General features: G+C 28.7%; 1 protein-coding gene across 1 annotated transcript; it reads right to left on the minus strand.

Annotated features, from left to right (window-relative positions):
- Positions 1-332: 332 nt before the first annotated feature.
- Positions 333-56,264, minus strand: LOC142329812 (structural maintenance of chromosomes protein 1A-like). Its single transcript, XM_075374656.1, has 23 exons — positions 56,095-56,264; positions 51,635-51,755; positions 48,176-48,275; positions 43,653-43,801; positions 41,221-41,389; positions 37,977-38,189; positions 36,783-37,034; positions 34,297-34,511; positions 33,046-33,471; positions 30,818-30,986; positions 27,449-27,571; positions 23,263-23,394; positions 22,296-22,361; positions 21,669-21,826; positions 18,025-18,122; positions 16,441-16,622; positions 15,984-16,106; positions 13,399-13,526; positions 11,821-11,962; positions 9,159-9,338; positions 8,021-8,199; positions 4,655-4,832; positions 333-832 (listed from the first exon to the last, which is right to left on the minus strand). The coding sequence occupies exons 1-23, from the start codon at positions 56,204-56,206 to the stop codon at positions 767-769; spliced, it is 3,681 nt and encodes a 1,226-aa protein (XP_075230771.1). The 5' UTR covers positions 56,207-56,264; the 3' UTR covers positions 333-766.
- Between the last annotated feature and the right edge of the window lie 441 nt (positions 56,265-56,705).

The raw sequence follows: 56,705 nt of genomic DNA on the forward strand, positions 1-56,705 counted from the left end.
TTTTGGGCTTTTTTGGACATTGGTTCAGCGGATTGCAATCAAGGGAGGTGCACAACTAAATACTACAACAGTCCTAAATCCAAAATTTCAACATCCTGCGGCTAATTGTTTTTGAGTTATGCGAGATACAAACTACAGACGTCATGCCAAAACCAGTCAAAATGGATTCAGGGGTGGTAAAAATGGATATTTCTGTTGAAATCTGAAAACCAAACTTTTTGCTCTTACAATACTTCCTTGTATGTACATAAAAGTATAAACAATACTTAAATTATGTTTTTAGTTGCTGTTTTTTTTTTTAATGTTATCACCACAACACCACAAAGAACACATTATTTATTATTTATAAAAAATATATTTTGAAAAAACAATTATACATAAATTTAAATTTATATTACATATACAATAAAAAATGGAAAAGGTTATAATAATAATAATAATTGTATCATACAATTACATATTGTAGTATACAATTATTATATATCATTTTAATATATATCCATAAATAATCATAAAAAAAAGAAAATAAATAAAAGCTACTTATAGAGGTCAGGACAACATAGAAAAACATATATAACATGAAAGTAGAAAAAGTAGTGTTTAAAATAAACTAAATGAAAAATAGAATCATTACTATAAAAATAAAACAAATCACACTTTACACATTCTTCACTTTAAATGAAACATATTTCTAAATAGAAAAAAAATTCAAATCATTATAGGTGAAAAGTTTAATAATCTTCTTTTAACCATTATGAACACAAAATTACCAATGTTTAGGAATAAGACTTAAATCAACTGTAAATACCCTGCTAATCAGGCATTCTCCAACCTGAAAAAAAAAAAATATGAGCATCAGCTGAATAGCTACATTTAAAATCTAAGCTAATAATATAATAGTAAAGTTATAAAGAGGTATACAGAGAAAGAAATTGACATAAATATGACAAAAGAGAATTAGCCAAGACAAAATAAAGTCAGGCAAAAGATGCAACAGGTTCTTACCAAAGTAAAAAAAAAATAATTCAGAAAAAGTAAAACTGCAATTATAGTTAATACAAGGTTAATACGTTCAAAAGTAATAGCTGATTGGTGACAAAATGAAAACGGTTGAAAAAATGAAAAATTTATTAGTTCAAATACCTACACATTTACTTTATTTTTCTACATAATCATGTATCAAAACACTTTGATTCATTGAAGCTTTTTCAAACCCACTACATAAAATCCTGCCGCCTGGGACTGAATCCACTTTTGTAGAGATTTTCAACTATTCACTTTCCTCAAATTGCTGAGATGCAAGCCAGTTTTTGAGGTGTAGGAAGAGATGATAAGTAATGAGGATGAGATTAAGATTGTAAAGGGATGATCAAAAATCTCCCTCCGAATTTTTGAATTGTTTCTGTTGTGCATGCATTATTGTGAATAACAATTCCTGATCTCAGCATTTCCAGTCGTCCATTGATTTTGAATGGCACAACACAGATAGAAAGCGTTTCACAATAGACTTGTATTGTGATGGATGTTTCAGTTTCCATAAAATGAATCAAAAGCACACCCTTATGGTAACAAAATAAAATTGTCATGGTTTTCCTTCAAGACTGGGCTTGTTTGAATTTTTTGGCTTAGGTGAATTGGAATGCCACTGTTTGGACTGCTGTTTCGTCTCAGCATTAGATGTACAAAATCCATCTTTCATTACCAGTGACAATATGGAAAAAAAATTTGTCTTCTTCCTGGTTAAAGAGGTCGAAAAAACAGGTACAGATATCATTCTGCAATCTTTGTTAGCACCTGTCAATATTTTCAGCACCCATTGTGCACAGTTTGTGATAGCCTAGAGTGTCAGTCACAATTTTCAACAATATTGTCTTTGAAATTTCTGGAAATGGTAGATAATGATTGCTAATCATAAAGCAATGATTTTCTCTCACTTTTGCATTCACATGTTCAATGAAATCATCAGTCTCGACAGTAGGCCTGCCACTTCTGTGTTCGTTGTGAATATTGAATGTCCTTCGTTAAACTCATTACAACATTGACTTACTTTTCCTTCATTCATTGTGGTAGGCCTACATGTTTCACACAATTGAATTTCAGCAGCTTTATGTCCTCTTGAATTTAGGAATCTGACACCTCGTAGAGTAATGGCTTTTATGGTTAATCGCGATGAACTTATACAAACAGCAGAGAATAAACAACATGACACATTTTCTCATTATGTATGAATATAAAAATTACCAAAATCAAAAGAATAAACTTAAATTATCTTCATATCTACAACTAAATCAGCTGTATATGAATTATTGGAGGTAAATCATAACTTCAACCAGGCCATATCTTCATTCATTCCAACCATTCTATATCCATATTTTCTTTGAATTATGATATTGTAATACAGGAATAGAAAATAAAACTGGAAGTAAAGATGAGGAATGAAACTTGAATTTCTTAATTAATTCCATTTCCAGTCATTCTAATAATCTATGAGGTAATTTTTCACTGAGGCAATGAATCTAATTCAGACTTATGAGGGCAAATCAAAAATTATCTATACCTTCACCAAAATACATCTTCAAGGTTGTCATACTACCTTCTGTGAATGCATCCTTAAGAGTTTGTACAAGTGTGGTCAACTGGGCAAAATTTGATCCAATCGTGTCTTTTGACTTCCAGCTATTAGCGTAAACATGTACACTGCTAGAAATTTGTACCAAGGAACAATGAGCAGTGATCAGATTTCTCTGGTTGGAAAGTGTGAAAGGGACTGAAATTCATTGTAGACTTTTATCATTATACAGAGACAGTTCTTTATCACGTGGTTTTTTTTGTATATTTACAAGTTTAACAGTGGTCAGATGAGTGTGACATAAAGAGGGATCGAACTGTAAACCTTCACCACAGATGACAAGATTTAGCAAGCTTGAGAGGTGGTTCTGGCAAACAGGCAAGTTACCATCAGTGAGATAAAGTCTTCTCTGAAGTCATTGTTCTGCCCATCAAATCATTCTCGACAAGCTTGGTTTTTGTAAAGTCTGTGCACGATGAGTACCAAGACAGCTTACTGCAAAACACAAGCTCCAAATGTGTTGATATCTGCCAACCCTTACTCAAATGTTTCAGTAAGAAAGGTGACACATATTTTTGAGCAGAATAGTCACCAGTGATGAAACATGGGTTCATCACTATGAGCCAGAAACAAAATGCTGGAGTATGGAGTATTACCTGGGATCTCCAACACAGAAAAAAGCCAAAATCAGCCAACAGTTATGCTAACTATTTTTTGAGATGCAAAATGGCCTACACTTGAAAACTTCATGGAAAGGAGGACTACGATCAACAAAACACGTTATAGTGAAATGTTGGAAAACAAACTTAAGACAGCAATTCGCAACAAACGCAGATGTCTGTTGTCAAAGTGTTGTACAATGCCCCCTGTCCAGACATGGCGCACCACAACATTAAGACCATCAAATAGTTGAATTTTGAAGTACTGGAATTGCTCCCTTCAAAACAGATCTTGTTTCTTCCAACTTTCATCTGTTTGGGGCTCTCAGAGTTGCTTTGCAAGGTCGTCAATTTTTCACAAACTTAAGATATAAAAATGTATAAAACTATGTATAAAAATGATGTATATGTTGAATCCCTCCCCCTTTGTATAAATAAATAGTAAAACAAAAGTACAGATAACTTTTGACTTGCCCTCATAAAAGTTAAGTTAAATTTATACAAATATACAACTAAATTTTTTTTTCAACATATAAATACATTATGTTAGATTACACCAGCAGTTAAAACATGCATACCAACTTTAGTAAACATCTCTTTAGCAATTTTTGAACAAAGTGAACCACTGTTATAAAGCCTACAGATAGATAACATATAACGCTTTTACTCAACTCATTAAGATCAGCGTAAACCAAATTTTCAAAACATTTTTTCCAGATATTTTGGTATGAATACAGTTTCCTACATTATAAAGAAAGCATTATGCATGTATAAATGTAAATATATCTCTAGATGATACCTCAGAAGTATACCTAGAGGAATACCTATAGATGATGTCTGTAGATACTTCTAGTATGTAAGTAATATACATACTACAGTGGTATCTGAACTAGAAAATGTAAAGAAGGAAATTCATCACAGGTATTTAAGCATAACAAGCAGCTAAAATCTGCAAGTAATTTGTTAAGACAGGCACTTTAAAATATTAAGTGTGAATTAAAAATATCACAAAAAATGAAATATCAGTAATTCAATAAGTTTTTACACATTATATGTGACAAAGACTTTTTCCAATCAGCTAACAATCCAGAAATTTTTTTTAACATTAATTTATCACATAAATTTAAAGCTTGTATGGCGAATTTTAATCAAATTAAAAACATATTATGGAAGTTACATTATATACAATAGAATACTACTGTAAAATGTTAAACTAGTAATTATACAACAGATGTAAATATAAAATATTGAAATGTCAACACAGTAAAGTCAATTCAAATTAAATAACTTTAACAATCTACAGACCTTAAACAACAACTCACTTCTCGAAAAATAAAGAGAACATACAAATCATATAGTAATAATACTTAATCAAAAAGCATTTTAAAAGCAAAATACAACTAATATAATTGCAATTAATACCGACATCTGGACATATTCCAATTAAGGCTTCAGCATGACTAAAGAATTCTTCTTTTAATGATATGACAATAGTTTGTAATGTATTTGTTGTGTTATGAATATATGATGCAACTTTTCCAATATTTGTATTATCCAATGCAGCATCAATCTCATCCAGTACAAAAAATGGTGCAGGCTGGAAACTACAAAAAGATATTCATGTTTATTCTTAAAATATATTCTATGGTGTCACAGAAGAAATAAGTTTATAGTACTGATCACAATATTACAACAGATTCTACCAATTAGTTACATTTACAACTATGTTATTTAATATTAAATTCCTGTATCAGTATCCTAAATTGCATGTAACACTATTTTAACATAACACTTACCTTCGTAAAAAAAAAAAAAAAAAATATTTATAACAGAAAAACCAAAGGGAATTAAGAAAAATGAGATTTCTTTAAACTAAAATTCACCTAATAAATTTCAGTTTTTGAGATACAAAAACAAATGTAACACACACACACACACACACACACACACACACACACACACACACATTGGTAACGTATTATTTTTATTAAAATTATTTAATAAATATTCATAAATTATTTAACCTTGGATACAAAAGAATAAAATTCTAGCAAAATATAAAAATTTTTTTTTAATCATAAATCCACTAATATTAAGACCCTTGATATTCCGGTTGTAAAAAAAAATGACATCTTACACAAATGATAATTATGAAATACATAAACTAAATTCACATCTGATCTATTTTTAGTAACTTCAATAAATATGTGTCTTTTAACTCAAAAGAAATCTGCTAAGAATAAAATCATCAGCTGGGGAGAAAGCAACTGGACCAATCACTGAAGTTTGATGCAGACAGGTGATTTTGTATTATGAAATGATTTTTCATTTTTTGTTAAAATTTTTTTATAATCAACAATCTTTGAGAAAACCATGGGAAATAGCAAAATATAATGGGATGATAATTTTTAGTAAATCGCAGACAAATAAGAAGGAAGTTCACACTGTCTTTGTAAATGATCTGAAGATATTTAAAACATTTTTGTCATTCAGAAATGATTTACTTTAGTACAATGACATAAAGCATGATTTCATTTTGATATTCAGTCATTTAAAAATAAAAAAATAAAAATTCTATCAATTCTTTAAATTTTTTAAAAATTTCTTTAATTTTTTTTTACGTTTTTTACAAATTAAAGATTAGGAGTTAGTTATTTTTAATTTGCCACTAAAAATGAAAAATCTAAAATTCAAAATTTTAAATTATTGAAAAAAGAATTTTTTTCTATTTCAATGTAGATTTCTTTTAACAATGATTTTATTATTATACTTCTTGTATTGTCTTATAATGTCTTGTATGTGGTATATACTGTGTGTCAGATGATTTAAATGATAGTTTCCCTTGTGAGATTGATGGTAAACTTGAATGATACAGTAATATTTTCAAATTAACAACACTCAATATACTGTTATTAGTATTGAGTGTATTGGTGTTATTAGTATAACACCAACATGTTGTTAGTTTACAACACAATCTGGTGTAATGATCCATTGATGTAACAAGTACAGCAGATATACAGACAACAATGAATGCAACTGTCTAGAGGATTCAAGAAAGTTCTATATATATATATATATATATATAGTTATATATATATAATTCAAATAATTAATTAACATATTGGACACTGTGCTAATAGAATATTAAATGAAATATAAACCACCAAAACATACAAACAGATAAGTTAAATCTTACATCAATTCCAAGAAACAATTTTTGTGGGATTCCACATCTTCAGTTGTTATTAAATTCTGCAATTATATTAAAACAAATTTATAATTTTTTAACCCTTTGAGCATAAACGTACAATCTGTCGGACGTTTCCCGTATAACCTAGAAACATCGTCAAGAACTTACGAATGTTTAGAAAATTCATGTTTAAACATAATTATCTTACAATATAGTTTATTTATTTTTGGCATCATTTAACAAAAAAAATATTATTTTATATTATAATATATAAATATAAAGCATTTGTTTTAAATTTTATTAAAAACCATATCGATTTTTACAAACAACTATGCAGATTACAACTATAGGATTAAAAACTGAAATAAGGATTTTTTTGCATATTTCAGAAGGACCAAATTTCAGTGGATCAAAAAATTTTAAGATAAATTTTTAAAAATATTTTTTACTATAAAAATGTGTAATGCTAGCAAATTAGTCAGTATTGATTACAGTGTAATAGAGCACTTACTATCTTACTTAAAAACAAAAAAAAAAAATTATTAAATGTCATTTATTAAAACAGATTTTATGCATGTTTTAGTAAATGAGTGCAAAATATGGATAATTGGCGTGATGTTTTAGGGCAAAATTTGTGAATAATTCATGATGCTTAAAGGGTTAATTTGTTAAAATTGTTTTCTTTTTTGAAAATTATTATGGATGTATATGCAAATTCCCCTGTCCAGTACTGTATGTACATTTTTGTTTTCTGATATATATATAATGTCACCATATTTAAATATTGCATCATTTCAGTACTGGACAGTAGAATTTGCATATTTGTCCATAATAAATTTCAAAATCTTCAAATAAGAAAACAACTTTGATAAATTAATAAATTAAAAATAATTATGTTTTTATGTAATTATAGAATTACATAGAATTATAGAATTAATTGTTTTACAATTGATTGTAAAACAATATAATAATGAAAACTGAAGTTTTCATTATAACAGAGTAATGTAATAAAACATTACACCATCTACATGGTTTATTTTAGTATTTTTATTTTTTATTTTTTTAATAAGCAGTTCATTAAATGAATTCAATCATGACTGAGGATGTAGGATTCCACGAAAGTATTATCATGATAAAATTAAGGTAAGGTATGTCTTATCTCAATATTCTGTGCTAGGTTGTTTATGTTAATAGATTTTAAAATATAATTTAACAATACAGAGGAATAATATGAATCTTTAAATATGAATAAAATCTTAATATGAATCTTATCTTTAAAATAATATTAATCTTAATTAATTTCAATAAAATTATATATATATTATAACAAAACAATATAAGTGTAATGAAGAATATAGAATGAAATCTAATAATCAATACAGAATAAAACATACACTTAAAAAGTATAAAGAAATAAGGCACTAATTTAAGAATAAAATTAATTTGTTTGACAAATAAATTAACTTTCAACTATAAAAAAATACTAACAAGATTTCAAGATTTTAAAAAACTCAAAATTTAATTCCATCAGCAAAGTACTTATTACTACTATATCAGCTATGTAGTTAGTTAACAGACAATTAAGCTTACTTAATAACTTACCTATGAATAGCAAATAAAAGTGCCAGTGCAGCAACAGTCTTTTCCCCTCCTGATAAATTAGACATAGGTTGAAAACGTTTTCCAGGAGCAACACAATTATAATTTATACCGTCAAGATATGGTTCTTCTGGATTTTCTGGTCCAAGGAATGCTTGTGCAGATTGATTTTTAGCTAGAGACTGAAGAGGAAAGAATTATTAAAAATTTTGATAGACATGAAAGTAATAAATAAGATTGCAGAATGGTAAAATACATCTTTAACTTAAATACAACAGAATTCTGTAACAAATCCATTAAGTTGAATAAACTGTTTAAAGGAAAACCTGACAAAGGGAACAGATATTACATTATGAGGAGAAATATTTGCAGAATAACATGAGATTTGTGAACTGCAGTCTAACCCAATGACTAGGAAATAAAAGGAAAGGATGTTGGTAATATGAACATGCATCAATTTGCTTATAACATACTGTAGACTATATGTAAACATATGTTCCATGTATTTTTTGTAAAAATGAGGAAACAACAATGTTTGAATCATTTCAATAAACAATTGTGGGAGTTTGTCTTTGGAATTGGTAAAGCATTTTTCAGACATTAAATCAAGGTAATCATCAAAAATTTGAAATATTGACATTACTGAACCACTCTGAAAAAATTAATGAGACAATTTTGATAATCATAAAACAAGAAATAAAATTTATCATTATAAGTTTTTTAAAAATATTTTTCACAATTTAGATGTTATACTTTTTCAGAGTTCTCATCAATCTTTTTTTTTTTTATGGTGTACTAATCAATGATACTTACCGAACAAACACGAATGAATTCTTCCTATTTTCATGTATTTACAACTTCAGCTTATATTAAAAGATTAACAAAAATAAAACAATAATTGTATTGTTTTGATAAAAATTAAAATAATTTAATAAACAGAAGATCCCTACGACAGCCCAACTAGCCAATCAATGGTTATAACAATTATTACAACTTCCAATATTTCTAGAATTACAGTAGATAATATGAAGAGTTTTAAGTAAAGAAAGTCATTTTTCTTTGAAAGTAACTAAGTAGTAGAGCTTTGTAAATCGGATTAAGCTGGTCTATAAAAATAAATTATAATATTAAAAATTTATACCTTATAAATATTATCAATTTCATTAGCAACATGTTCAAAACATGTCATAAATTTATCATGTCTTTCTATTTTAACTCTTTCAAATGCTTGTTTTGCTCTTTTAGCACGTCTACGAGCCGCTTCAAATTCTTCATTTGTTTCTTGTAATTTTTCTCTAGCCATTTCTAATTTTTGTATAGCCTGAAAAATAAATTACAAGTATAATATAAACATAAAAAATAACAGTAATCTGAGAAATACATTGTGAATCACAAGTATTTCAACCTTCAATTAAAAGTTGAATGGAGTGGAAAATTAACCTTTAAGATTAGCGTAGCTGTGCAAGTAAGTACTAAACAACCTTGTAAAAAAGTAAAACATAATGATAACAATAATACCAATGGCATGTATCCTTTAAATCAACTAATAGGAATTGTTAATAAACACTCAACTATGTTGTTCATTCTTGATAATTACTTTAGATCACACTCATTTTAGGGAAACTGGTCTAACATGGATGAACAAAAAATGATCCCACCAACTTACAGTTCTGATGATGAATCACAAGAAATATCACAAATCTTTATAAACTTACAAAATCAATGCAAAGACTGTCTCAACATACTGGAATTTTGTTTTGATGTGTTCATCAAGACAAAAAAAAGAAGATTTTTGACCACATATTTATGTTGTGCACAAATGTTAAGAAGCTGATTAGGAAAAAAACATTTACTATTATTGTCGATGAATTATTCAGTTTGTTCAACATTTTTCGAGTCTTGATTCCTTTTAAGAAGAAGCCTGATTTTATCGCACTAGTTTTGTAAACAGCCCAGACTAATGGATGTAGATCCAAACCCGTGTGTAATCTACAAACTACATTATATTTATAAAGGTAGGAGAATTTAGTCTATTCTCTTTCTCAGTTGTACACCAACTTTTTCATATAAACAATAATAACTAAATGTTATCAGTATATTATGATTCTGTTTACAATACTGCTAGAAGATGAAGACTGTTGACTAAGAAGGATAGTACAATAGCAGAATAACAATACTAATAATAATACAACAGCAAACAATTTAATACTGCATAATTTCTTTAGAGAAAATAATTTCTAATTGACTACCACTACCTAAATCAGAAAACTTACTTACCTCCTTGGATTATTTCTTTAGGTTTGGTTAAAAAAAAAAGTAGAAAAATAACCCTTTTATTCACGCTAACTCAAACAGAACACTGAAAATGAAACATCCTACATCAGTACAAGAACTATTAAAACAGAAGCAACTACTTTGAAGAAACATTAATTCCTCGTAGTTTTAGGTGGACATTTTGAGTACTTTCTGTTAAAAAAAAGAAGATCTCTCACAATATAATATAGATTATTCTGAATATGAGTTGCTTAAATTTTTATTAGTATGTTATCCTACAGATTTAAAAAATAAATTAACTAATAAATAAATGAAAAGAATTTAAAAAATACTTCACTGATTAAGACAGCATCAAAAATCTGTCTAAAAATTGATATTTTAATAATGTTCCTGAAACAGTAATAAAGATTTATTTATAATAACTGGATTTCCTTTTTTTATTTCTATAATTTGCATTCATTACAGCAACCAGTTATTGCTCATTAATTGTTACTAATTTACAAATTAAGATGTTAAAATCATCTGTCATTTGTATCTTATAATATGCCCCAATAATCTTCATTAGATTAATTTAAAAAAAAAATTGCCTAATGATAATATTTATTCAAGTAATACATAATTTCATTAAAATTTTCATGATGACTGCACGCAATTAGTTAAGTTCTGCCAAATAACTGTCCAAAGCATATAAAAATAGTCTGTACTATGGAAAAAACACATAATTTTTTTTAAAGATAGATTCTTAAGACTGAAAGCCAAAGAATATTGTAAGGACTAAATAATTTTAGTTTTTTTTTTTAATTGGTAAACACTTGAAAATGAAAGATAAATAAATGTATAATACCTACATTATTGATGAACATTTAAAATTTTTTCAATGTTTTGTTACACCTCCTCATAGTTATCAGATTTATATATCCATTTTATTTATATTGTACAATTTTACACACATAACTAAATAGGTGTCTACTAATTTCCAGTAATAATTTCAAACATTTTTTATAAAAAGTTACAGTGTTTTACTAGAATACATTTTGATTATCTATACTTAATTACACTAAAACGATTTTAATTACAAATTTTAAATAATTAGATTATAGTTTATTATAACAGTCATAATTATTTTTATCATATTATACTTTTTTTATTTAAATAAGTATTTTTCAGCACAATATTTTTACAGAACCCGTAATGTATATTTTTTTTAAATCTATTTTTCAAGCATTCTATCTGGCTCTCAGTTGATAAGCTGAAAATTAATTTGGTTTTTCAACTTGAGAAAATGTCATACATACACTGTCAGTAATTTATTTTCAAATCATTATCTACTTTGCATTGCCTATCAAACTGAAAAGAATAGTTTAATCGTTTCATGAAATTGGTGTGGAACCATTCTTAAATTACAGGGCTACAAACAAACATACCTCCCAGAATACATTATTCTCCTCTTGATATAATCTTAAGAAATTAATTATTAAAAAAAAATATCTTCTCTATAAAATAAACATTAAAATGATTAATTTTAATACCTTCATATTCGGAGCTTGTATTTTTTGTAAAGTTAATGACTGGTCATTAATAGCTTTTGCTAATTTATCACCAACTTTTTTCACTTCATCTTCTTCATAATCTTTTAAGTTATCACCTAATTGTGAATAATCAATTGTGATCCTGGAAACAACAAAAAATATTTATTTTATGTTAGTTTATGGCATAACTTTACCAATCAATTTGATTAATAACTAGCCTCCATCATAATAAAAAATCATGAATGTCATTCCCAAACAGTTTTTTGTTTACCTATGAAATTTCATTTCATTTTGTTACTAAAATTTGTCTTAAAAAAAGGTTTAAGAAAAGCTAAAGAAATATACAATTACTTAAATGTAACATAAATTTACATTCAAGCAAAAAAATTCTCATGCTCCATTAAATGGACTAATAACTAACCTTTTCTCATTACATTTTCCTGATTGGGCTTTTTCAATTGCCAGCTATTTTCCAATAGTTGTTTGAGTCTAGAATGGTTATCTTTAAGAACTAAAATATGTGGTATATTATGGTATTTAGCAGACAAATTAAGTCCTAATATAAGGGTAGGGAGTTATATTATGGATTTAATAAATAACACTGATGTAATATAATAATTTCATTTTAAGAAATACATAGTCAATCACTTTCTTGCTTAATTTCCTGTAAATTAAGGCTTGTAAATTTCCACTGCATGACACAAATTTTTAACATGTTTGCAGAAACAATGATTTCGTCTTTACAAAAAAGTAATTTTATGAATAGCCACAAGCAATTAATCACTTATGGATTATCAATAGTTTACTGTAGAATGAGACTTATACATCTAAAACTTCTGTGTCATATCTTCTTCTTCTTCTTTTCCTTAGCATTTGTCCAAATATGTTGGCGGGGTCTGCTTGGTGGCTACAATGATGACATTTGGTACAGTTGTGAGCCATGTTAGAGTGCAGCCAGTCGATTTTCATGTCTGCGTAAAGTGTATCGATTCAGTGTTGCTTTGGGCAACCCTTTGGTTGCTTGCCATCAATGGTCAGCAGTCTTGGCAAGAGTCAACATCAGTATGTAGACATGGTCGAACCAACTCGATCAGCTCTTGCTTAGCTTGTCAATGATGGGTGCAAAGCCAAACTTATTTCATAAGTCAATGTTGCCCTGACGTGATTGAAATGTGTCAAGCTGAACATCAGTGTATTTATTTGTATTATATCTCATATAACAGTTTCAGAGTGTGATCAGCCCTAGAAAACTAAAAACATGGGTACAGAATCTGCATATATATAGATCCTAACCTATCGGGTTGGTCTAGTGGTGAACACATCTTCGCAAATCAGCTGATTTGGAAGTCGAGAGTTCCAGCGTTCAAGTCCTAGTAAAGTCAGTTATTTTTGCATGGATTTGAATACTAGATCATGGATACTGGTGTTCTTTGGTGGTTGGGTTTCAATTAACCACACATCTCAGGAATGGTCGAACTAAGACTATACAAGACTACACTTCATTTACACTCATACATATCCTACAGAAGCTAATTATCAATTTTTACCTATAGAGGTGATAGCATACAAAGAACATACCGGCTCTCTCTATCATATATCTGTTGTGTCTGCGTGTTGCTATTATCCATAGAAGAATCTAATGTAGCAGATTCTTGAGCGATGTCTTCCATATTACCCCTCAACATCGGAATAGCAATATCTTCCATCTAGTGAAAAATCAACAAAATAAGTTTATTTAATATAAAATTTAAAATCCATAATAAATAAATTATTACTAATAATCCATTCATTATATATCTACAAATAAAGCTTTTATAAAACTTTGTCAAAATTGAACAGGATTAAAATTAATGCAAATAAAATAACTATAAAACACTAGCAACCAAACTGAAAAAAAATTTCTTTAAGTTTATCATTAAAATATTAGTGGTATATAATCATATGTTTGGTCATTTTTTAACATTAGTCTGTTATTGGAATACTTTTGATGTAACTAATAATTTTTGAGACTATTAAGCTTGTTTGTGAACAAAAAAAAAATAAAGAAACCCATCAATCATTTATAAGTTATTCATCTTGTACAAAAATTTATTGATATTTATTCAACAGATATTTTTGTGTATTATACATTGCAAATTCAAATTGGGACTCCACAGTCAGTCAATCTTAATTTAATTTAAGGGTTAGGATTTTTTTTTTTGCGACTACATTTTAATTACCAAGCCTTAATATATTTTAAAATGCAGAACCAGAGAAGAAATTACTTCACTCTCTTTAAGATCTAAACTATTCAATTAATCATTGTCCATTTCTTGTCAACACCGCAACTCGTTTTTTATTTATTTGGTTTTCTGGGCGAAAAACGCTTTGGCGTTATCATTGCCCAAACATGATGTATGTGTTTTTCAAACTAAGTCAAAAAAAAATCCACATTTAAAAAAACCGTCCAGAAAACAAAACATGAACATAAATACAAAAACAATAAAATAAAAAGATTAAAACAAAATGAAAACTTAAAGCAGAAATTTAAAAACAAAAATATTATAATAAAGACAAAACATAATTCATTATGAATACTAGAACAGATCCTGCTATAATGGACTAAGTGGTTTCTAGAAAGTGGTTGTACTTCAAAACTTTGGTGTTTTTGATATGTTGCTACAAACTTGTCTATAGAAAACCCTCTTTTAGTGGCCTTATTTAGTTTCATACATATACACATTTACAGGGTCTTTTGTGGCATTAAAATTTAATCATTTTTTCTTCATAGGCTATATACACTTGTGATAACACTAATTTCCAGTACAGCTCTGCTTTAATGACATTAAAAAATAAGCTTACAAATAAAATCAGCCTTCCTGCTTTACTTAAGTGAAATGTTAGAATAACCCTAAGCATATGTGTAACAATTCATCTGATTATTAATCAAACTGCCCTTTGCTGAGATCGAACACTACTTCAATATTTCCTAATTCAATTACAGCTGAATCATTATATTTTTTGGATATTTCATTTACTTTCACATCTTAAATTTTAAAATTCCACATTTTTCTTCTATTATAGTAGCAACTTAATCAACTCTATAAAGTAATATAAAAACATAAAATAATAACAACACATGAAAATTACCACAAACATACATCCACAAAAATCTTTGGTCGACACAATAAAGCAAATATTGTATACAAAGTTTACTAAGAATGCAGGGCAACATATGAAAACTTATATCTTAAAATCTTTAAAGGCAAAAAAACAATAAAGTGTAATTTTTATGTTATGCAAAGTTAAGTCTGCACACAAAACAGAGGTTAGTTTGTATGATCAAACACTACTATAGTAACATTTTTAAAATGCTGGCGTAGGTATATCACAATACCTATTGCATTACAGGTTAGAACCCTAAATATTATTTAGATATTTTGTGACATAGGTATATCACAAAGCCAAATTTGTAACTTCTAGTAACAGGAATATTAAGAAATACAACAGATTTGGATTTTTATGGTTGCAATTTTAAGCACACTGTAATCATTAAAAAAATCAGTAGTTGTTGCTTCCAGTCTGAAAGAAGGGCAAATTTTAACTGAAGAGAGATAATAAAAATAATGTGCTGTTCTATTACAAAGATACAAATAGGCAGTACTAAATATCACATTTCTCTTAAGTCATTACTTTTAATAAATTATGGAGATCATTATAGTAAGTGAATAAAAAAAACTAGGTCTACTATATTAATAATCCAGAAAATATTTTTGTTCAAATATATCTGTTCGCTAAACATAGTCTACACAAATTAAAACCAACATGACAGATCACAATTTTCGATAAACTTCATCATTTAAAAATTAGCTGCACAAAAAATGTTTTTAATGACAAAACAGAGATTCAGGTAGAGAATTAGTTATCCTCAATTGTGTCAGAAGTTAAAGAGAAAGAAAACGTATCAAATTATTATCTACTTTCATCTTGATTCAATACAGAAATTTAAAAAAAAATACACGATATACAACAGACAACTACAATATAAATGTATTAAGACTACAATTAAAGACTATTACACACATTATAAAAATAAATCAAAATAAAACATATAGCGCAAATAAATTTTAAAATAAGATGCCAAATTTAAATGAAAATAAATAATCAGTAATTAATTTTCAAACCTTGCAATGTTTTAAAGTACTATGTCTTTCAGCCTTTCTCATTTCTAATTTAGTTTCAAGATTGGATACTTGTTTTTGCAGGGCTTGAATATCCTTTGCAATAGAACCAACTTCTCTTCTGGCCTAAAAAAAATTATGAAAATTAACTAACACAATTATGTATCAATAAGAAAAATACAAAACAGTAATCTGATACATAAGCAAAATTAACTACCACAGATAAATATAAAAATAATATTGTTAATAGTAAATTATAATGACTAAAAGAAAAATGTAATTTTTGCTTCAAATATTTTTCAATCATCTTGCTAACCAAAAGCAGTTCAATTTATCATGTTCCTAAGTCATAAAGATGAAACACCAGGAACAAACACTGAAATACTTTCTCAATATCTGAAATATCTTTAAATCATATAATTTTTTTTATTACTACTAAAAGAAACATAACTTCCAATACCTTTCCAATATGTTCTTCCATAGCATCTACATCATTCTTTTTTGTAAGACGTTCTGATTTTAATCGATCAAGTTCACGCATATCCTTATCAATCTCAGTCATTTGCTTATGCTTAACCTGATTTGCACGTTCCAATTCATCTTCATCATCACATACAGCGCGCTCCCAACGTAATACATTATCTGTAATAAAATAAAATCTACATCAACCGATGTTCTAAGGATCTGTCTTACAACAATATGACTGCTATCGCCAAAGTTGTAGTGGACTATTAAACTTATCGATAAGTTTTTAATTATCAACTCATTGATATAGTCATAATAATCTCATAATTTTGCCTATATTTGTTTAGTACACAGAACCAACAACTCATGCCTGCTCTTCCAGCTTAGAACCCTAAGAAACTTTAGTAATATTTGAAAAGATACATCCAGAAAGCTATTTTACAGCCTAAATCTAATGGTACCTAGTTATAAACCAAATTTTCCTACTCAATTTATTACAAAACATTTGGAAAAATATTCATTACAATTTTTTAAAACTAACTTTGTTCTTATTTTTTCTGAAAACATTATTATTATTCACTCAACTTTTACTTATAAACTAAGTGCATATGACCACTACTGTGTGAGCATATACATACATGTATACGTTGACTGAAATTTAATTTTTTAAATAATTGAAGCAAGTTTCAAATTGTTTACAACAGCTATATTGCTTGATTTAAATTATACGGCTAAAAATGTTTTTAGTAGATCATTAAGATGTGAAAATAAATAAGGAGCAAGAGGATCTGGGTTCCGAAATTGCCTTAAAAAGGATTCACAGTTAGACAAAATAAATTTGTAAAATGCCAATTTACATTTTTGGAATTTATCTTTAAAATGCTCTATAACAACAGTATATGGCTTTAAGTTTCTTTGATTTGTCAATAAATTCCTTTATGTCATCCAAAATTGGCAAGGCTCATTTCATTCTAAGCATTTCACATTATCTAATAATCTAGTCGTGCAGTATTCTAACGGAAATTTATTATTTCCTGTGGTAAATTCAGGACTGGGCTATCATTAAACAAGAAGTAAAAATATCTTAATAAGGTATGAATATTCCCTGTTTCCAATCCCTGGTATAAAGGTATATTTTCAATCCCTGTTTTCATTGCTTCATTTACAACATGTAAACCACAAACACCAATTTTCACCAAACACTTTCCTTCAGGGCATCCTCTATCAGCTGGTTACTGAATATTTTTAAAAAGCTTATATTCACAATACATTTGTTCCATCCATACGAGCAGAGATATAAATTGCAAGTTACATGCCACATTCAAATGATTATTAAACCACCCACCTGTCTTAATCATAAAGGTTTATACACTCACGTAAGAAATCTATTCAACAAGTAATAGCATTATAAATTATTAATTAATCTCATTCACAATAAACCTATTCCAAACTGTTAATAATTGGCAAAAGAAAAAAACTGTTATTACAACCTCGTACTACAAGCTACTCTTGAACTTAAAAAATTACTTTTAACGTAATTCCTACTAATCACATCATAATATTACAATATTCCACTTACTCTTAGTATCTTTCATTTTCTCAAATTCCAGCTGATTCATAATTCTATTTCGTTGATTTTCAAATTCAAGCCTCTTTTTAGCTCTTTCTTGCTGTGATCTAAAAAAAAGAGGGATACATATTTGTTTAAAGATTATAGTAAATACAATATTATGAATCATTTTAAGAAAATGAATACTTTGTCCTGGAAAAATATAAGTTAAGCAGTCCAAATATCAAGACTTGTTTAAAAATCTACAAGTCCTTGAGCTTCAAAGTACCTTACATCCCTTAAAATCTAACCAACTTTTATTTTAAGTGTAATACTTTTAAGGCAGTACTAAGTTTTATTTAAATTAATTTTTTTTATTTGAGAATGGGGAATAAAATTTCAACAAAGCATACACAGATATAAATATTATTTTATTAGTCTCACTTCATACACTTATGAAGAAGGAAGGTAGTTTTGACTGTTACTCCAGTGTCCTACATTTGATTCCCAGTGAGGATGAAATTAGAATTTTTATGTTAATAAATTTCATCCATACAAGAACACATAGATCACGTTATGATTATGTCAATCTCATGTCAGATGCCCTTCAAAAATACAATCCCAAAATTACCTAACAGAATTTATATTTCAAATGATTTTTATAGTGTATAGGAAGACAAGCAGTCAATGATTCCACATGTAACTTAAGAATTAAAAAAAAAAAAATTTCAAACCAAATGTGATTAGAGAAAATTAGTTGTAACGGGGTTAATATGTCAGTAATTAATTAACAAAAACAAACTGCATAAATTAATTAACCTATATCATTCAAAATTTCACACATCTGTTGATAATGACTGATAACAATCAAAATGCCAATCTTGTTTTACATTTATGTAACTTTATTTGTAAACAGTTTTTAAGCACTTTACTTTCCAATTTGTAACAGTTTAGCTAGTTCTTTCTTCGTATTAATTAAGTTATCTTAAAATAAAATCAGTTTATTATATTAACTATTCCAATTACTTTTTTCAGGATGTCAACTGAGCATTGTTCTATTACTACATTACTAAGCCATCCAAACTCGAACTAAATCATTCATTTATTTTCTACCTGAATGCATGCACAATCAATGCTTCTGATAATATTTTAAAGGTACCTGATAAAAAGCAATGTAATGTTTTTATAAGCATAACAAGGATTGATAGATAGCAAAGTTTACCTTTTAGAGCAAATTTCACCCTTTTATATATATAAAAGCACAGAGATGAATAAAGGCCTAAGAAAAAATGATTGTACCATATTTCATCAAAAAGCTATGCAAGATGAATGGATCACTGTCATGTTACAATGAGATTTCTTATTTTTCAACACCCCATTCCTCTTATTTTCTCACTGCATCCCTCAAATTTTTTATTGCTATTAAATAAAATAATTTTTTTTTAACTTTTGATCCCCTGATAAAATCTTAATTTAAAACCTATAGTCATCTAATATATAATAAACAAATTAATGCCAAAAATTTGCACTAAGCTGGTAGTGAAATACTGCATAAAAGTTTGTTGCCAGGCTAGTTTATATATTCTTTCTTACTGAATAGAATTTATAAATCTAGACTACTAATAACAAAAAAATTTCTGGACTTAAAGAGTTATTAAGAGCTTCTTCTTGGACTTACAGAACTAGAACTGTAGTATAGCTTTATCGTGCCATAATAAAAATAAAAAATTAGTAATTTTAAAAATGGTTCTTAACCTTTTTTAAAATATTTTTAATGATTTTAATTATAGGTCAGGATAGAAATACATAAATTTGGGACTCAATCAAACTAAACGTTCAATAACATTTCTACATTAAATCTACTTAAAAATAATCAAACTATTATTCTATTTTTTTTTCTATTTTACTTTAATAAATGAAGAGAACATACCATATATAAATAAGGAACATAAACAAATTCAGAAAGATGTCAAATTCTAGCTGGGAATCGAGCCTAAGTCACTGATCTACAAAACTACATTACACACATTATACTAACCAACTAGAGTGTATTACTCTAAGGAGAGCAAAATTAAGTTTTATGTCAGCAACAACTCAATAACCAGAAATATATGGCGAATGAGCATACTAAAAGCAGGAATAAAAAAGAACATTTTATTTTAAATCCATTATACCAATGCTTCATAAAAGTAACTTATAAAAAGAGATATAATAAAAACCTCCGATTTTAAAAATGGAATCTAAACCCTTGAACTGACAATTAATATTTTCCAAACCAGTCAGAAATTTTTAACTTCAACATTCAACAGTTTGAAAAACTCATAAAAACTTACATCCATAAATAAGCATAACAGGATTTCCCCAAAATTTTGTAAGTAATTCTTCCTGACTATTTTCAGAATTTTCACTGACTAAAATAACCATGATATAGATGAAGTCTAACAATATTTTTCCAAACAATGTTCAAAATAGCTCATAATTAATTATAATTTTTTAATTTTGAAAATTCAAAAACTGGTGGATATTTTCCAACATTATCACTACAAAATTAATCTAAGTGCAATATGAAAATAACTTCACAGTAGAAGTATTTTAATTTTATACACAAAAATAACTGGGAATGGAAAACACACGTCTTAATATATTTCTCAGTAAAAAATATTTTTAACAATATTTTTTAAATATTGGATTCTAAAATATTCAACTCAACTTGAAAACTTTGAATACTTGCACACCCATAATATACATATATATATTACCTGCATGAATACTTATTCACTGTGCAAAGTGTTGTCTATACGTATTTGAAATCTGCAGCCCTGCTTAAAAAAAATCTGGGATCTGGCTAGACCTTTATCTAACTCAAATAAGATATGGTTGTATTAAATTGATGTCCCATTAAAGAAACCTGTTGAATCCAGCCAAATGTTATTAAAAAATCAGTGAATAGAATGTTGTCCAATTCAATGAGATTTTAATAAGATTTGATAAGATTCAATGAATTCTTTTAATCAGGGAACAGAACTTAATTTGTAGCATTCATGCTAGTAATATATATAATGCTAATATATATATATATAAGGTAATAAATCAAAAACTGGTTTTTGATGATCAAAAATAACTGAAGAATCCAAATTCGTGCACAAAGCTCAATCTCAGATTCTCTTTACTACTGTAAATATTTCAAACTTCAATAAGATTTATAATTTATGAAAAGAGTTTTTATGAGATTTTCTTTGTTTTTCCGCGGTGAGTGAAGCCTCTTCAGTGAGGAAAATACATTAGTCATTATTTTTTACAGATTGTTTTGCTCAAATTTTTTCAAGTTTTCCTTGATATTTTCAAATTTCAACTGATTTCCAAATTTGGTGATTTTTCAAAGCCAATTCCCTGACTTTCCAGGCCTGGGGAACCATGCATAAAGATTAGAAATGTTGTATTAAATATTTTTAAAAAAAGTCACAAAACTAGATGTCAAAAGACATTCTTCACTTATTGATCTCTAAAAATTTGCTTTGCAATAAAATTAATTTAATGACAAAAATGACTAACATTATTAAAGAAATTTAACAAATGTAATTTGTTGTACTCGAATGTTAATAAGCAACACAATGTAAAATTAGAGTCAATAATAAAAGTAATGACAATTATAAATAACAATAAAACATTCATACCTTAACTCACATTCCTCGTACTGTCGTATATTGTCCATACCGATCTGTCTACAAAAATCTTCAAATACATCATCTTCTACTCTGTTCATTTTACCTTTCATTTCTTGTATCTGTTGATCACGTGCTCTCATTGATTTCTCAATTGCCTCAGTTCTTGGCTGCAATAAAGAAAAAAGTTCATCAAATTTTATAAACCATTAACTTAAGCAAAACAAACTTGTAAACAAGAATGTTTGTATTTCTTAATTTTCGTTATAATTAATCTCAAAACATTGAACACAATAATCAATATTGTTATAAAGATTTAAAGTAAACAACAAAAAATCAACTAATACTGTAAACCTTTGTTAGTTAATGTTATATTTGGATTTGTGTACAATAAACACCACCTCTGTAAGAAAAGTGAGAGTTCAATGACACCAGAATCTTAAATATACACTGATAAAAGAAATTATTTTTAATGAAAGAATAGAGACATTTTTCCTAACATTTTTACTGTCTCTATTTCTTTTTTAATTTACACTGCAAGAAGGGACACAAAGTAATATAAAATGGTGAACATGATGTAAACCATTTTAAAATTATATCTTTAATAATAATTTATCACTAATAATTAAACTAGCTTACACCACTCTGTTCCAATTTGGCTTCTAATGCTTGAAGTTCACGATCAAGTTCTTGAATTTGCTTCAGCTAAAACAGCATGAAATAATTCTAAATTAATAAAACAAATATAGGATAACTCATATAGCCTTACCTACAACAAAATAAACAGTATTTAAACTACAAGACAGTAGGATTCAAATTTTTAAATAAAAAATAATGAAAAACCATGTAATTTAAGAAACTTGTATTTTTTTAGGAAGTTCTTCAAAAACTAAAATTTTCAAAACTAAATTATAAAAGTAGTGAGAAATTTATTAATTTAAATATGAAGTTTAATTATCAGTATAGCAAATTAAAAAAAAAAAATTGAATTTTTATATAATCCCCAGTATGAAATTATATTATACTTAAACTTGTACTTAAATACTGTAAACATAAATATCAGAATGGTTTTTTAATGTTCCTCCATTTCTGTTGAGTCCTGCTGGTAATTATGTAAAGTCAAAGTCAATTTTTTGATAATACAGTACAGATTTTATTAATATAATAAATCACCAAATATTCATAATGAGCGAGTGTCTGTGTGTGCGCACACACGTGCGTGTATGTGAATAATATAGTAAAAATATATTCTATATTTATTATATTAAAACTTTTTCTTTTTAATGATTTTTCATTTTTTCAGAAATTATAGTATTTTCTACTGTAAAATTTTAAATGATATTAAAACATATATTTTAGAATTTAATATCAATTGAAGATGCAAGATGCCGTGAAATCCGGTTATTGGAAATTAACAAGATAAGTTTAACTTACCTAATTACTGGGTTTTGGTGTTATAATTTCATATAATATTAAATTTCATCAGCTTAGTGGCCAAAATGTTACTGAATTATTTGATATTGAAAAAAATTTATATATATATATAATTTTTTTTACATACACAGAAATAAAATTGTTAAATATCAATACAATTTGTCTAACTCACAGTTTTTTCTTTATCTGTTTTATTATACTTAAGTCTTGTTTCTAAACCACGAATCTGAGATTCCACAGTATTTAATTCAGATTCCTTTCGTGATTTTTTCATTGCTTCTCGCAATTCTTCAGTAAGTTTTTCCTGTAAAATAAATAAAATGTACACATTATTTATCAAATTACTATAACAAAAAAAGTAATACATTTCACAATAGATTATTTAATTAAATAGACAAGACACCATTAGAAGTGTGAAATCTATTCTTTTATATAACATTTTTATAAAAAATTGATCTTGCTATTTTAAGCAAATAATAAATATATACTTCTCATCTCAAGTTGCTAAATCATTTGATGTTTAACATTTTAATTTTCCACTGAAAACTAATTTTCAATGGATCCAGTTTTTTCACAACATTATTTCAAGGAAATATTTTTATTTTGTTCAAGTTCTTTTAAGACCACTTGATAATTTTTCATCAGGTTCAGTTTTATGTGTCCTGGTAAAAAGGATTGTGTTAGCACGGATGTTGATGGTGTCAAAGTGCATAAGCAAAAGCGCCTTGTACTGATAAACTTACATGAATTATATGTCTCCTTTAAAAGTGAAAATTCTGAGGAAAAAACTGAAAGATCGAAGTTCTGCAAACTGCTTCCAAAATGGTGTATCTTGGCTGGTGCATCCAGGACTCATACACAGTTTGTGTGTACCCCCACCACCAGAACATCAAACTCATGAATGATGATTAAACTTAATGTTGATTAAGGACTTAGTAGACATCTTTGTTCGTGGCAAGGATAACTACAGCTGTATAATTAATGTGTGCACCAAATGTCCAGGTAAGCAAGCAGTGTTTGACATGATGTGTTGCCAGATACAATAATGTACAAACAATAGTTCAAGAACAAAAAAATCAGAATAAGGTGAAGAATGTTTGGTGTTGCAGACTTTGCAGAAAACATTTCATTTTTTGATCAAGGTGAAATACAAAGCTTCCATTAAGTCAACAGCAAAGCCACAGTTTACCCTTTTGTGTTCTATTACAAGGAAAATGATTTATTAAACACAAAAGTGTCTGAATTTTAAGTGATCACTTAGCATTTACAGCAACATTTTATTGCTTTCAAAAACGTTTAACAGACCATATCAAGGAAGTACATCAGAACATTATAAACTCATCTATTTTACTGCTGGTGCTTCAAGTCAGTACAAAAATAAAAAGAATTTTGATAATTTGTGCAGACACAAAAAAGACTTTGACCTTGAAGCCAAATGGCACTTCTTTGGATCATCCCAAGGGAAAAACGCCTGCGATGATGTGGGAGGGACAACAAAACGAGAAGTGGCAAAGGCAAGCCTGTAAAGGCCATTAAACAGTCAGATATTAAACATTGATGAAATACATCCATTTTGTAATCACAAGCTGAAAAACATCAAGAATTTTTTTATTAAATGAGATGAGAAAACTAAGATTTCAAAAACTCTAAAAAACAGTTTTGATTGCTGTGAAAGTGTTGTTAGTACTAGAAGCTACCACAAGTATTGTTCCTGAGTCAGAAGGTATTGAAAAATGTTACTTTACTTCAGACTTCAAGGACTTTGAGACCATCCTGTGTCAAGTATTGTACCACTTTCACTTGTGTATATGATGATCAGTGGTGGAAAGGAGAAGAGGTGGTAGATATTAGAATAAAAAATGACGATGTGCAGGTTCATTTTTTTTTCCCAACTGGACCACATACATCATTTCAAAAGTCTCAACAAAACAAGTCTAGGTACTGATCAGCAAATTCCTGAGAAAGTTGATGTCACTTCAACTAACTACAGTGACAGGTTGCTCTCAAACAATTTCAAGAGAATTATCAGAAGAGATATCACAGCTATTGGTTGACCATCTAAATAATAAATTTTCATTGCTACAAAAACAGGCTATTTCATTAAGAATAATTAAAATTTTGCTACTATCTATTTTTCTTTGATAGTGTTTACAAAAATAAACCAATATAAAAATAAAAATGAATTCTTGAAAAAAGATGTAAACTAATTATTGAAATCTCAGTTTCAGTAAGGTTTACAAGCTTTTTTGAATCAAAATTGTATTAGGTTACTAGTATTGGTTAAATTATCATTAAATTACAACCTACCATTAATAATTTTAAGAAAACTATTTTTAAAATATTGAAACGTCAACTTCAACAAAATTGGGGATAGATACAAAAAATGTAAAGTGCAAAGAAGACAAGAAACCCCCCTCCCCCTAGGAGCACATGTTTAGTGAGTCAAAATGGTATCATTTTTAACAGGTTTGTCATGAATTTTGAGAGGTTTTAACTTTTTTATTAGTGCAATACACAAGAAATGTTTTTATTTGCCATAAACACATACAAAAACGCTACGATTTGTGCAAATTTGGAATTTTTATCACCAGCCCCATCAGAGTTATTTGAAGTTAAAATTTGAATTCTTTAAAAAAAAATTGTTTTCAAAAATTTATGGGTAAGTATATCACCGTATTATTTATGGTAAAACTACTAAAATATACCTACAGATAAAAGAATAATTCAAACTGTATGCAGGGATGCCATCCCTGCTTCTTGAAAAAAATTATCAAAAGTGAAATTTCACCATTTTTCATGTTTATGGTATATGCTGATGATTATTGCTTTATATGAGTATATGATGTTTATGCTTTATTGGTAATTTTACTCTACTGGTAATTTTCTCATAGAGAGAAGAGAGATAGGTAATAACCAATCTTTTACCATTTAGATAAATGGACCAGTCTTTTACCTTGAGAAAATATAAATAAATTGCTTTTTGTTTCATCCTTCCAGCACCAAGAGTTTTTTAGTTATGATTTGTTCCATAAACCCTTACAATCACAAAAACAGGTGTGCGCCCGTAACAAAAATAGCCACTACAGGTAAACTGCTTAAATAGAAAATTTAAAAAAATTGTTTTAAGGTCCTGAAACATGTATGACACAAGTGGGTAAGTTTCAATTTTTTTTCAACTGGTCAAGCAACCAGCTTATGATTTTTTGGGACACTTCAAATGGATTAACCCCTTATTAAAAATAAAAATAAAGCAATATTTTCTTTTAATTAATGAGTTATTTCTCTTTTTTTGTGACAGATTAGCAAATTTTTCAAAACAATAACTTCATCAATCCAGTTTTTTTCTCTCTTACCATTCAATGCATTTTATGAGTATTTCATATATTTTATATTTACATCAATTCCAGATCAAAATTCACACTTCCTCTGTAGTTTTTTTTTCAATAAATTTGTCTCAATTTTGATAAAAAGATGATATGTTTCTTATTTAAAATTTCATATCCAGTATTAGTAGTGAGTTTTCTTACCCATTTAATTAAGTCTTCATCAGACAGTTTCTATTCCCAGGTATACTATAAAATGTTTCTTTTAATTCTGAAATAGCTATTTTGCATAAACTTTTATGTCTTAAAAAGATGTGCAGTCTAAACTTATGACTTCATTTCACAAATAAAAATGTGAATAGTATTAACTGGCTTCATGACTTATCAGGAAAAGAATGAAAAATATGAGTTGTGATATTAAGTTACAACTAAGTGAAGTAACTAATACTCTTCTCAGTTTTTACACACAAGTATGGTTACAAATCATATACAAGGGTGGTTCGGTAAGTAACCTCCATTTGGCTATAAATAATAAAACCTGCGTAGATAAAAATATTTCATTGCATACAACTTAAAACTAGAGCTTTTAACTATTTCTCAACATAACGCCATGTACATTCAAGCAGCATTTATCATAGCGCTTCACTAATTTACAAATACCTTCTTCATAAAATTTAGCCGTCTGGTTAACTAGCCAACCTTTTATGGCATTTTGAAGTTCGTCATCGTCATCGAAGTGCTTTGATGTCAGCCATTTCTTCATCTGACTTGAAGAAACTTAGGTGAGCCATTCAGAACAAAGGTCGCTGTATACTGTCATCCGGTGTTGTTTTTTGCATGACAATGCTCATCATCAAAGTGCTCGAAAAATTCAAGAACTTCTGAATCAATTTCAATAGGACATTTTTTATCATTCCCCTTACAGTATTTATAGTCAAAGAGGTTACTTTCTGAACCGCCGTCGTACATCATATGTGTAAAATTCTAAGAGATCTTACTGTATCATAAATGAATTATTAATGTGGCATGACTTACTTTGGTTGCTTTTAATTGTGACATTTGTTTTTCATCCCAACGTTTAGCTTTCTTTGCTAAATCTAAACTACCACCGGACATAATTCCAGATTTCTGATAAAATGTACCATCTAATGCTACAGCCTGTAACAAGAATTTTTTTTTACTTATAATTTCACTAAAACAAAAATAAATTAAGCTTATTCAAACACATGCATAATAATCTGAATAACACGCAAATATTAAATACAATCAAAGAATTTCATAAAAATAAAATATATGAAACCCTACTAACTTAAAGCAGAAAAAGCAAAGCATTTAAAAAAGTTTCTACGTAATCCACTAATGAGAGGAAAATTTTAACACTATTATTAGAACTTGATTAGTAAATTACTAAATCTATTTAAAAAGAAAATAATATATTTCACAAGAAAGTAAGTATAAGAAATAGATACGGTACTGATGGACACAGCCCTAATAATAGGTAAGTTAGTAGTGGTCACTGGTGATGCCATTCAACTTCTAGCTCTTGAGTATACTTCCTTTTAGTTTAAACGGACTGGATTCCTGTCTTATTTCAGTAATACCACAGACAGTACAAAGTAGGAATATTACTACAGTTAACCACAATGTGAAATTTTAAACACTTAAGTAGCTAATTAATAAAACTAGTAACTTAATTGCTAATAAAATCTATTTCAAAATTAACAGGTTGCTAAAAATAGATCAGCTGCTGGAGCAACACAGGACATTGATAGCCACTATCCATCTATAATCGAATTACATGCCTATATGCTATCCATTCATTGTTTAGTGTTGACTAAATGAAGCATTCAAGGTAATAATAAAATGTGAAAATTCTTGTTATTGCTTCTATTAAATAAGAAGGGCATGACATGAATGATTTTTAGAGGCAGAAACATTACAAAAATTCATCAAAATGGCCTTGTCAATTTTAAGGCAATGCTGAAACAAGAGTTTTGTAAGATATTGGCACAAGAAATTCAAAAATTTGAGCACAATTAACAAATCAAAAAAATTCAAAGTAGCCAACATTAAACCATGAAATGAAGATTAGTTATTCTGCAAATTTTAGTGATGATATTCATGGAACCAGGGACCGCAATATTATAAGTATTTTGTTTACTGTTAAAATTAATCCAGAACAAAATGGTGTATGTCTCCACTCTAAGTTGTGGAAAGGCTTCACTTGAGTAGTTTGGGTGAAAAATGTTCAATTATCCCCTAGCAAATTGATCTGCGCTTGATGATTACCACCTTTTCAATGGGTTGAGGTTAGTAATTAGTTGAGCGCCGTGGCAATAAAGTTCTATAATGACATTCAGCAAAAGTTGATGTTATAGTAAAACAAGTGACAATGAGTCTTATAGTAAGGCGAGTAACAATGAGGATGGTAGTTACTTGGAGAAAGATAGCCAGCTGGTAACTTATACACTATATAATAAATCTTTAACTCTACTTTTTTTATCCAATCAGAAGTCAAGTTTGGAATATCTTTATTTATAACAAAATTCTCATTCAATGTAAAACATCAAATTCATAATTTTGAATGAGCATGAAAAATGAACTGAGTTACTAAATCATTAATTATAATTAAAAAGTAGATGTAACAAAATACTAGGAGAAATCATAGTATTATCCATAACATATTTTGAATTTCAGGAGAGAATCCTTTAGAATCCTTTGAGAAAACATAGGATGCCTATGTTTTCTATTCTAGAAGCTGAAAATATTTTTGATAAATTTATTGAAAGGAAACAATAACGTATGCAATCTATTATTTAAAATTTGGTAAAAAAATACCCAATCTATTACTTAAAACATTTTGTTAAAACAAAAAAGATTATTCAGTGTTTTTTTTTATTTGACTGTTTAATCAAAATTTAAAACAAAATTTCTTATTCTTATGCTAAATAAAATTAGCCAGATGTAAAGCAATAGAGATATTTGCAAGATGTAACTGAATGAATTTCAGAAAATCCATTATAAAATTATTTTCAGATATGTAATAGCATTCAAAAATATTGCTTTTAAATAATTATGCCAGTGTATTATGATGTAATAATAATTTTCCTACAAAATAAAGCTAATTTTATAGTTCTTTTATTGTTTATTGATAGAATGATTACAAATTCCATATAATAAGACCAGATCATGTACTAGCTAAAGTCCAAATTAATGGTTTGTACGCAATTATAAAGTTTCTTCTAAGATATATATATCTTATACCAATAATCTACAATTTTGAAACAATGTTGTTTCTTGTTTAACTGGTAGTACTGATAAAATCAATTTTGTATATTGTATAATACATAACTTTACAGAATATTAGATGATAATGTATAATATTATATAAATTATATTAAATTTTTCTTTATCCTTAGAGGAGAAGTCTGTAACATCAACAAGTTTATAATGTTAGTTTTTGAGTAGTTGGACCTGGTTTTTAAAATATAATCTGAATTTTTTTTCTGATACCATTCTAGATTTTTAAGCACAAATCTTCTTTTAGAAGGAAAAAATACTAATGATATGTATATTATGACCTACATAAATTACAAAAAAAGTTTTCAACAAAGCTATCATTTGAAAAACTATAACCTTATTATTGCGTTCATAGAGCTGCAGCTTTTATCAGGTAGTATGTGGTAGTAGTTTTACGAATAGTGTAGTTTAGTATACTGTATTTTATTTTATTATTTACCATTATACCTTACTATAACAGTGCATATAAATATTGTACTGAAGTATGAAGCATTTTAACACATTATTTTATTAATATTATTTTTGGATCAACTGTCAATTTGCTATGATTTTGGATTATCTGTGATCCTCTTCTCGGTTATTATCGCAGATAATCAGGAGTTGGCAGTATGTAGATTACTGAACCAGTAAATTAAGAATACAAATTTATTATTCACCCCTCATAAATAATTTGTTAATTCTTTTTCAAATAAATATATATTTAAGTCTAATATTATTATTATTTGTTTAATAATAATTTAAATATCTTTTAAAGTAATATATATCACCCAATACTAAAACTGGCATTTGCTGCAAAAGTATGTTAATTAAACTTACTCTATTGACAATAAAGAAGTGCAACAAATAAAAGTTTAAATCTAAGTTCACTTATACCTCAATATTTTTGAAGAACTTTTAATTTAATTTGAAATTTAACTTAATACATCTAACACGGAATAATTACATCACAAACACTAGTACAGTTAACAAAAAATAATTATTAACACTATGATCAAAACAATACAAAAAATAAAATAATTCTGAACAAGAAGCACTAAAAATATTCAAAATACGCTACATCTACCAGTTATTATCTCCAAAATATAAAATGTTAAATTAACTTACATCATATCGATTCTGTCCATCAATTTCATAAGCAACTTTCATTGCATCTTCAGGTGTATCACAAACTAAAGCATTATTTGTAGCAAAAAGAACAACCCGTTTAATTTCCTGTGGACTATAGTTCAACACATCGTATAACAACTTAACATTTTTTGGTTCTTTGATATTCCTGAAAAAAAAAAATCATTAAGTAATAATCACTCCTATCTTTGTTATACATATCAAATTAATAATCATTCACCAATAAAATACAATAAAATTGCATTACATTAAACTCAAATTTGTACAATAGTACATATAAAGAAATAAATTTAATATTTTTTTTTAAATGGAAAATATAGCTTATAAAAAGGTGGCAAAGTAACGCATGGCTTTCCCAGCTAAGCCAGTCAAGTATAACTTTTATGAAAATAAACAAAATTGCTTCTCATTTTGGATCCAGAATGTAATAGAATGTCAAACCTACTTTAATTTTAATAGTCCTAAGTGATGGAAAAAAATACAAAAAACGTTTTTAATAATAAAAATTAAAAGAGCCAAAAAACAGACTGTATATTTTTAGAGGGTGGGGAATAAATTTTTAGAAACATTTTTCTAAAAATGTTCATATCCTAGTTAAACTTAATAAATTTGCTTAAGTAAAGCTTTCTCTAAATCAAACAACCCCCTCAATAAAGGCTAAAATAAGAAAAACAATTTTCAAAAAAATTTTCTGCATTTAGGTCCAGGTCTATAATTTTTTGATAGGTCTATAAATGAAGTATAAACTTTCAAACTTTTTTTTAAATATTTAAACTGAAGGGAGATAGAGCAAAAGCACTAAAAATATATATTCTAATTTTAAGAGACTGGGGTTAATTTAAATTTTGATTACTTACATATGTATTGTAGATAACAAATTTGCTTGAATAGTTTTTTCAAAAATGTCTCTGAAGAAAATCGAAATTGGTTTTTTGCAATATCTACCCTCCATCCCCTTAACAAATTTTGTTTAAAAATTTATAAAAATGAATGCCCCATACATACAAATATTTGAGACAAATTTGAAGAAAATCAGTTTAGTCACTTCTGAAATATAAGGTCAAAAGCAGTTTAACACACTTAAAAACATATGTTTTTTTTATTAGATAATTAGTTGGACCATAATACCTAAAGATTTGCAAATATCCAATACCCCATTTTTGACATGATCACCATACTTTAATGTAGCTATTCTAGCTGTATTTGCTGGCAAAGTAAAAACAAATTCAATAATTTTTTTAAAATAGCAAATTAATTTATTTTAAAAATTTGTCTAGTACTTTTAAAAAAGTTTTAATAGCTGAACTGCAACATTTGCTCACATAGATGAATGGACTAGCCTTTGATAAGATCACAATTATTAAACAGAACATGATTAAATAATATCTTTATAATAACAGAAAATATTTCATAAATACTTAAGATTAAAAAAGAGATGCCAACAAAGTAGTTGTAAAACTTTACTGGCTATATTTATCCACACCATGCAAGGAACTACACCTCTCCTTCTATAATAGCATAGATGCCAGATAATCAGTGTACTACATTTCATCATTATATTTTCACCAGTTCCAAATATGTTGAGCAAAATGATGTTAACATACAATACATTTTTTGCATTTTTGGACTCTGGGACCTCAAAACATCAAAAAATGCAAAAATCCAGGCATCCAAAATTATCTATACAATTGTCAGGATTATAGGTTTTTAAAAAAAATCACTTATTTACTGTTGGTAACACACTTTTTCTTATTCCCATGGTGGGATAGCGTGATGAATGGCAAACTTCAGAAATTGCAATTTCAAAATGTAATAATTTCTAATAAAAACAGAAAGAAGGTTCAATTTATAGAAACAACCTGGATTCAGTTGATACAGTTAATAAAATTGCTTAGTTCATGGTTTTAACTTTGTTAATTAAAAATAAGGAAAACATTGCAGCAGAAGAAACGATAAACTTGAGAAAAATGAACATTAGATATAATAAATCAAAACCAACAGGGTGTTTTTCTTTTTAAATTGTGGTAACTCAATATTCTTTAGAATACAAAAATTCTTTAGCAGAAAAAGTTCATTATCTGTACAACTTTGAATCGACAACTGTCTAACAATGCAATAGAAGAAAAAGCAGAAATGTTTTGCTAAAATTAAAAATATGATAAAATCTAATAATCTATGATTGATAATCTATTAAATAAATAACATACCTTAATCTTTCTTTAAGTGGTTTTGTCTGTATATAATTTATGGGCAGGAATGTCTCTGGATCAAGCATATGTTCCTTCAAATACTGAATACATAACCGTGCAGTACGTTCAGTATCAACTACAATAGCTTCCATATATTTACCCAATACTTTTGTGATAGCAACATTAAATCTTTTATGTATTGGCTGACACATATTTATCATTCTATCATAAACACCAGGAAAATTACGTTTAAAATTTTCAACAATTTCCTGTTTCTTTTTACGTCGACCATCCTCATGTTTGTCAACTTTAGCATCACCCAGCTGCTCCATAACACTTTCTAGTTCTTGTTGTAATTCTTGAACACGTTCTTTAGATGTTCCAACATCTGATTGTAACTCTGCTCTCAATCTTTTTTGTTCTTCCAAAGCCTGTTCACTCGTTCTGAAAGAAGACAAACCCAATGCTGTTAGCTTAATTTAACGGCAAGCCTAGATTGAAAATCAACGATTCCTCAACAAGAATTATGAGATAGTGATGGCTTTGTAAAAGAAAATTTGACAAAAGATGAAAGCTTAAAACAAAACCATCAATGAAAAGAGACAAAAGAAACTTCCATCTAATTTTTGTTTCATTTTATTATACCTCACAAAAGTCAGACTAAAATTATAAATTACTGCATGAACTATTAAAAAAAAAAAATACCATTGTAACCAAGAATCACAATGAAATCCATACATTTAACAGGTTGCATGCGTGACCAATACACTGAGTAGAAAAATGTTTGTCAATATTTATTATTACTTTCACTAACATTATATAACTACTATTGTTATATAAAATTAATTATACATCTATATATCCATTTTTTCGCAAAAAAGTATTATATACATTTACTATACGGCTATTTAATCTAAAAAATGGAAAAACATTTCAGCATGAAGGATACTTATACAAAATTGTATAGCAGTAATGTGAAAATTTTTTAACAATAAAATACAGTATTACAGATATGACAAAATTTCAAGGAAAAATATATATAATTACTTTTGGATTTGAAACAATACTGTCAGTATTCTCTGATCTCTGGATTTTAATTAATGCTACTGCATCAGAAAAAAATTAGCCTAAACCCATTCTAAACTGTGAACAGGTTCTATTCAGTTTTGAAACAGTATACCAATAGAAAAACTTTAAAATTTTGTTTAAACATGATCTAGCCAAAAAAAAAAAATATTTTGGCTATACAATTTAATCATTAAAGATTACCTGATATGTTCAATTAGTTTATCAACTCTCTTTTGCGCTTCTTCTTTTTCATGACATTTCTGTTTAATTTTATTTTCAAGATCAGAACGTATACGGGCTTCATTATCCAATTTATCCTGCTCAGCTTTCTGTTCTCGATTGATGGAATCTAATTCTTGAAGATATCTAGCTGATTGCTTCTGTGCTTCAATCTTCAATCTATTATATTCAGTTACCTATTTTTTTTTTTTTTTTTTTTTTGTTTTTTATCAGAAAAATAAAATAAATAGAAACATAAATATAAAATAAATACAGATTACAATATAAATTCTATTATTGTTACTAGTGGATCTGAAGGAAGGTCATGGCCCCCTTGGAGGTTAGTATAATGTATTTTTTCTTTAAAAAAAATAATAAATGTCTTTAACATTAAAAAAAATAAAATAAACATATGAGAAGGTGGTCTTTTTCATTTTTTCTGATACCAAAAAGGGAATTTCCTGACTACCCTGAAATTTTTGTTTGAAGTCGTCTGCAAATTATAAAAATGAGTCTACAAATTAAAATTTTTAGGATGTGGTAGAGGCTTAATCCAGTACTGTTTATAATTGATACATACAGTCTCTAACAAAGCAAGAACATAGAATCGAAAGGAACCAGGTCCACTATCACTACCAACTTCCAATCATCAGTCTACTACTTTTCAGAACAGTAACAAAAGCATTCTCTAAATACTTCATTCTCTTCTGTATCATAGATCTTGTCGTAGGGCAGCATTCCTTATTTTATCTCTATTTGTATTTCTTCTTTAAAATTTCCTCTATTATTCATATTCTACTTACACCTCTTGTAGTAGTTAGCCAAGAGCCTAAAATATATTTTAGAATAGAAATAAAGAAAGTGATGAAAGCTGTCCTCATCTCAAATTAAACTTTTCCCTCCTCCCACCTGCACTATAATTATTCCCCAATTGATCCTCCCATTCTACCTACAGCCTAATTACCTAATACATTTTAAGAATTTCTAGTACTTCTTGTATTTGTAGACTGTCCTTCCATTTCAATCATTCCTTGACACTAACAAGTTTTTAATTCTCTGTATACTTACTTGAATCTTCATATTTCTACTTTTGTCCTTGGAGAAAAGTTATTTTGGGTAATATATTTTCTCATTCATTACACATACTACTCATATAAGTACAACTTTATAGTATAGCTTTACTCATAAGTAAATATATTCTGTAAATTTTTCTAATTTGTTTTCTGTTTTTACACTCACTATATACCTGAAGTATATATGCACTTATCATTTACGTATTTTTTTATTGCAATTAAATGTAACATGAAGTTGTAATTTGGAAAAAAGAATCCAAAAAAAATATCAAATTAATAATATTCTACACCCCTTAAATTAATTAGGTTCAGCAAACAAATTCACAAAAAATGACATCTTTTTGTGCCACTGTCAACATTTATTTTTTTAAATTTTATCTTTCTTAATGAACTTTTTTTAATTAAAGAAAAAAATCTAATTACATTATTTTATTACATCACATAACAGCCAAGTTAGGCAAGCCCTAAGTTTTCTGAGATTGGGTTTTTGCTATATTTCTACATGCTGTTAAAAGACATTTGAAATTTATAAAATGTTATTCTTTACAGCAAACTAGATATCTTACATTTTTATTAAATGTGCTAAGATAAAAATTATTTTTGTATATCGAGTGGAGTTCTTTAAGTATGTAATTTGATATTCCTATGAGATATTCTGCCAGGTGATATGAAAATGAATACGATATAGAATAAATTGTCTTTTAATATTAATATTATTAAAATAAAGTCTTAGAAGTCAGCATAATGTATAGTGTAAGGAATAAGGGACTTCACACATTTCACCTACAGAAAGTGCGATTATGATAAATCAGTTCATGAAGTCCAAGTTGGAACTAATTTATTTAAATAAATATTCATGTTGTAGGTTCCAAAAGATGTTCTATGCATAATAAAGAGGAGTACATTCTGTATTTTACTACTACATGTTCTACTCAAAAGAAATTAAGAAGAAAAATTTTGTGAAACAAAAGAAAATATTTGAATGGCAAGAGGGATACATATAAGTAATTATTGCAGGCAAGCCTGATATTATATAAACTAGTTAGTTAAAGAATTTAATTACTTGGAACTATAACAAACTTTTAATTCTTATTAATAATAGATAAAGATGGTGGAGGTGTCTTCTTAATTCTCTAAGTTTGTATTTTTTATAGCTTTCTCTTTTTATAATTTTATTCTGTTGGTTTAGCACCTTCACAACAGTCCTTGAGCCAGGAGTACTATCAAGTTATAATTTGATATCCAGTTATCACTTGAAAAAACTATCTTTTTTTTCCACAGATTATAATTTTATAAAGACATTACTATTTGTTTAATATAAGATTAATCCATTAAATTCAGAAAAGAAAAAAAAATTGCAAGATTATATTTTTAATTTTAAAAAATTCAAATAACCTGAGCATCTTCCAAATGAACATCACGACCTTGAGACTGTGATTCACCAGCAACCATTTCTTCATATTGTTGACGTTTAGCCTCCACTTCAGACAACTCATTTTGTAATTCCTGAATATCCTTTTCATGAGCTTCATTAGCAACTCTAACTTCAGCTAACGATTTTTTAGCAGTGTTTAATTTTTTCTGAATATGATCAACACGTTCTTTTGCCTTAATAAATGAAGGTCTCTTTTTGTTAATTTCAGCATCCTAAAAACAAAATTTAATAGAAATAAAATTAATTCAAAAGCAGATTCAATTATATTTACAAAAAATAATAAAAATATAGTCAAAATCAACTTAAGTTATATGACAGTCTGAAATATGCCTGTGATGAAAAGTAGAAAAATTTATTTTAACCAATTTACTCATGAATTCTTCCAGGCATTGGCCTGGAAGAATTACTCTTTTAAAATCCACACCAAGAAAAATTTTTAAATTCCCATTAAGTAAACCTAACATTGTGATTTTTTTTATTTTGGGTTACCAGAAGAGATTTTCAGGATGAGTGTGTTTAATTTTTTACTGTTTACAATGTTTTTAAATTCTTAAATTTTTTAATAGGTCAAAAGTACCTTTTTTAAATAGTTTTTTTTGGGATAAAAAGCACAAAATAAACAAGCAAGTTATTGATCAATTTACACAAGAAATCAAAGTTAAAATAAAAACTAAATTTATTCTGTTTAACTAAATTTTATATAGTTTTTACTACCAACACAGTACATGCATGTAATCTTTATCATCAAAACACAAATCAAAGTACATTTTTGCTCTATAAGCAATAAAGAAATGAGAATAAAGCAATTATGCAGTTGGATTCAGCATCAGTAAATATAAAAAATGGCAGAGAATACAATAATATATTTGCATTCAAAATGTCGAATTTTACACTGGTTTTTAAAATAAGTGGATCTTTAAATGATGTGTGAACCTATGGTTTATATTCTATACTATATTCAAAATTGTAGCAAAGGTTGTAATTTCACTTAGCACTGTATCCTTGCTTGTTTCTAATAAATCGGATGATTTATTCTAGCAGAATTCATCATCCAACAGTTAAGTATCGCTTAAAATAACTCATTATCACAAACTAATTATTTTTAACTTTAATGAACCAAGAACATCCATAAATAAACTAATTATTGTAATTACAATTTCTCGTATTTCTTGTTCAATTTTAGCTAATTCTCTATTTATTTTTCCTTGTTCCTTTTTCTTCTCTTTTAATACTTCTTCTGCTTTTTCTTTTTTCTTCTCAACTTTTTCTACATCTCTCTTTTTTCTCTCCACTTCATTTTCATAATGTTTAATATCATTTTCATTGTAGTATAATCTGAATAACTGGTATTCAATTTCTTTTTCAACCTTTAACAAAATTTAAAAAAAAAACTTATACAAAGAAAATAACATTTTATACACAGTAACATAAAGATAAAAATAATAATAACAATAAAAATAGCATCAACACTAACAACATCACCACCTCCAATGTCAACAATAAAAATAATAGCAATTCCTTTTTTTGAGTCAGTCACTTTGGCTCTTGGCAGAGATTGTCTCATAGTAAGGGTATCAGAGCCCTTACTGCTACAAGCGAGCCCTGCAATATCTGTATAGCAGCTCAGGCAGTACCTGACTCCCCAGTTTGGGTTAAATCTGAGGGAGGCAGCAGACTGGGAAAACCCAGGCAGGATCAATCATCTGTGACTAGCCCAACTGCCTGTCCGCCTACACCTTGTGACATGTTGACTGGCATCTTTTCATGCATGGAAACTTCTACTTTTACATATTCTGTGGTAGAGGGTCCACATGAAAACCATCATCCAGGAGAGCTTTTGTCTTTATTAACAAAGCAAAGAAAAAAGCGTAGAGTTTACAAAAGTGCAAAAGATGGATTGAACCAAATTTTGACCAAAAACCAGCACAGCAGTACCAAAATATTTGGTTATCAAAAGGAAAGGAGATTTTGGCAAGATAGTCCATTGAAGCTGCTGAAGGACTAGTAAAAGAGATTTGAAAGGCTGCAGTTAGACTGTTTACTGAAACCGTCAACGATTTACAACTGTCACTTACTAAAGGTGAAGAAAATTGGAGTATTGGACATTAAGTACGTCAAAGGGTGTAGTAGTCTTCTAGGACTTGCTGAATTGCACAGAGGAGGAAATTGTGTTAAGAATTCATAAACAATTAGTTGTTGCAAGCTGATGATTAAACACACAATGGAAAAGTTATACCCTCAATGTCAAATATCCTGATCTTCAAACAAACTGAAGAGTACATAGAAAATAAAGGCTGAATTCTATAAACTGGATATACATCCTTTTATCCCAACTCCATTATGGTGCATTGGATGTCAATGATTTGAACATACAGTGCCACATTTTACAAGGCAACATATCTGAGCTTGCAGTGAGCCCCTGCATCCAAATGATCCGTATAGAAATCCACCCGTTTGTATAAACTTTCATGGCCATCACCTAGCAAAATTGTGGAACAAGGAAGAAATAGCAATTCAAGAGGTACATCATCATTCAAAAGGTCAACTACTTTGAAACAAAAGGAAAATTGCACTAAGTAGATCATGAAGATAAAGTTCTACATACAGGTTGCTGCAGCTCCTGCAACCTCTTTCAATCAAACCAAAAGATGTAATTACAGATCTAACTCTCCAGCATTAGCCAGTATGGTTGAGCATATTATTGAGAAATTTAATAAATGACCAGCCAGAGAAGATAACCCAAAATGGTAAAGATGAGAGCAAATGTGACCAAACAAAATTCTTCTTTGCTGAAGAATAAGGTGAAAGAAAATGAAACCAAAGTGGTTAAGTACAGTTTGAAAAAATCCCCATTCAGTGATTCAAGAAGGAACAGATAATGATGTATTAAAAAAAGAGTGTGTTTGACAAACAACAACAGATCCTCAAAAGCATAGAGGCCTCTAAAAGAGAGAGTCAGCACTGTAGTCATCCCAAACACTTTAGCGAAAAGTACATCAAGCCTAGACTCTAATCCTTACCGCACAATCTGGGAGGGTATCAACAGATGCCAATAGCAAGCAAGGGATCCTCCATGGTTTATTGCAAAGATGGATCAGAAGACTCCATCTCTGATGCTTCAGACATCCTAGAATCGGAGGTGAAGGCTGTCAGGAGAATGGAGAAAGAAGGAAAAAAGGATGGCTTAACAGTGATAGATAAAATGGATGTGGTTAGTTTTATAAATTTTTTTGATGAATTTTCATTAAGGATGTTTTTTTAAGAAATGAGGGATTATTACACCGGTTTTGACAGGTATGACATCTCTTAAGAAATGGATGTATGTGTTTAAGTGGCAAGGGCTCTATACACCCTTGTCATCGTACAATCTTTTAGGGTTTTAAGTCCTATAACAAGTCTATTTCTGGATGGTCTGTCTGACAAGAATAGTCTTCTGACCACGTTGCTAGTTTTTGTTATTAGGATGGAAAAGGTTTTTCTTTTTCGTTTGAGACAAGGGCTAATGTCCATAAATAAGATGCCCACAATCTCAAAAAAAAAAAAATTGAATAGAGAATATCTGTTGAAAAATTATTTATGAAACTTCTTACACATCACTGTACTACATAAGTGGTAACATTTAAATAAGTTTTGTAAAAATGAAAATTTAATTAAGCGAAAAACAGACTGTAACTCATGGTTAAAAATAATAAATAAAATAAAAAATTTTAAATTAAGAACGACAGTTGTCAAAATATTTTTGTTTGGCGATGTAAGTAAAAAAACACTTAAAAAGAATCATGAAAATAGAGAATAATCAAAATTAAACAATAAAAAAAATAATTAACAATTGTGGGTATATAAAAACACAACTAAATTCCGTATTTATTTTATACTATTTTAAAAATAAAATAAATTGTGAATTTATTTTAATACAAATCAAGAAACTAACACTACAATTAAATAGGTGAATAATGAAATAATCAATAGTTGAATTTCTGAAGTAAATCATACCTAAATTTCCAGATATATTCACAACACACAAAAAGGAACTTAATTCTCTAGTTTCTTAATTCTTAGAGAATTTAATCTCTAACTAAAAACAGTTTTTTAAAAAACTTCTTTCTGACTTCAGTCAAAAGCAGGCAGTCCATTATGTCATAATATAATGAACAAATTACATTTCTTTTAAAATTATAATTTTTTTACAATAATAATTTAATTCTAGCTTTGTATATGCATTTTACTGACCCAAATTGTTCATTATTATAACAAAAATATACTCACAACTAAGATCTTTGTAAGTTTTTGACCAATAATATTAACATATTTTTATTGATAATTAAAGTCACGAAGGAATAATTTACTTCAAAATGTAAAAAAAAAGAAAATTTGATTAATAAGGTTATAAATACTAACTAAATCATCTTTAAGCCTTTGATACTTTTCAGCTTCTTCTTTCTCTTGTTTAGCTTCTTTTCTTTCAGCAACAACTCCACGTTTCTTCAAATATGAATAATTAGTGTCCTCTTCAGCTTTTAACTTTTCTGCTTTCAATCTATCATATTCTTCTTTTAAAGCACCAGACCTAATTCAGAGAATAAAATGATAACATTTATTTAATAAGCACAACCAACATAGCAAAATAAAATATTACAAACATACATATATATATATATATATATATATATATATACTTACCATGTCCATCACTCCAAATTAATATTAGATGAACTCCGTAATGCCTACAAAAACCAGCTGATCCCAATTATGCATTAGCTGATTACATTTGTTTTTTCACTTGAAATCGTCTCCGATGAGAAAATTATATAACATTGGGTGAGAAAAGACAATACATCAAGATAGTTTACTGATATTTTACCTACTAGCAGGGTACATCATCAGTAGTAAATAACTTCATTTGCACGGTAAGTATAGAGAAATATCATCCACAAATATTTACTGCTAATATCATCGACAATGAGTACAGAAGCTCATCTAGATGAAATTAAATTTTTTTTTTTCAATTTCTTTCAAGTATGCAGACATTTTTAGTAAAGTACTATTTTACCAGAATTGCAATCTCATATTACAACAAAACAAAACAAAACATTCAATTCAAAAAGTATTAAAAATGTTAATGAAATGTCATAATTATTAAAAAAAAAAAAACTATTACAATGAAAGACACCTTAAGAAAAAAAATTATCTTGGTATTTTAATTGGGCAAAAAAATATGTAAAAGACTTTGGTTGAAAATTGTTTGGTATCTGAATTGCACCAGTTCATTTAGTATATTATTTATATATTTACGAAGACGATCCAGAGAGTAACTTACGTTTGTGCCTAGCGTGGAGATGGATGGAGATAGAGCCGCCATCTTGGCGTCAAAATGTTTCTATACTCAGTACACATTAAGTGTCATAGTGTGCGGACTGCGATTTTTCTACTTTGTTCGTTGTGAATTATTGAAATGTGCACTTCAATAGAAAATCCCACAAGTTGTGATTTCTCTCTTTCAATTCAACCTATGTCGGTTTAATTAAAAGACAGAATTTATTGGGTCTGAAGAAAAAACTCTTACTTTTGAGATATCCCAAGAGAAAAAAATCATTACCCAAGAGCAAGCCGTTCATGAAATATCACAAATAGGAGTAAGACAAGCTGGAAACAGACCACCTAAAATAAACAATAAAAAAATAAGATTCACATAAAGGATTGGCTGTAACAGTTATTGCTCATCCTTATCCATCTCTAAAAAACTATAGACCTTGAATTTAAATGTTGAAATCACAAATCGTACTGTGCCCTTGGCTAAAAAGAGCAATTTTTGATGGGTTTGCTGAGGGTTGTTTGTAACCCAGAATCAATGTTCCCTTCATTTGTCTCCATTAACATAAAAATGAATTTCATTACTCATAAAAAATCTATACAAATATCCAGAATCACATCTTTCAACTGAAAAAGTCATGATGATTATTTCTATTATGACTCAATTCTTGTACGGTGACAATCTCAAATCATGAAACATACTACAAAACTCTGCCTCTGATAACTTAAAGTCTGAGCCATGTTTTTAAATTGAACACCCAGGATTCTGTTGGACTGATACATGTACACAACAATGTTGAGTTCTCACATTTCGTGGTTTTCCAGGAGGTTTATCATCCCAAACTACGCCAAAAGAATGAAACTTTTTTACCAATAAAAGAACAGTTACAACTCTCTACATTAAATTGCATTCTAAACTGCCTTTCAGTTATAGTTTGTTTACTTTTATGAAGAACTAGACAGAAGTAGCACAATGATTCATACTAGGGACTGACCCTGTAGTTCGAAGTAAGTATTAAAAATGTTTTATAAAGGAAATAAATGTTAATTTCAAAAGACTATGATTTCAATTAAAAACTTTTTTTATAAACTAGGTTTTAATAAAATTCTCACATATATCTTGCGTAGACTACAAATTTGTTTAAATTCCCAATTTCAACTAACTAAAAACATAATCTAAGTTTTTAGAACAGTAATCAAAAGGGTTGCCTGAAAAGGAAAGACAACTAGAAACGACATCATTCAAAAGTTTAACTACCTAGAACAGAGTGATTCTTATTGTCTGCTTATTATCTAAGGTAGCATTGTATTATAAAACTGTACAGATACTGTATTATCCATGCAGTTCCTGCATCAATAGGTGCACAGAGGAAGAAAATAACTTAACATTGCAATAATATCTTTACTTCCTAACAGATAGGTATCCATTATATATAACTGCACAATAGAAAATTTGAAGTATGTAACTTGTAAGCCAAACCAAATAAATACAGCAATAAATTAAAACAAAATATACATACCCACTGATCTCTTCAAAAAGAACAGTTCTCTCTTTTGGATTTTTCATGGCAATAGATTCAACAGCACCTTGAAAAACAAGGAAATTTTTTGCTTTTACATTAATACCAATTGCTTCTAATTCTGAAAGATATTTTTGAGTAGTGACAGGCTGAAATAAAAAAGAAAAATTATTATAATGAGAAAAATGATTTAGAATACATGAATTATTAAGAGGACAAACACCAAAGGAATTTTTCTGGAATAAATATGTCAACTAAGTAAAATAAAATAAAATAAAAAAAAGACATCCATGAACAAATTCTACTTATTTTATTATGCATTATGTTTATTTTTCCTGCACACTTTATATTACATCATTATTTTTTCCCCTGTGTTCTAAATGAAGTGTCACCCTTGGTTACATAATTTATTAATATTACATTAATAAACTATATTAATACAATACAATTACCATCTGAAATACACCAAGTGGTATAATTAGTTGAAACATACTGTATTAAAATTCAAATATTTGAATATAAGCGGACGGCCCTTAGAAATTTTAAACATCAGACAGCATCATTTCATTATTCCCTAGCTCATTTCATGTGTGAGCCCCTACTTTAACCTTGCAATGCAATGCCACATAACACACACATTCCACAGGGCTCTGGCACTCTATTAGTTGGCAGTAACAGAGAGCACAAACAATATATGTCCATCAGATATCCATGTTTGAACATCAGATTTGATTCATCAGATATCCATGAGTGAACCAAGTGTGCCCTTTTTGCAAATGGCAAATAATAGACACCTCTCAACAGTTATTTCTGCATGAGGAGCTCCACAGTAACACAGTGTTTTTAACTGGGCAAAGTTTATTGTTGATGGTAGTAATCCATTCACTTTGTCACTCATCATGAACTTAAATTCCAATATGGCTGGGGATTCAGCAGAAGCTCACAGTTGTATCACATTCAGTCATTTGTGAAATAACACACTGAATCTTTCAGACAATAGGATGTCTGAAGCACATATCACTAATTGCCTGTAAAGCACTCATGGAATCTGAACAAACAATTCAATAGGACCTCCTTTTACTGAGGAAACTCCTGATGAAAGCAAGGAGATTCACTTCTATTCCCCATTCATGAAGTATATTTAATATTTAGTACTCCTCTTTACCCTGCTGTATTGTACGCCTTTTGCAAATCAAAAAATACTGCAACCAGGTGTTGGCAAAGTAAAAAAGGCATTTTGAGCAACAGCTTCCAAGACTACATGATCAACAGACGATAATCTAGTATGATCTCTGATTGCTTCTGAAGAGGTTTTTGGAAATGCACCAGGAAAGAAGTGGGAGTAAGGTTGTTGAACACAAGTATAAATTGATGCATGAAAATTTACATGATGAAGATGATAAATATATGTACTATCCATCATTCAACATGCAGGGACCTATGTTCTGCCTCAGTCGATCAACTATATTGCCTCAGGATAAATATGATGTTAAACTCCATGAATAATGATAGTGCTGATATCACAAACTATTACGCAGGGTAGAGGAATCTGGGAAAACCAAATTGGACAGATCATTTTCAATGATTTCGGAATTTGAAGGAACGTATAAATTGCAGATATTCATTTTGAATGCCGCCAATACCTTCATCACGACTGCAGGGATATTTGTTACTAGCGGAAAACAGGAGGCTATTATGATTTCCTTCAGGAAAATAGCATACTTTCATGCCCTCTCTTCTCAGTTTGATAGTCGCATCTTTCACATACGTATCCACAAAAGGACACATTATCTGGGGCTGCAGACAAATTATTAAAGGGTTTTCTTCCTTTAGCAGGATTTTAATATACTCACGGCGATAACAGAGACTGCAAACATTTCAGTGAATAATACTGGTACCCATAAAAATATTATTTTTCTTTAATATGCAAAACTCTGTGTATAGATTATATGTCAAATACAATCCAGCTTTACTATTAATGATTTTTAAGAAGTGCTTCACTTCTTCAACCTCCATATCCTCGAAGTGTCCTCAAGATGGTTGGTGGTGGGGACATGAAAGCCTGGGAGACCAGAAATATCATACCAGGCGACAACTTTTTAGTAGATCCTTTCATAGAGATTTTGGTACTTAGCTGAGTTGGTGCAACAGAATTTTCTATGGTGATGAACTGACTGTGGTGGATTTCGGACTTTCTAGCAGAAGTTACTTTTTTTCCAATACTCAAATCTGTAATCTAGTAGCCATGCTAACAAGCTTCTAACAATTTGGTCATTTTTTGCAAGATCTGGCATTCATTCTCTTTTTGTATATTGTTTGAAGAGAGAGCCTGAATAAAATTTTCACCAGGTTATGCAGGATTCCTCACGTTGAGGGACTTTCTGTATTTCCATCAAGCCATAGGAAAGAACATTCTTTTCAGTACAGATCTTCAAAATAGCTTTCTCTTGTTTGTTAAGAGGCATTCTTGAGACCTTGATGAGTGTGGATCTTTACAAATTTGTAATATTAAATTATTAGTAATAAAAAAAATATTTAGAAAATATTTTTACTTTTTTAAAATTTCTTCAAATATAGACAAAACTAAATAAAATTACTTTTTAGTATTTGAAATCTATCATAGAAAAGTATAAAAAAGCATAATTTACTTATAAAATTACACAATTATAGTTTTGTTATCATTTAATGAAATTTGTTTTTGACGTGATTTTTTTTTTAGGCCCCAATTCATAGCTCTCAAAAGTATAATTCAGTATGCCTTCATTTTTTTAATGTTTATTTTATTTAAATTCTCATTAGATATTGAAATATGTACAATGATATTCTACTTGGTTTAGTAGATTTTCTTCGTATTTGAGAATGTTTAAAAGTAAAAGATTATGTTAAATTCAATTAAAAAATGAAATGCAGTATAACTAGCATGCTTAAAAAATGTTTATAATTTTGTAATATTAATATTGAAACTTTTAACTTAATTTTTTTTATTTGTTTCATATTGGAATTACAGTCTTCCACTTCTGGAACCATCAGCAGCTTGTGCGAAAGAAAACTAGGCAAAATTGAATTTGGTGAAGAACAGGCAAGTATATTAGATTAACAACTACTTCTTTCAACTATACTTTTAACAATTATTAGTTAAAATGTTACATAATTAAATACATATGTATGATCATTTCTTAGAATTTAAATATTTTAAAATAAAAAAGTATTTTAAAAATGTTTTAATACAGTTATATTTTTTTGACAACCCGAAAAACAATCTTTAGAATATATTAAATTAATACCATTTTTACAATAAAATGCAGGGTACTTGTGACAAACTTTATTAGTTACTATAATTTTTGTCAAAACCTTTCATGTACTGTAACTTTATAATCATATTTACAAGTTCTAATAAAAGTTATCTTCCCATAACTAATGGTAGCCCTATATATGTTGTAAAGTTAAAAATAATTACCATTTATCTTCTAACATTTTTGTAATTTTTATTGTGAATCAGAAAACTATTACTCAGAAAAGAAAAAAATCTCAAATGTAAATACGAAGTAACGTTTTGGGAAATTATATTATAATCTCAAAAAAATTATAACCTAAGAAGACAGCCTAACACTGCTCTGACAGAATATTAAACCATAGATTTTAAAATCCACTGAATAGCATCCAAGAACAAATGGAAAAATATATGCCAAAAAGCAATGTAACAGAAGTGTTGCATAACTGTAGGTGTCATTTATATGCTGCTTGCTTAGACGTGGTGTCATTACATATTTTCAGGGTTACAAAACTCATAGAGTTAAAAAACTAGCTATGCTTATAAGACTGTTATATACTAATAAAATTCAAAACAATTTTTTAAAAAATCAGCACAGCAGGTAAGTAGAGAAAAAGAATTTAGCAGTGGAATACGTTAGACAACTCACACATTTTACAAAGGTGATGGAATTTAAATTAAAATTTATGTCTATTTCTTAGGGTCCTTAAATATATGAAACTTAGTAACTAACACCAGAACACAGATTTCAATATTATTTAATTTCATGAAACTCATCATGATTAAAAATAAAGAAGAAACTAATTAATACTTCATTAAATCCTCGCCATTAAAATATATATCATGAACCATGCTTGTAAGTAAAAGCAAGAGGACCTACACATAAAGTAAGTGGCTATATCTTCTTTGCTATATTCTTCACAATATATAACGTAACACTCATTTCTTTGTAACATTTCTGGAGTTTTTCACAAAAACTATACATTGATGCTGTTCTATTAGACAAATTGCAGATTAAGCTAAAGCTGACTTACATTTTGTATTAAACCTACAAGCTAATAGACCTAAAAAGAAGTAAACTGAAAACATAAATAAAATATAAGGTAAGATAAATAAACAAAAAGCCCTATGTCAGTTTACTAAAGATTACAGATGTCACTGTCACAAACCAAGTTTAACAATCAACAACCATCAACCATTGAACAAATTTTTCAGCACCTACGACCATATTAGGTTACACTAATACACTTACCTCTCTGTTGATTTTGTAGTCAGATGATGTGCCTTGTACAGTTCTAGTAAAACGTTTCTCATTTCCGTCCTTCATTAAAAAAACAGCAGTCACAGCAGCACTAAAAAAATTATTTTATAATGTTAAAAATTAAAAATTTTACTAATAAATAAGCAAATTAAAATACTAGTTTACAGTTATATAAAAGAAATATGTTCATCATTACCAGTATACAAAAGGAATATTAACAATTTAATTTAAATATATGGATTTTATCAAAAATAAAATTGGCAATAAAATGTTTACTGAAACTTCACATACACTATCAAAGCAATATACTTGGCAATAAAAATGTTGAACTGAAATAACATCAAATTCAATATCGTATGAACATAATCAATAAAAGAGAGAAGCTGAGCACAACAGTCCCAAAGAGATACTTAATCTTATTACTTTCTATAGAACAGTTAACAATATTTTATTATAAATATGATGCAATATGGTATGTAAATAACATTTTTGTCTTTGTGTAGAAAATTATTTTTTTTTTAGTAATAAAAAAAAATGTCTTTCATAGTCCTTTGGGCCAGTATCAACCAGCAATATTACACTACCAGTAGCATAATATATAATTTTCTAATAATACAATCATAAAACATTTTAAAACAATTTTGTCATCTTTACTTGTTAGAAAAAATATAATGAATATCAGATGTACTTAACTATATACAATATTCACTTTTATTGTAACAAGACCAACTCTGATTGATTCATTCTCTAACTCAGTCTTAACATAGCTAAGTGATTACATAATGATATCATTCCACTGACTGACATTTTAACAAAAACTTTTATCACAACTAAAGATGAATCAATTTTTAAGGCCTTATTTAGTAAAAAAAAAAAATTATATTTTATGCTAATGGTAATATAATTATACTAATACTAAACAGTAATAAATAATCAGAAAATAATGTTGGATATATAGCATCAGCACAAATGGTGCATTTAATATTGCATAAGTCTTTTTTATTACTAATAAATTAAAAACGTACATACCAAAAGCAAAAGAAAAAACATATAAGCTATATAACCTCTAGAGGAGCGCCAACTGTAAATATGTTTTGGAGATTTTTATAGATATAGAGGCAGCATTTCCTTCCTAGTGTTGGAGTTCCGTCCTCTATGAGTTAGAATGCTGCAATGTTCCTGTAGTCCTGCAGGACATAGTACATGACTATTTGTCTAATCGTACGACTCTGTTTAAAGATGCGCACCTAGCTGTGGAAAAATCTGTCACCAGGGGAATTCCGCAGAGTTCCGTTCTTGGTCCCCTGCTGTGGAACCTGGTATTTGAAGGGTTTCTGGGAGTGACATTCCCAGAAGGGGTCACGGTCCAGGCTTTCGGCGATGACTGTCTCCTTTTAGTTCGTAGTAATTCATGACTGCAGCTGGAAAATCGAGCGCAAGCAGCCTTGTCAACCATGAAAGGCTGGATAGACATTCAAAATTTAAATATTTCTGTGCCCAAGATGAAGTTCACGCTTCTCAAAGGTGCAGACAAATTATCGTATAACTGAAACCACCACATTAAGTATAAAGGTTGTGATATCAACTGAGTGAGAGCATAAGTACCTAGGTGTTTTGTTTAATGAGAAGTTGCTGTTCAGCAACCACATTAGGCAAGTAGTGGCAGACGCCATATCTCAGTGATGCACAAACTTAGGAGGATTGCTCAGATGGACTATGGGTTGTCTGGCCATCAAATGTACATAGTGTACCAAGGTGTCTTCAAAACCATGGCCGCTTACGTGGTGCCCATTTGAGCGCATGAGTTGCATGTGAACAGAGCACTTTTTGAAAATTTAAGGAGTGACCAGCACAGAGCCTTTATTGTGTGCACTGGTGTTTTTAAAGCAACCTTCTATGAGGCTACCACTGTATTGGGAAAGCCTCTCCCAATCGATTTAGTGGTGAAAGTTTGAGCAACCATGTTGAGTTTACAAAGAGACCGGGAGGCCGAGATATTTGAGATGCGGTTTCAGACCAGGCCAGTACTGGAACAGAACGGTTATCACAATACACCAGATCTAAGTTTCATTCAGTTGCCCATCTCCTGCCTGAAGAGCCTCGCGATGGAAGCACGACAGCTAGAATGGAACACCACGACTAAGGGATGTCCATGCACAAGTTTATATGGGATTTGGAAAGATAATATAACTCAAGTTCATTTTTAAGGACACGGGTGCCCTGGTCCTCACCAACCATGTTAATTTGAACCAATATCTGTTTCAGTTCCACCTGGCAGCTGACGAGCTGTGCGCCTGGGAGGTCCAGTCAACACCTGATGTTTGACTGCCCTGCTCTTGGGGGGCCAGAGACTGAGCCACCCTGGAGGTCAAGGGGAAAATTGGCCAGTCACAAGCGGCGAGTCAATGAGATGAGAGCCGCATTTTCGGACTGTGTGGAAGTTCCTTGATGAAGTTGCTATGTTCAACCGACATCAGTAGTTTATTTAAGGAAAAGACTCCAACTGCACTGCTGTGGGAAGCTAACATAGAGATTTATGGCTGACCACCAGCTAATTAAGGATCCAAGCACTTTAATACAGTGGACAGGTACTTGCTGGCATTCGTGGCAAATTGCTGTCTAGACAAAGTAAATTTTAATTTATATATATATACATATATATTTTTAGTATTTGACAGGGTGCCCCTACCCATTTTAGTAAATATATGACGGAGTGGTTGGGACACCGCACTTAGTCTGCTCACGCTGTTAGATAAGCTCTATGAGCTATTTAGGACAGTGGTCGCCAAACTGTTTAAACGCTCAGTAGCCGTTTGTAGCACAGACATTCAGTCTCATGCTTTAAGGCAACCAAATGGGGTGGTGGCAAGAGAAATGCCAAGCAAACTAACCTCTAGAAGGAAGAGACCTGGCTAGACAGTTTGTGTAGTTCACTTACCACAATCACACAATTCTGAGGACAGATGAAGGTTTCCTTAGGAATACTTATGACCATTCTAGGATGTTTGATTAATATCTTAAAAAACATTATTTTTGCATCATCTTTGAGCTGGTCAACACAAAATCATATCGTCGTAATGTCTTACATCTCCTTTATAAAAAGTTCTCCTTCCTAAATATTATGAAGCAATCCTTCAGGTATTTGATTACACCAATTCACAATCACTCTAAGGGTAGATTTTCCTTTCTCATTTTCCATCACCTTTCTTAAAGATTCACTATCTCTTTTCCTTATAGTGTTCTACGGATTTTGGCCAATCACTGAATCTGTGCAAGGCTCTGTCAACCAACCTAACCATGCTCTGTATTTCCTATCTTATGTCTATAAAAAAAGCCCAGCTAGTGGTAAGGGCTTATCAGGTAAAACAAACTAGATCTCTTAACATAAAGAGTGGTACCATACGTAGAATGTACATCCAATACTGAGAAATTAATACTACAGTTTCTTACCTCCTAGCAGCAGGCTGTCCAATAGAAGCACCATGTATAAGATCACTTAATCGTTTGACTCTTAATGAAGTTGTCTTTTCACCCATCACAAAACTGATTGCGTCCATAAAATTTGATTTACCTTTAAAAGAAAGAAATGATTACTACATTTACTCATAACTTATTTATTCATACCTATTGCAACATACAGTTAGAACACACTGAGTGTCCTCCATTAACATCAAGCACCTATATAATATAAAAGGCATAAAAATATCTGTTCAAGCACAAAATCACCAATACAAATCACTTCTACATCCAATCCCTCAAAATTAATTTTTAATCCTAATCTTCAATCACATTTTTTTTTGAGAGCAATGCAAGACTAAAACTGGGTTGATTCCTACTTGGCTAACTTCATGTAATAACAATACAATACAATAATGCTTATCTTTTTTATAAAGTAATATACAATATTATAGAATTAATACATATCAGAATATAAAATTAGTTATATAATACTGTAAATGTAAGATCCTCATTTCCATTGTCTCAAGCTTATTTCTTTTCATTTTCCCAACAGTCCACATCTGATACCCAAGTATTAACACATTCAACCCAAACATTTTATGTGGATGTAGTCTAAACAACAGCCTGCTCTCTAAAGCAATTTATGTCTACTGACAGCAAATCCCTGCAAATGTCTTAAATTTTAATTAATTTGAGTTCATTATTCGTTGTACCTCTCTAAAAATGTTTATTTGCTAGATATTAAAAAAGTATTACAATTTATAGGAGTAGTAATAAAACACCTAATTAATTTCAGTATATTTTATTAACAGATAAACTTAGAAAACATTTAATAATGACAACATGACAATATAACAATACAGTATCCACCTGAATAAATTAAGGGGATTCAATTTACTAATCAATAGTCTTTAATGGTGCATAATTATTACGCAAATTATGCATATATGTATGATGAGCATTATTTGATGTTTTTTATGTTTCTTTTTCTGTTAATAAAATATGCTGAAATTAATTAGATGTTTTATTAAAACACAGTACCAGCAACATGGTTTTAAACAAATATACTTCTATTACGATGAATAATGGACAAGCAATATCAATTATATACAATTAGGGAAATGCCTGCAATTTTGATGAAATCTGCAATGTACCAAATTAGTAAGTGCCAAAGTTATTTGTTAAAATTTAAACCATTCGTAGGAAATGCCTTTTACTCAAGTTATGTCCCTTGTAAGTTACAGTACTCGCACAAAATTTAATTATTTAGCACTCTAGCTTACAAATATAATATACATTTTCAAACTAAATAATTTGGTTTCGGTGAAATTAGGTTAAGAATAAGATTAGATTTACTTATGACAAAATTAAGTTAGGTTAAGCTTAAGGCATGGGTTTTGGTAAATGTGCAATACACAATATTTATTGAGTACATAAATTAAGTGAATTTAATAGAGTTTAGTTGAATTTAATGCAAGATTAAGGTTAGATTACACTAACAATCTGAGTACTGAACTTCGTACGATATCAACATAACCCAACCAAACAACCTAACGCTCACTTCGTTCACTAACCTTGTTTAATTAACCTTACATATTAAATTGAAAATCTGAAAATAATGTATAATACACTTGTACAGCGCTGAATGGTGACGTTACTAAGTAAATTACCATGGTCTTAATTTGACTGAAAGGAATTTCTGATGAATAATTTATTTTATGGAGAGTATCTTAGGTCCTAAATAAAGTATATTCCATATTTCACCAAAATCCAAGGTGAGTCCCTAATTGTATATAATTACTGTTGCTTATTATCATACATCGTAAATAGAAGTATCGTTGTTCAACAAACCTGCTACCGTGGTATAATAAAACATCTAATTAAATTTCTGAAAATTTTTTAACTGAAAAAGAAACAGAAAATATCTAATAATAACAAAATAACAATACAGCATCCACCTGAATAAATCATATGTAATTAATTACTAATCAATAGTTTTCAATGGCACATAATTTAATATCTAAATATGAATATTTATATAAGTAATAAAGAATATTTTTTGTGCAGAAAATAATCAGAACACTTAGTTATTTTTCCATCAAACAAATTGAAAAGGAATTTTAGAATACAAAAATTTGTTCTCACTAGAAATACTTTATATAATATTTAGGGTAAATATTATTAAATATTGTTATAAAATACAGTATTTTACAATCTTATTTCAATCTTTTATCTCTTTTGACAGCACGTTTTTAATTGAAATCTATGTATAGGAAACAATTTTTTGCTGATCCTTTAAAGACAATTCCTGGTAAGTGAACAATTTGGCTATTTTTTGTGAAAATTAATTATCAGAAGAAAAGTAAAAATTGCAGAACATTACTGATTTGATAAAACTGTAGCAAAAAATAAATAAACATAAAGTGAATGAAACTGAACCTTAATAAAAAAAAGAAGTATTTTTGTATAAAAAAAGTAAATAGGTATTTGCCCACTTGAATTTGCCAGTTCCAAAATGTCTCTTGTCTACTTTTTTTGGAATGTATTGTTTTGGTTGTTTATGATTCTTGAATACCTCCAGATTACAAATCAAAAGCATTTCAGGACCATAACATCCACCTTCCTATTTAACAAATAGAAAAAGTAGCATCTATTTTTCCAAAATATCTCTTGACCACTGGAAGAGTTACAACATGGCAGACAATCTTACAGAAATTATAATGTTTTTGAAAAGCATGGAACTGTTTTGAAAACTTCTACTGACTTTGAAGTTTTTGACCGGAAAATGCCAGCTCAAGCTGTAATGAAATCCCCATGTAACTGGCACTTTCATTTTGCTCCCACTAAATGATTCATAATCACACGAGGGAATATTCCAACAGCTTCTGCTCTTATTTAAGGGAAAGCAGCCAACATGATCAATTGTGGATTTGCCAAAAAGTTTTTCAAGCCAAACCAGTACAAACAATGATTGCAAATAGTGCTGCAATTAAAAAAGTTGAAATAGCTACACTCCTAAGGAAAATGAAGGTAAGCACCTGCTTCAACTGCACTAATGAACAAATTCCACAAGAAGATTCTGAAAATAAAGAAGAGGGCGGCTCTATGTATGATATTGACAATGTAGTTTAATTTGAGTAGTGAACTAAAAGTTGAGAAACATTGAAAGAGACTTTATTATCATGTTAAAATGTTTAAATATGTTTCTTATTACTACATTTTAACTAATAAAATGATGTTTTAAACCGTGCTGTTTGCACCCCTTTTAATATATTAAGCAAAATATGAATTACTTAGCTGTTTTGTGCAATTTAATGTATTCAATTATTTATTTTACAAATAACAAAAAGTATTTTACATATTTTGAGGTGTAGAAATAGCATTTTGAATGAAAAGTGTGATTTTCCTATAGTTTTGTAAAGTGGATAAGAGATGTAATGGAATTTGATGACTCAATGTATGAATGAAAAGAGCATTAATTTTAAAGCAAATTCATAAAACTTTTGTCCGTTAATTACAGAATTGGAGCCTGAATGAAAATATAAGCAATGCAAAAGTATGTTATTACAAGAATGATTAAATTACAGGCAAAAAAAAATTGTGATGAATTAAAATTCTAACACCTTAAAAATTGTGAAAACAGAAACTCAAATAACAAAAAAGAAACTAAAGTATAAATTTAAATGTAAAAAACTAACCGTGCTTCCAAATGCTACCAACATAAAAATAATAGAGTCAATTAAAACCAAATAGAAAAAAAACAACAAAATACTCCTATCAATATTTACTCCCAATACACATAATCCTCCATTGTGATTTAAACCAAAAATCTGTGCAAAAAATACATTAAAAATGTCCAATACAAGAGCAATTGTTTATTTCATATAACAGTAATAGAGGTACACAAAAAAAATTATAAGTAGGAATACTTTTATTCACATAAAACTGTATTATAAACTAAGGATGTGAATTTCAACAATTTTAAGATTTCATGTCTTATAACATTTAAAGAACTTTTAACATTAATTTACAAGTAAAACCTTCCTCACTAACATAAAATAAACAAATATGCACAATGATTTCTATACCTGTTATTGAGAAAGTTAATTGCTTATAGCAGTACCAATCACAGGCTCCAAAAATCACTCGCATACAGTTATCAACGAATTGTTAACTTTATCAATTCTTTGATAACTTTTATGCCCAGCTATTGTGGTGACAAAAGATATAATTTTTTAACGAAAAATCAATTTGCTAATGAAGTTACTATCAAACCAAATACAGTAAATAACGAATAACAGAACAGTTTGGTCATAATGTGCACCAGTAAGCAATCGGGGCATCAGATTAAAATTCTTTTAAAATATCACTTAAGAAAGATATTACAAAAAAAAAATGGTGAAAAACAAAAAATTAACATTACAAAGTGTTGTAAATATCACAATATTTACCTGAACCATTTGGTCCGATAACTGAAGTAAAAGTTTTTAAAGGTCCTATCGTGAACTTCCCCTTATAGGATTTGAAGTTATCCATTTCTATACTATGAAGCACTGGTGGCATTTTGTCAAGTTAACGAGTACACGTACCCTTCTATTTCTTCAAAACAATCACACTAATGGCGGAAAAATTCAGGCAACCTGACCTAAGTTACAAGCAGGCTTGTCAACACAAATAAAATATCACCCCACAATGAGTGAGTGTATTACTCTGAAATTATTTTTTTAAATATAAATAAATGAAAATAGAACACTAAATTATTTATAATAATTAGAAATGGTGTTTTGCAGATTTTAAAATGATCTAACATTAATTTTTTGATGCACCATATCATTATTCAACATTTTTTCCCAATGTTGGATTAAACAATTCTGTTATGTACATTATAAAACGTGCATTGCACATTACGCTAAGAAAAAATTTAATTTAAAAAGTTACAAATTTAATTTTTATGCCAACAATATATCGGTCCGGAGAAATAAATATATATTCTAAGCTAGCAGTTACATAAATCCAGATGAAATCTCTTTTTTAACATAATTTAAAAAAAGAACGAGGTACG

Source organism: Lycorma delicatula, chromosome 9 (assembly GCF_047948215.1).
Source record: "Lycorma delicatula isolate Av1 chromosome 9, ASM4794821v1, whole genome shotgun sequence".
Lineage (NCBI taxonomy): Eukaryota > Metazoa > Arthropoda > Insecta > Hemiptera > Fulgoridae > Lycorma > Lycorma delicatula.

Excerpts from the sequence above, each read along its gene's own strand:
- LOC142329812 (XM_075374656.1), bottom strand. The coding sequence starts at position 56,206 with ATGCCACCAGTGCTTCATAGTATAGAAATGGATAACTTCAAATCCTAT. Across the intron at positions 22,362-23,262 it reads AAACAGATAAAGAAAAAACT|CTGAAGCAAATTCAAGAACT; the intron begins GTGAGTTAGACA and ends ATGCTGTTTTAG. Across the intron at positions 16,107-16,440 it reads TGGAAGAACATATTGGAAAG|GCCAGAAGAGAAGTTGGTTC; the intron begins GTATTGGAAGTT and ends AATTTTTTTTAG.